Below are 70,800 nucleotides of genomic sequence, written 5' to 3'. Positions count from 1 at the left end.
AATTTCTAAGGCTTATTACACAGAAAGTCAAAATTTCTAAGGCTTATTATACAGAAAGTCATTGAGATAAGTATCGCTGGATAGCCGAAATAGCCCTTTGCTTATATTTGTTCTACTTCAATAGCTTGGGCATCTTGAGCATCGGTTCCAGGGATGACTTTCAAACATTTGGTCAAATCTGTAACATTCTTGATAGCCAATTTGAGTTTGGCTTTTTGTTCTTCGATAGACATTGGGAAATCGGCTAACTTTTTCTGTTCCATATCTAGCTCGGTGTTGCATTCTTCAAGTTGTGCCAAGAGCTCAATCTTGCGAGCTTCGAGCCGATCAATATTGGATTTGATCGGACCCTTAGATAGTTGATCAAGTTTGGTCTTCTCTTCATGCACAAGCTGCCGATTGGCTTGGATTGTGGCCTCGATATCCTTGCGCTCCCGACGTTCGGCTAGTCTTAGCTTGGCCTTCTCCAGCTTGAACTGATGTTGCTCAAGGTATACTACTGGAGTAAGGATATCGGCTAGCTCATCTGGGATTAGAGCTTGGATTTCATGTAGTCGAGTCCTAATTGGCCCACAGTTTACCACCAGACTATCTAATGATGATGCTTCCAGCCGATGAGAGATATCTTCAAGTGTTTTCTTCACATCATCGGATAAGGGAGCTAAAGCTTTGCTTGAAGTATCTTCCTCTGCCTCATTAAGATAATCTCTGATGTCAAAAGAAAAGAGATCGGCTAAAACCTGCAGACAATTTCAGGAAGATTGAGAGTTAGGTAGGTACAGCCGATCTAAATTCTTGCATCAAAGGAAAACTTACTGGGATAGCAGGAGCAGCTGGTTGTTATTCTTCCACAATATGATGACTCCCCACAGCCGATGGAGTTCGGTCACTCGATGATTGTTGTACAGGGGAAGAAGGAGGAGGAGGAGGCTGTAAAAGAGACAAGTGTTAGACAAAATCGGCTGGAATCAACTAGTAGAATTGAGAGTGTCTTACTAGTGAAGCTGGTTTGAGAATTGGTGCTGCCGATTTCTTCTTTACAGCAGTTTTCTTCTTCTGCAGCTACAAAGTCTATGAGTAATCGGCTGAAAAGTAATAATTATAAAAGGGGATGCAAAGAAAGCGGCTTACTCTTAAGATGTGAGTGGGGGCAGAAAGAGTTGGAGGTGTCTGCTTAGGCGAAGCCAATGGCGTTTTTTTAGTATCGCTTACTTCGGCTGCAGCCTGATCAACATCATCCTCAATATCTTCTTCATCCAGAGCTTGTTCAATGGATGGATCCAAGGCAGGCAGGTCGTCGGTTGGCTTGATTTTCCTAGACTTGGCCTTTTTCTTTGGAGCTAGAATCAAAGTGCTCACAGCCGATGATCTAGTTTTTCTTTTCTTGGTTGCATCAGTTGGTTCCCTGATTGCGCCTTGAAGGAGGGTTGAGACCTTGGGGGCATGATAGCCAATGACAGTGGGAGACAGTCCGCCTCCATTAGGAATCAGACCTGGAGCATATTCAATATCTCTGCCGCTGTTGCTCTGATGTGGAGGAGAAGAGTCGATTGTCTGTAAAACAGAAGAAAAATTGATCAAGTAATGAATCGGCTGACAATCATCCAAAATTTAAATGACAAAGTTTACCTTGGGTACGACATCAGGGAATAGATCTGTCATGTACATTGAGGCCGATTGATGAAACAAGTGCAACTTCCATTCGCCCCACCATCTGTCAAAGTTTCTGCTTTTAAATCCGGCCAACTCAATATTGTTAATACTACCTAGAGGAGGTCCTTGGAGGTTAAGCAGCCGATCCATCATTAGAGTTGAAGAAATTTCTCCTCGGCAATGGATCTTGTCAGCAAAGAATAAGCCGATTGGAAGTTGGCCTAATCCAAGTTGTCGAGCTGAACTCATAGGGTGATAGAATTCGTAGGAGACTTGGATATTTCTTCCTTAGTGGATGCCAACAGGTAAGATGCATGGGCTAATTGCAGCTGTAAAGACTTCCCTGGATATTTGATATCTTTCATGGTTGATATCTTCAAATCTAAAGTCTGATGGGAGCTCAAGGTTTGCTGAGTCTTCATAAGGAAACCAAACTCGGGCATCTTTCTGGAAGCCTTCATAAAAGCTGCAGAACCAGTCTTTGAGCAGCTCGGCCGATAGTTTTGCCCCAGATTAGGGTTGAAAGATATCCAAGAGATGGCCAAGACTTGAAAGTATTCTTCTAGTGACCCAGATTAGGGTTGGCTAATCTAAAGGGGATTCTGTTGGTTTCACCGATGATGAAATCAGTGGGGTCAAGATTGCCGATTGGACCAAGAAAGTAGTGGTTTTCGTGTGACAGGCTGGGAATTGCGATTAGGTTGGAAAAGTGCTGCACATCCAAGGGAATTGGGAAGAAGAAAACACGGTGAAAAGGGGGAAATCGATTTCATACGAAGAAAGGGGATCTAGCCGATGAGAACTTACCTCGGCATACTCGGCCGATGGCGCGACAGATGAGCTGGCGGAAGATGACATTGCTGCGGGCGGAGATTTGATCGAGAATGAAATCGCCTGGGAGTCGCCTCGAGCATCGAAGGAGTCGCCGAAGAAAGAGAAGGCAAGGTTGGTTTCAGCGGTGAAAACGGAAGTAACGGGGTGAAGATTTTTCAGGGCGGCGGTTAGTATTTAAAGCGTTGGGGATAACGGTCAGAAAACGGCAGATTGCGAAACTCGTTCGGGGTCGATTTATAGCAAATCCGAAACATTACCAAATGTTCCGGACTTGGGGGGCATGTGTTAACAACCAAATTTGGTAACGTTGGCATCGGAAAAGAAGATTAGATCGAAGTGGAGTTGAAGGCGGAGATCGATTCGGGAACAGAGCAGGAATCGGCTAGAGTCCAGATCGGCTACGATTAGGATCGGCTGAGTCTGAGTCGGACTAGGTGGGCTGATGCAGCCGATTCCGACAATACAACTTGGTGTATGACATCGGGTTGAATTGAGGTGCTTCGAGATGATTACCGCACATGGATAGAGTCCTGAGAAGGCAATTGTATCTATTAATTAGGATATTTTATGTAATTTCCTTAGAGATATGCTTGAGCAAAAGTCTGCCGCAAAGACTTATGGTATATTAGAGTTTGTTAGAGATAATAGTCGTGTCCGGTTTGGACATATCTTGTAATTCTCGGGTATAAATAAGACCCCGAGCCCTATGTAATTTCTAACACACACGTTCAATACAATTTCGGCGCATCGCCACCTTTTTGCTTTTGTTTTATTTCGACGAGTTATTGCTTTCGGGTTGAGCTGCATCGGTTTCGATCTTCAACAAGAGGTAAAACTTGTTATGACGGTTTGCATTCTCGGGATTAGTGCTTCCATCTTTATGACACTCTAATCTTGTTTACGTAATTCGTCGAGTTATCATATATCTTACATAATCTCTAGCAATATTGCCATCTAACCCACAATCGGCTAACATCTGTTAAAAGAGGGCAGCCGGTTAGGTTAAATATCGATATTGGTTTAGATTATATAAGATATATACCACTCTATGAAATGTCCAGCGGCTTGATTGTCTAGATATTGTTCTTCTTTTCATACTTAATGCTGCATCAGTTGAGTTTGATCTATTAAGTCGTGCTTAGAATATCAATCTGTAGCGCCCGTTCCGTCGTGGCGCCTAGCGGGAAAATTATCTCTTAAAAACCCTAATTGCGAAATTTGTTTCTTTGCTTGTTGTCTAGTGCCCGTGCCATCTCAAGATCTCAAATCCCCGATCTATCGTCGAGTTCAATCCCGAATCCAAATCCTTCCAAATCAAATTCCTCCGCAAAGTCTATTTTGCCTCCCCCGGGGTCGATGGGCCGAATTTCTCTCGGCCCATCTCCCCCTCTTCCCCGGCCCTCTCCCCCCGGCGTGCTCCCTCTCTCCCTCTCCCCCTCCGCTCCGCCCGCGCGCTGCGCGCGCGAGCGCGTGAGCCGCCGCGCCGAGCGCCTCCCTCCCCCTCCGCTCTGCCCGCGCGCGAGCGCGTGAGCCGCCCGCGCCGAGCCGAGCCCTCCTTTCCGCTCCCTCGCTGCCGCTCCCCGCGCGTCGTTCGCGCGCGCGCCCGCGTGGTCGTCGCCCGCGTCGCGACTGCGCCGCCCGGCCCCGCTGCCCTGCCGCGCCTGCAGCCGCTCGGCCCCGCAGCCAGCGCGCGTGCCCGAGCCGCACCACTCCATCCGCCGCGCCTCGTGTTGCAAGCCGCGCGCGCGTGCCGAGTGGCCAACCGCCTGGTAGCCGCCGTCGTCAGCGCCTGCCCGCCGTCGTCAGCGCCTGCCCGCGCCTATCGCCCGTGTCGCCGCTCCGCTCCACACCGCCCTGCCGTCATCGCCGTCGTCATCGCCTCGGCCCCGCCACCCCGCGTGCAAGCCGCCAAGGGACGGAGGCAGAGCCCTCCTCCCTCTGCCGTGACACCCCCACTCCCCTCCTCCTTTTCCCAAAGAAGAAAGGGGCGAGCCCCCCTTTCCATCCCTCCTTTTCCCCTTTTCCTCCCGCCGGCGTCATCCTCCCTCCGCCCTGTCGCCGATTGGACGCGAGCGCCGAGCGCCAGCTCGCGCCTTGACCGCCCAAGTCGGTTCCAAACCGACATTGCCGCCCTTAAAGCCCAGGCACCCTCCCTCTCTTCTCCTTCCATCGCCATTGTTGCCGCCGCCTTCCGAGCTCTGTCTCGCCTCCGCCGTTCATCGCCAAGCGCCGGGAGAGCCTGTGCGTTTGTGGACGCGGAAGGGGACTCCGGGCGCTCGTCTTTCTCCTCTTCCCCGGCCCGAGGCCGGAGAGATTACTCCCGCGCCGTCGGCCTCTCGTCACAGCGCCCCTCCTCATCTCGGTAGTGCCTCCCTCCGTTCTTCCTCCTCGCTCCATCTCTCCCCCTTAGTTTTCAGTAGTAGCTCGAGTAGCCTCCCCGTAACTAGCCGGCGCCGCCCCGACCGTTGCCGTCGCTCGCCGTGTGCTCGCCGCCATCGCCGCCCGAGCTCCGTAGCACCCGCTCGTCGCCGGCCTCGCTCGGCGTAGCTCCGCCCAATCCGATGCTAACAACGGATTCCCGTGGCCGCATAGATGCTCTCACCGCCGGGAATTGGCCCCTCGTGACCTCGTCGCCGTTTCCCCCTTTGCCTTCCGCCGGTTGCCGCTGCCAAAATCCGCCACCGACGGACTCCCTCCGGCGAATCCGAGCCGTTGGCTCGCTCCCTCTCCTTCTTCCTCGTCATCCCGGTGTACGCCCCGTCGCCCCTCATCGTCGCAAGGCGCCCCGGAGAAACCGCCACCGCCCGCCGTCCATTCGCGGCCGGCGCCTTCGTCTTCCTCCCGCCAGCCCGCGTGGCAGCCACGTAGGCGCCAAGTAGGCGCCATGTCGGCGCCAGCTCGGCCGAGATCGGGTCGGGCCGACCCCGGTCAGCCCCTCCCGTGCGCGCGTTCCACCGCGAGCCATGAGGCTGCGCGTGGGCCCGCCGCATCCGTTCCTCCGCGAACCACGCGCGTGCACCGCGTCCCTCCCCCGCCCGCGCGCGTGCACCGCGTGCTCGCTCCGCACGGTGAACCGTGTCACCGACAAGCGGGTCCCACCCGGGACCACTCGTGGTGAGCCCGGTCCACCGGCGCTCTCTCTCTCCTCCCCTCCCGCGCGCGCGCGTCTTGGGCCGCCTTGGGCCGGCCAGCCCATTTAGCTCGGCCGGACCGCTCCATTTCTCATGGGCCACGCCCTAGCCGCCCGAGAAAAGTCTATATTCCCTCCCTCTTTTCTTTTCTTTTCTTTTCTTTTCCAAAAAGGATTTAATTAAATCCTTTTCCTTTAGACCAAAAATCCAATAATCTTAGAAATTCAATATCTTCCCAACCGTAAATCCGTTTGACTCCGTTCAACTTCCAAAATTCCTCAAATCTCGAGATCTATCTAATGGCACGCTTAGAGGTCATTAATAGGGCTTTATTTTCGCCGTTTGTTGAGTTGTCCCGTTTCGCGTGTAGTTTCGGAGCCCGAAGACCCGCAGTGCGAGGATTTCGAGGATCAAGCTCCAGATCTCGAGCAAGGCAAACCACCTTTGAACATCTTGAGCCTATATTTGAATTTAATTATGTTGCTTGAAAAATATTATGCATTGATAGGATCGCACTTAATCTGTTTGTCCCGTCTGCAAGGCAGATTGGCGGACCTACCTAGCTTGTTGCATTTGATCCTTCCTCTGTTAATTGTCATACCATGTTCCCTTGTAACCACCCAGTTGCGCCTCGGAAATCGTGCACTCTGCACGAGTATCGACGGTCGCCTTCAAACTTAAAATCTGAAAAACATCTTGGGTAAAACTTGGGTTTTACAAAAGACTTGGAAAACCCGACACCTGGGACGGTGCTTGCGAACTAAATGAATTTCCAAAACCGCGGACCGGGGAACGTACCGGGTGTACGGTTTCCCGCTCTCGCACTTAAGGACCGATTCCTTGGAATTTCATCCAAACATAAGTCAAGTACGACCACATGGGTGGAATGGGACACCCCTGGCTGAGTAACTAGCTTATCAGGGGAGCCTTGATGCCAAGAGACATGTGGATTCGCCGGGGTGGTGTCGGGGAGGACCCCTGGGCTTCCTGGCACAGTATGGTCTGGGACCTAACCTGTTGTTGGTCTGGGATCCCTCTCGTCGGCATATGGTAAACCTGTGTCGGCTTTGGAAATACCTTGTCATGAAAGCTTGGAGGTCTCCCGACGTGGCTGATCCCCACGGGCTGGGTGATCCGGGTTAGTAATGTCGTGTGGGTAAAGTGTACCCCCTCTGCAGAGGTTAACAAACTGTTCGAATAGCCGTGCCCACGGTCATGGGCGGATGTGAGGTGATTCCTAGCGTAGTTTTGTTCGACTACTGCTTGTGAAATTGCTGTTGTGGAAAGGGGTTCGATGTTTGAAAAACCAGCAGCTGACGGGATCAGCTAGGCCCGGGTGGCCGTTTGAAAGTTGTTGGCCCGGGTGGCCGTTTGAAAGTTGTTGGCCCGGGTGGCCGTTTGAAAGTTGTTGGCCGGGTGCCAATCTGGATCAATTCTAAAGACTGATACATTGCACATACTCCGACCGGACGAGACGCACTGTCTCATCCACGTCGTTTGAGAAGCACTCACTTAGTTGTTTTTAGAAAAGGGTTCAAATAAAATCAATTGCAAAAACAACAGCCTTTCCTTGAAGCCTGCATTAAACACTTATTTCCCATGGCTTGCTGAGTACTCCCGTACTCACCCTTGCTCTATATAAATAATTCCCCCCCCAGTTGCTGAAGAAGATGAAGCGGAACCTGCTGATGAGGAGTTCTTCCAGGAGCAAGCCGGCTACGATGAGTTTTAGGGTTTCGGCCTAGTTCCCAAGTCGCGCCTGTGTTGTTTGGTCCAAGTCCTGGCTTCCGTTTCCCTTTTGTAATGCAGTTGTGAGCTCGGGATCTGTCCGCAGCCCAACATGACTGTACCTCTACTCTATAATAAAGAGACCTCTGTTGTTGTGATATTCTGTCTCCCTGTGATACCAGCACTGTTTCCTGGGACTGGTATCGATTAACAGGTTAATTTGGAGCGTCACGGGCTAGTTCCAGTCGGGACTAGTTCGGGGCGTGACACAATCTCTAGCCTGCCTTCTGGTTGCCAATTAGGGTAGCATCGGAGTTTCAGCCGATCTTATCTGATTTAACTATATTTGCTCTATATGCTTCATTGACATGTTAAATCTGCCCTTTATATCAAGATATTGTCGCATCTAAGTATATTAAGCTTTTGTTTGATATATTATACATGTTTTAATATCCTGATATAGAGTAGTATCGGAGTATTAGCCGATACATGCTAAATCTATCTGATCGGCTATGCTATAAACATATATAGTCCTGTTATTAATATATATTCTGATCTAAGTGATTTATACTGTCTCGGCATGGCGACCGATCTATCCCAATCACTTGATTTAAGTATATATCGATATAAGAGTTATATATTGGTAATATCTACAGCCGATCGAGTAGATTTAGTTCTTTATTATCTACTTATAACTGCCGATCGATTCACATATGACATCGGCTCAAAGATAAATGATATGCCATCGGCACATAGCCGATCGGCTATCGTTTATAGATTTAACCGCGGTTTCTTTGTCTTTATTTCTTGTTGATTGCAGGATCAAATCAACTGGCACGCTAACACACACGAAGGCAAGCTTTGGACCTGCACTGGAGTTAAGCAGATCTCCCAGGCCTCGTGTTTTTCATCAACACACTTTTGTTTCCCAACTCTAGAGAGATCAGCTAAAGGACTCCCATGTAGGAATAGAGCTTTTCTCTTGAGTAAACACAGTGCTAAATGGAGAAAGATCTTGGGGTTCGTATAGTGGGTCCATGTGATATGAATGAACCAAAGAGACCACACCATCCTGATGCGGAGGAGGTAGATTTTCACTCTTGCTTTTCACATTTGCATGTGTTATTAATCTTCTTTTTTTATATATTTATTTGGAAGCATCGGAATGATCGCATTTTCAACAACGCCATGCCTAATGTAAATGTTGTTTTGGCGGGGCTAGAGTGTTTTCTGGTGCATGGCTAGAGCTAGGGTTCTCCATGAACTCCTTTGTCGGTCTCTCCATGAACACCGCTATCATTGGGCGTCCCAGAGAAGCACGGGGCAGTCAAGCGCTACACCTTCCCACGCTGCATGGCATCATCATATGGGTGAGGTTTTCACCGCTAATCTATCCTCCTGCCCTTCTCATCATATGCGGCACGATACACATCAATGCTTGGAACATGGAGGCCATGGCGGTGTCCATGTACATTGCTATCATTATGAACATTCAGGAGAAGCACGGGAGGGCAGTCAAGCACTGCACCTTCCTCACGCTTAATGGCATCATCATATGGGTAAGGTCATTCACTGTCGATCGGTCCTCCTGGCCTTCCCTCATTAGGAATCCCATGCCGTAGAGCCCGATATTGTCACTGGATGTCAAGGTGCTCCTGCTCCGATCGCCGATACACATGCGGGCACGCGACCACATACACTCCAACACACACACACACAATCATAGTTTTTTATGCGGTGAGCAAAATCGATAAAAATCAATTCCAAAAATCATTTGATTTTGTTTTAGCAAAATCTTGAATCTAAAACCACTTCTTATTCCCCTCAAATATTTAGTACAAGCAAATGTGTCTACATGTTCTCATAGTACAAGCCAAGCACTAGTAGGCATGTGGCCACCCAAATATCTTCTAGCCAGAAGCTCTCACAAAAACCAATCCCCTTCTAGCTAGTGAGGCACATCAACATCGTGTTGTGAGAGTTTGTCGGGTGCTCGTCATCACTAAGCGCTCACGATACACATCAATGCTTAGAACGTAGAGGCTATGGTGGTGGCCATGTGCACTGCTATCACTATGGACGTCTAGGAGAAGCACGCGAGGCACGTCAAGCGCTACACCTTCCTCACGCTACATGGCATCATCATATGGGCAAGGTAGTTTGCCGTTGATCTATCCTCCTACCATTCCCTCGTCAGGAATTCCATGTCGTGGAGCCCGACATTGTCACTGGATGTCAAGGTGCTTTTGTTTCGGCTGCCAACACACATGCTAGCACGTGACCACACACGCACGCGCGCGCGCACACACACACACAAAATCATAGGGTTTATTATGCCGTGAGCAAAATTGATAAAAAAAATAAGTCCAAAAAATCATTTGACTTTTGTTTAGCAAAATCTTTAGTCTAAAATCACTTCTGGTTTCCCTCATATGGCATAATTCAATCCTCCAATTATTTACCACCAGCAGATGTGTCTGCATCTTCTCACAGTAGCACTAGTAGTCATGTAGCCTTCCAAAAATCTTGTACCTAGCTAGAAGCTTTCAAAAAACCTGATCCCCTTCTAACTAGTGCAGCACAACTCCATCATGTTGTCCGAATTCGTCAGGTGCTTATCATCGCTAAGCAGCTCGATACACGTCAATGCTCGGAACGTGGAGGCCATGTACACCGCTATCACTATGGTCGTCCAGGAGATGCACGCGAGGCACGTCAAGCATTACAACTTCCTCATGTTGCATGGCCTAATCATATGGGCAAGGGCGTTCTTACCTCCTGGCCTTCCCTCATCGGGGATTGCACACCACGGAGCCCGGCACAGTAGCTTTAGGTCAAGATGCTCCTGCTCCAATCACCGACACGCATGTGGGCGTTCGACCATACACACACAGAGAGAAACACACAATCATAGAGTTGATTGCAATAATACTTATTTCGTTTTGTGTGCCGGGGAGGAGGGTTCCCAACCCCTCCTCCCGAACGCCAGCCTTAGTTCTATTTAGCACAACTCTCGCGGTTCTAGGTTTATGCTGAATTTAAAGTATGGCACAACACAATCGTAGAGTATTTTGTAGTAATACATTTTTGTTTTTAAAAAATAGATTAATATGATTTTTTTTAAAAAAAACAACTTTAACGGACCGTTTAGTAGTTCGATCGGATGGCCCCGCACATGTGTCGCTCGATCGGACGATCCGCACATGCGTCGCGGGCTTGAGTGGGATACGGCCGTTGGATCAAATGTGGACGGCCAGATCTGTGACAACTGCAGACTGTGCCGTAGCCACACCCAAACCCGCGCCACCGCCGCCGCCGTGGGAGCAGCTCGACCGTTCGAGGAGGCGGCGATGGAGCACGGGACAGTGGAGGACTCGAGCGCGTCGACGTTCTCCATCGCGGAGGAGGAACACACCCTCGCCAACCCCGCCAGATTCGTCCTCAACCAGGAGTGAGAGTTCTTGTGTACCCTTTGTTTCTTGTCCCCTTTGTTTTTTCCTTTTATTTTTCCTGTGTCCCCTTTGTTGGTTTCCGTGAAATTCGATCGTATTTCCGGCCAACATTTTGAATTTGTGCGGTAGATGAATCTGTGGTTAGAGCCCTAGGAGAGGAGGCAAAAACTTGGTTCTAGCTTCTATCAATCTTGGGGTTTACAGTGGAAGAGAGGAGAGATGTGGATTTGTTAGGCAATTAGATCGATTTTATTTTAGTGAGTAAACCGATTGGCTGTAGCAGTTGAATCTCCAGTTATCGATAGGAATTCTGATGAAATTAAGTGGGCAAGATTTTGTTTTGGGTTTTTGGAGAATGAGGGCATTGTGAGTGTTGAAAATGGTGAAGCCTACTTTTTTTTTGTTAACTAAGTAAAATTACAAAGATAGGGAGAAATATTTGTGGGGTAATGTTGCAAACAACCATCTTGACCTGTTGATATTAGTGTCAGTTGATAGGGTTGTCTATTGGATCACCTAGGTTTAGATCTAGTCGGGTGGTTCTATTTGCAATGGATGAACAACAATAGATGAATGAACAAAGAGGGAGTGAGAGGATTTAGGGTTGTGACCAGTCGTTGTTGAGGAAGAGGAAGTCCGGCCGGCCATCGTCGTTGTCGTCGCGGGCTTGACGTGGACGGCGGCGACGATGTGCTCGGTTCCGATGGCGGTGATGTGGTTGCAGCAGCGACGGTGTCGACGACGAGGCGTGGCGCGGCGGTGGACTTCCCGTCACTGGCTGCGCCCCCTCGATCGGTTAGGGTTTATGGGGTGGAGTGGCGGCGGCGACGAACCACATTCCTTGTGTCGTTATGCCGTCCCGTCCTCCACCCCTCTTTATATGGCACAGTGTGACGGGGGCCCACCAGCCATTGGGCTGGGCGCCCCCGATCAGGGCGCGGGTCAAGGCCCCCTTGAGCCGTTGGGCTCAAGGGGAGGGAGATCCATCTAACATTCTCCCCCTTGATCTCACTATTTCCTTTAGCTTTTTCTATTCCATCACAGATTTACATATAGAGCATGTTTCATCATCACGGTTAATTACCGATGGATTCGACAGCCACTATACACATCTCTATTCAGAAACAGATACTTTAACTTTTGGGCCCTATAGTCCAGGATTCATAAGGCTTCCCTTAAAACCCATGCATGCTACATGTTCCTTGAACATGTTGGGAGGTAGGCCTTTCATGAGCGGATCCGCGAGCATCCTTTCTGTTCTTATGTGCTCGAGACTGATTGTTTGATCCCGGACTTTGTCTTTCACAACATAGTACTTTATGTCAATGTGTTTGGCAGCACCACTTGACTAATTGTTGTGAGAGTACATTACTGTGGGTTCTTTATCGCATTATAACTTTAGTGGTTTCTCAATACTATCAACCACCTTTAAAACCGGGTATGAACTTCATTAGCCAGTTCACCTGCCCCGTAGCCTCATGGCATGCTATAAACTCGGCATACATGGTAGACCCTGCAGTGGTAGTCTGTTTTGAGCTTTTCCATGAAATAGCTCCTACTGCCAGGGTAAACATGTATCCCGATGTTAACTTTGTATTATCTTTTGCAAAGTCAGAATTCGAATACCCCACTATGTGGAGCGATTCTGATTTTCTGTAAGACAGCATGAGGCTTTTGTTCTTTGCAAATAATCTTTACTAATTCCAGTGCTCTAGGCCTGGATTACTTTGCAATCTGCCAAATAACCCGGTAACAAATGCCAAGTCAGGTCGTGTGCACACTTGAGCGTACTGTAGGCTTCCTACAGTTGACGCATATGGCTTTATTTTCATTTCATTGAGCTCATACTGATTTCTAGGACATTGTGATGCCCCATACTTTTCGCCTTTGACTATAGGAGCAGGTGTAGCACTGCATATGTACATATTGAATTTCTTCAACACCTTTTCTATATATATGCCTTTTGAGAAAATCCCAATGCATACTTTGTTCTATTTCGGTGAATCTCTATGCCCAAAACATATGAAGCCTCACCGAGGTCTTTCATGTCAAAGTTTGAGGACAAGAATTTCTTTATTTCCTGCAGTAGATTGACATCACTACTAGCCAGTAGAACGTCATCTACATACAGAATTAGGAAAATGAGTCTCCCATTCTTAACTTTGAATCAATACAGTTGTCCTCTACATTCTCTTGAAAACCCAAATTTCTTTATTGTTCCATCAAACTTCAAGTAGCATTGTCTCGAAGCTTTGCTTTTAACCCATAAATGGATCTCTTTATACGGCATCCCATATTTTCGTTTCATTTCATGACGAAACCTTTCGGTTGTGCCATGTATACTTTTTTTCTTCAAATCACCATTTAGAAATTCCGTTTTTACATCCATCTGATGTAATTCCAAATCATAATGTGCCACTAGTGCCATTATAATCATAAAGGAATCTTTACAAGAGACTGGAGAAAAGTCTCATTGTAATCAATGCCTTCTCTTTGCGTGAAAACTTTTGCCACAAGTCGCACTTTAAACTTTTCTATATTCCCTCTGGAGTCATATTTGGTTTTGTAGACCCATTTACAGCCTACTGTTTTGGCTCCTTTAGGAATTTCTTCTAAATCCCAGACATCATTTAATTTCATTGATTTCATTTCATCTTTCATGGCTTCTCATGGCCTCTTCATATGAGATGGGATCATCCTCCATATGCGACTCTTTCAGGCCTTCTAGGGGCCTCCTATTCTGGCACATTATCTGTTTGAGGCTGTTGCAGCTCCTCCTCTGATGTGGCAATAATTTCTGTTGAATCCTGTAGAACAGGTTCCTCACTTTCATTCATTGTTGCCACAGGAGAGATAACAACAGGTGTTGGTACCGCAACGGCATGCATTGCTGGCACAACATTAGCAGGTAGAGAGAAGAAAGGTTCCTGAGTCGACGGAGCGGGTACAGACACCCGCCTCTCCTCAAGATCAATTTCTCGAATTACCGAGCTCCCCCTAATCATTTCGTCTTTCAAGAAGACGGCGTGTCTCGTTTCTACAAACTTTGTATAACTGTTTGGACAGTAGAAACGATGACCCTTTGATCTTTTAGAATAGCCAATAAAATGGCAGCTTACTGTTTTGGGTTAAATACTTTATCCTTTGCAGGACTTCCCCACACACGGAGGATCCATAGCTCATACGGTGTTTTGGGCACCGATGCATTCTATACATTGTATGCATCGTTCTAAAACTGAGAACTCCAATGGAGGAAGAACTACATTCTTAACCAGTCTCTCAATTCTCCCCCTCGAAATATGGCATAAACAACAGTGCCATAATTTCGATGAGACATCAGAAGTTCGCTTTTCTTTTCTTTTGTCAACGAGGACACAACATTCACATTCTCAGAAAGAGATAACAAATAAAGCTGATCTTGCAACACAAGACCAATACATTCATTATTATACCATAGTTCACATTTGCCATTTCATATCTATCAGAATCCAATTTGGATACTCTTATTATCAAGTTTCTTTGCAAAGAATGGACATAAAAACATCTGGAAGTAAAAGTGTGAAGCCATTCGCGAGTTCTAGGCGAAAATCTCCAACAGCTTCAACTTTTGCTTCAACTCCATTGGCAACTCTAATGGATCTTTCACTTCTTTGCGTAGTCCTCATTGAACGGAATCCCTTTAAACAATTACACACATGAATAGTTGCTCTAGAATAAATCCACCATGTGGATCTAGAATAACCAATCATAATGAGATTCTTTACAAATGTAATAATGTTCTCACCTTTCTTTGCCATGATCACTGTCAGGAAGTCAGGATGATCTTTCTTGGAATGTCTTGTCTTCTTGCAGTGTAGACACTGATCTTGTCTCAACTGTAAACTGTTGTTTCTGAGGCGGATGCTGAGGCTGTTTTTCTTTTGAGGAGGGTGACCTGTGGCTCTTTTCCTTGTTATCTTTGACAAGGTTAATGGAGTCACCATTGGTCTCTTTGTGTCTTTCCTCCTCTTGCACACAATTAGAGATGAGCTCTTCAATATTCCAATTCTCTGTACTTATTTTGTAGTTGACAACAAGGTTGTCAAAGTTCTTTGGCAATGAGGACAAAACCAGATGGACCAGAAAGTCATCTGAGATGCCCAAATCTTTTTGCTTCAATTTGGAAGCCATGTTGCTCATCCTAAGAATGTGGTCTTTTACACCACCTCCATGGTACCTCTCTGTAACAAGCTGCTTTATCAGCTGTGTCGCATAAAACTTTGAAGAACCAGTAAACTGGCTCTTTATACTTTCGAGGTATTTAGAGACAGTGTCATACTCTGGGATTGAGCCCAATATGGTTGGCTCAATCGTGTTCTTTACCGCAGCCAAACAATTCTTGTTAGCTGAAGACCATTTCGCATGCTCAATGTCATACGACATGATGAGGGAAGCATTGTCCCTCTCTCTCTTTTTCCATTCAGCATCTGACTCTTTTTCACCTCTGAAAATTTCAGCAGGTTCTATAGGACATGGGGTAGTCAACACCCAGTCCACCTCTCCCAAGATAAAGGCAAGGTCGAGTTCTCTTTTCCATTCTTCGTAGTTATCTCCTTTCAGGGTCGGAATATCTTTAATGTAACCCATCAAGGAGTAGCCACCTGAGATAATCATGTATTGTGAGAACAAAATTAACATTAAAATTATTATGTATTAAGTCTACATCACCGTTGGGCAGAAAATAGACATAACACATAAAGCCATAACTATAACATTGCAATTATCAACGTTGGTCAGAAAAATTACAACATCATAGCACATAATTAATGTTCCTAAAATTAAAATCTCCCGTTGGTTCGAAATTTAATTTTAGAAACACTAATTTTCATCAATTTCATCTATTTGCAGCGGAAGATCTATATACAATTCGTATAAACAATAACAAAACTCTGTTATTTACTCTCTGTAAAATTCTCCCGTTGGTTCAAATTTAAATAGAGGTAAAACATGCAAAAACAATTCAAAATTCTATTGTAATTTGCATGAAAATATACAAAATACATGTTCAGAAGCATTTCTCACATTTATCTATTCTCTAAACAATTTTCACGTTGGTTCAAATTGCTTAGAAATAATCACAATAATTATACATAATTGAAAAAGCTTCTGAGAGGACCTATTATTAAACTCTTCTTTTCTTTTTCTTTCGGCCCCGAGGGACCTAAATTGAACTTTTCCGGCCTTTGCCGGTCGGTCCATGGCCACCTTGCGCGCGGGCGAGCGCCCCCTCCCCTCCCCCAGGCCGCAACCTGGGCCTGGGCCGGGAAAGCCGCCGCCGCGCGCTCCCCACTTGGGCCGCTTTCGGCCCGGCCGCCGTCGGCCGTCCGATCGCTAGGGTTTCGATCGGACGGCCGGGCGCTGAGATCGGAGGGACAAAAACCCGACCCCAGCCGCCGGCCGGCCGAAACCCTAGCCTCTTCTCTCTTGCGGGCGGGTGCGGCCGCGCCGAGTGGCGTCATCTACGCCGGCGACCCTTGCGCCGCCGCGCCATGGCCGGCGACCTCGCGCTGCCGCGCGCCCACTTTTTCTCTAGCGCGCCGCCGGGCGGAGCGGCCGAGCGGAGCGGCGTCGCCGCCGCCAGCGGCCCTTGCGCCCTCTTCATTTTCTCTTCTCCGCTCCCTCCACCGTCTCTAGCCCCCACCGTGTGAGAGAGAGCGGCGGCCGAAAAACGGAGATGGCGGCGCCGCCGCGGGCCCCCTCGCCGGCGCGCGCGTGCACCCGCGGGTGCGCGCGCGGCCGTCGAGTGGCTCCTCGGCGGTGCCTCTTTGCCCCTCCCCCCTCCGTGGCCGGCGTCATCGACGGCCGGCGACGAGGTAAGATTAGGGTTAGGGTTTCGATCTTTTTGATCCGTTGGATCGTTTGCTTTTCTCTTTGGATTTCTTTCTTCTCTGTGGATGTCTATCCCCGAACCAAACTAAACGCTAACCTGGCTCTGATACCATTGATAGGGTTGTCTATTGGATCACCTAGGTTTAGATCTAGTCGGGTGGTTCTATTTGCAATGGATGAACAACAATAGATGAATGAACAAAGAGGGAGTGAGAGGATTTAGGGTTGTGACCAGTCGTTGTTGAGGAAGAGGAAGTCCGGCCGGCCATCGTCGTTGTCGTCGCGGGCTTGACGTGGACGGCGGCGACGATGTGCTCGGTTCCGATGGCGGTGATGCGGTTGCAGCAGCGACGGTGTCGACGACGAGGCGTGGCGCGGCGGTGGACTTCCCGTCACTGGCTGCGCCCCCTCGATCGGTTAGGGTTTATGGGGTGGAGTGGCGGCGGCGACGAACCTCGTTCCTTGTGTCGTTATGCCGTCCCGTCCTCCACCCCTCTTTATATGGCACAGTGTGACGGGGGCCCACCAGCCATTGGGCTGGGCGCCCCCGATCAGGGCGCGGGTCAAGGCCCCCTTGAGCCGTTGGGCTCAAGGGGAGGGAGATCCATCTAACATCAGTGTCACCATGTCTATCTTGCTTTTGCAGCTTGCATCTCGTCATTTTTTATGTATTTGTATCTCCATTATCATCATATCCATGCCCTTCAGATTATATGTATGGACTTAAGTACCCTGAGATTAGAAAACCAGAAATCACAGGCACATGTCAAGTGGACCAGAGCAAATTTATTTATTTTTTTACGATACTCATTCTTGTACAACTTTAAAGTGAAGTTTTGAGATGTGTTTTAGCAATCAAAAAGCCATATTGTTTCACTTGGACCATTTGGTTGCGTTGAGTTGAAAAGATTGTGGAAGGTCTCTCTTGTGCTTTTGATGTGTACAAAAGTATTAATGAACATGAAGATTCTTATTTTTTCTCCTTCCGGTTCTCTTTCTGCCATTGCAGCCCAAGGGTAGCGTTTTGTGGATATGGGGTGTGTTTGGTTGCTCGTATCCCCCTAGCCTGGTCCGTCTCTCTCATCCTGGCTGAGTTTGACCTGGCTAAGAGGATACATATGCAGCTGTTTAGTTGTTTGCATTAGTCTATCTAGGTTGGTTGTTTGCATTAGTCTATCTAGGTTGGTATGAGATCTTGTTTGGTTACTCGTATGAGAAATACGGTTTGGAAGGGATCTTTTTTGGTTGGTTGCACTGATCGAGTGTGGTTACCTCTTTATTTAGCTGGGTAAGATTACCTTTACAATATATATATAATTATATTGGGTTTTTAGTTAACAATTAAATATTCTCTTACATATGCAAATGATAATATTAGAAGTGCAAAATCATTGTCTTCTCTATATAAAATAAAATAAGTCATCAACTTTACGAGTTTGTGATAAAAAAAAGAAAAAAAAGTAGATTTTTATTAAGGTAGACCGCGGTGTACTAATCTACCATTAGTAGATACTACAGCGACTTCTTTATTACGAAAGAAAAAAGAAAGCGAAAAAACGAGAGAGGAAAAAGGAAAGGGGATCGGCGTTGCGTCGTCGCCTTCAGCAACTCTCCGCTCGCCGCCGCCGATGCGCGCCTGTCGCTCCCCTCCGCCCGCCGCCGGTGCGCCCATCTTCCTGTCGCTCCCCTCCCCCTGCTGCTCGTCACTCCTCCCATCTCCCCGCGCTTCTTCCCTTTGCCCGTCGCTCGCTGCATCAGATCTGGATCGGAGGCTGGTGACAGAAGGTGGGAGACGACGGTGGCCGGCGATTGAAGGTCGGGGGACGGCGGGAAGAAGAGGAGGGATGCAGCAGCAAGACGGATCCGCCTAGGGGCTCGTCGTTGTGGCCCCCGTCGAGCTTCGTCGCCTTTGAGCTGTTCGCTGCTGCTTCGCCATGTCCGTAGCTTCGTTGCTCGCTGGGAGAATGAGGAGGGGGAGAGGGGCAGGGTGGTGACCCCATCGCCTGCCCTTGCAGGCGCGGGTGCGGCGCTGCACGCGCGGGTGCATGGCGTTGCATCGCGCGGGCCTGGCTGAGCAGCGAAGCTCAAATCGAGCGCTCCTGCTCAGCCTGGCTCACGGGGCTTTTTTGCATCCACTCGGCCAGGCTGGGAGCTACGTGCAGGCAACCAAACGACCACATAGTGCATCCACGCATTCGAGCCAAGGACTATGCAGGCAACCAAACACACCTAGCATCCCTCACCCTGCTGACAACAAAGTCAACATAAGAGTTCAGACTACAGGTAATTTAAAATATTATATTATCCTGATGTTTTTAATACTGTAAGATGGACTGAAGTTGTTGGTTTCAGACCTTTTTTTATCTTGAATGCATATTAGATTAATTTGTGCAACTTAATCAACTAATTAAATTATGTTTCCTCTCAAAGTTTGTCTTTTGGCATTTAATATTGTTTAGATTGTCACCTAACATATATTTTCAAAATGGTAAATAGTCCCATTATCTTGTATATTTTTTCCCACTTGTGGTATAGATAGGTCTTACATCTAAATAGAATGTTATGGGCATGTTTCTGTTGAAAGATAATTCGACTACCAAAATGGTTAGTAACTTCTAACATCGATATTCATGTTTGAACCAAAAGTTAAATTCAAATAGATGTATCTCAAAGAAATACTTGTACCATTATGGTCGACTTGATCTCATTGCCTTCTTGATATTTTATGGTTTCACTGCTTTTGTCCCTGAAGAAAGTGTGCGTTCTCTTCTGACGCGTTTTTATGTTGGCAGGGGATCCAGCCATTGATGTATTCAAGGATGGTTTACAGGACTTGATAGTCATGTGCCAACATGTTAGAGGGACTTTTGACAATGCAGTGGTAGATTTTAGATCAAAGGTACCTGCTCAGCAAATGGACATAGATTCAAAGTAGAAATGAAATTTCCGTATGCCCTCTGCTCCATTGTTTTCCATCAGAACTTTGTGTAACCAGTTCATTATTGGAACGTTGATTAGGTGTGATTCTTGGCTATAAGGCGATTTTACTAGAAATCTGCTTTGACTGAGTTGTGGAAAGTCAGTGCTCTGCTTTTCAATTTTTGGAAAATCAGTCTATGTACTAAAACTAGCCTGACAATGTGAACAGTAAAATGTTTCCGTGGTTGTTGCTTAAATACTTGTTCCAAAATGCATTATCATCCATTCATGTTTCAGGTAGGAACATAGAGAATTAAGAGAACTTTGCTTTCGTTATGTTCTGCTGTGAATTATCCTCAAACAGGCATTGCACCTAATGATAAAATGACACAGCAGTTGACAGGATTTCACAAGGAAATTGCAAACATTCTCACATCATGGTTTGGAACACTGAACAACGCTAATACTTCATTTGCACTAGCTTATTGAATAACAATGTTACAACACATACGGTTTCTCAAGGATGTGGCACAATTTCAAAACATCTGTATGTACCAGATGCTGACTAGTGCTCCACATTCCATTGATAAAGGCAAGACTAATCCAAATATCGCTAACATAATGCATGATCACAGGGAACAGGACGGTAACAAATTAGAACCCTAGCATTTCGAAAATGGTACAACGATGCGATAATAAAAGCATCAAACTACAAAGAAAAACCCTAAACACCTCCGACTGGTCGAGCATCAACAATGGAAGTGAGCTGAGGATGACCGCCAGGTGCATATTCCAAAAGAATAAAGATCAGATCCACAGTTATTAGCCTTTCCAGTGTTATTATTCACCATAGATGGGGGTACACGATTCCAGGTGCGCCTGCTCCTTTCTTGATGCAGATGACAGCCACAAAGAGTTATCTAGGAGTTGTGGCAACTTTGTGTGGAACTCACAAGATTGACGAGGACTGAGTACGAAGAGGCCCAGAGTTGGGGTCTTTGTGTTTCAGAGACAGATTAGCAAACTGTGAATCCAGGTCTCTGCTGTTACTTCGACTGAGGGTAGTAGTAGGTTGCGGCTGCTTCTGTTGCTGCTGCTGCTGCTGGTACAATGATCTGAGACGACCAATTTCCCGCTCAAACATCTCCTGTTGAACTGAAAAATCAGAGGAAAAAATCTTTAGAGCACTTAATAATTTGTTGTCAGCATAACTTTTGGTTTATTTTTAGCATCAGTAAATAAATTGATATACGGTATTCCGTTGGACTGAAAGGCAGTGATGATGCTAAAATAATCCTATAGTTCATCATTAGGGCAGAATTTTTCTAGTTTAGGAACATATGAGGCTTAGTTTCTATCTTGTGATAAGAAAAGAAGCTTTAACAATATGTTCAGGCCCTTATATAATACAATCACTGGCATACCGATTATGCAACTATCCAAACATTTATAGGACTTCAAATACTCATGTACCAGCAGTCAGAAGTCAGATATTGTATGTTTCTGCCAAGTTCATAAGTTATAGAAGTGGATATGGAATTACTTGACCTTTGCACATCTTGGCCAAGGGTAGCATCATTCTTACTAAAGGAGCTAAGTAGTAGGCTGTTTGGCTTCTATATTTGAAATCTTCGGTTAAATGGTTTGTCAACTGAGTTTATACTCCATGTATAGACCAAAAAAACATTCTACAAATAGTTTGGCTAAAAGCTCAACTATAGGTATTTTTGTCATGATTAGTACATCTTAAAACTTGAGAATTAAATTTCATTTCTTCCTAACTGCGAAACTTTGACACATGCTAAAATGATTTTTACTAGCACTTAAGTGCAGACAAGAACAACAAAGTAGGTACACCAAATCAAAATGGAGCATACTTACAGCGTTTAATTAGTTGCTCTTGAGCTAGACTTTCCAGCCTTTGCTTTAAGGCTTTGTTTTCCAAGTCAAGCATAATATTCTGTTGGCTAAGAAACTCCATTTCAGCAGACACATCTATCCCTTCTGACTGTATTGTTCAAAAAAAAAATCAGTGTCAAATATAGAATTGGAGTGTTGAAGAGATAGCAGGGGAAAAAAAGGTTGTAGCAACCTCACCTGTAATGCCTGAACTTTTCTCTCAAGCTCTGCAATATATTGAAGCTTCCGAACGCGGGACCTTTGAGCATATTGCCTGCAACAAACATGGGGAAAAATCTTCAAAACATATAGCATGAGAAGTATTTAATCACGCCATATGAGGAAACATTTAATTACGTATGTTGTAAGTTTGGAGACTTTGATGGGCTGTCTAAGATTTACGTTGAAGGTTTGACCATATCCAAAATACAATCCACAGTCTATGCACATGCATACACAGAAATGAATGCATTGTTCGTGCCATCCTGTCCCATGAATCATACGCACAAACTGCGCACGAGTGCAACTATACAAAATAATTGACATCCACCAAATGCACTGTTCACTTTCATGTGACGCATACTGCATTCTCAAGGCTTACTGGTTGATAGATGAACTCCACAACAAAGCCTCCAAAAGCATATTCAGATTGCATATTCTAAGTGAAGGCCTGATCCTTCTTGTATGTGTTAAAGCAAACATTATTTGATCTCTTCAGATTATCATCATCAAATTTCACATGTGATATCCTACAATATGAACACACTTTTGAAAGCGATAATGTGAATGCGACAGTATTTGAACTCACTGTTTAGCGCGCTTGGTGTCCGCCTCGGATTGTGCATGCTTCGGCGGCACGCCCTCCTTCCTCTCAGGCCCAACCTTCTGATCATGCCCCGATTCGTCCGAGGATCTCCTGTCCATACCATGATCATGATCCCTCAACACGCTCGGCGACCCATGGTGCCCACCAACCTTCTCCTTCGCCGGCATCGGTGGACCGCCGCTTTGCCTGTAATTCACCAAATTGTTCATGCCCTGCTCCCATGGCCGGCCCTGGTGCCTACCAAACGAGCTTGGCTTCGCATAGTACTCCTGCACACCACCCCACGGCGCGGCCTGCCCTCCTCCTCCTCCTCCTCCCATCCCTTCAAAGCCATTGGCGTAAGCGCCGGCGGCGGCGCCTCCGTCGAACATCGCAAACGAGTCACTCGACGACCGGCGGTGGCCGGCCCGGCCGTGCTGCCGCACCGGCGTCTCGGGCTCGTTGAGCAGGTCGTCGAGCCACGACGGCTGCTCCTCGATGAAGCTCTCCGACGACGTGCGCTGGTGGTGCCCGTGGCCGTGCCCGTGCCTGTGGTGCGGCGCACCCTGCGGCCGCGCGATCGGGCCGTGGTCGCCGGCGTACGGCCCCGCCGCCGCCGCCGCCGTCGGGAACGGGCTGCGCGGCGGCAGCAGCGCCTGCTTGGGCAGCTTCGCGTTCGCCATCATCATCCGCTCCGACCCAACCAATCTGAAACAACAAACACCTCTCCTCCATAAGACTCTAAACCCAACATCAACTCGAGATTTGAGCGAATTCAAGCACCGAGCAACCACGAACTCGCATCGAATCGAAGCAGGCTACTCCCCCAACCCACCCCCCAGATCTCAGCGACCAGTTCGCTCAAAGCAAACCCCCGAATTCGAGCCAAAGATTCGATCCACCCCCCGAGCGGAAAAATCAAGGCGAAACAGCACACGGACACAGTCAAGATCCACCAAAGCACAAGCAGCAACACCCAAATTAACCTCAGAAACGCGGCTCCCAAACCCCGAATCACAACGAAAACAGCGCAAACCGAGCACGGATCAAGAACCACAGAACCCCAGCCAACGCCAAGAATTGCAGCGACAAACACCAAAAACCCCCCACGAGATACCCACCAATTCGGCCGCCCCGACCGCCGCAACGAACCCCAGCTACGAGTTTCCGACTCCCCGGACTCTTCTCCGGTGGTAGCCAAGCTAATCTATGGAGGAGCTCGAGCTCGAAGGCTACGAAGAAGAAGAAGAGGATAGAGTAGTGGAGAGGAGGAGAAGAAGAAGAATGGAGAAATCGTGGAGAGAAGGGAGAATCGAAATAAATAGTGTCCTTAAATAAAAATTACTTGGATTTAAATTACTAGATTTTAGGAGGAGAGATTTTTCGGGGCGGCGAATTTTTGGGCGAAGCGTGGCCGTTGGATCTGATGATCCGACGGCACGTGAAGGTGATGAGGATTTATTTTATTTTATTTTATTTTTCAATGCGATGATATTTGGGTGGGGGTGGCCAACAGCCCAACACTGGGACACTAGTGACTCGTGAAATGCTAAGCGTACTACTGTAGTGTACATGAGGAGAAATTCGGGTTATCCGTTGATATGTTTACGTTGGCAATTCGCGCCAAAAAAAAATAACTTCTTATTTTCGGCCGTAAGGAATATTTAAAATATTACTATAATTTAGGTGTTGTGAGTTTAGTAAGTAATAGAAAGTACAATTATAATTAATATTGTCTCATCCATTTCGGTTATCTTGTATGTATTAAATTACGTCTATGTAACAGGTATAGGTACGACCGTTTGTTCACTGAGCTTTGGGCAGTTGACAAATGTAATATTTTTGCCATGGTGCCTGCTATGAAACCTAGCATATAAAGCCCCATGACATTGACAATAGCCAATTTTCTTCTCTTTTTCATACCTTTATGCTTTCATGCATATAAATTGTTCTCCTTAGTGCCTAAGCTATTAACATTAGTTGTTTCTTAGATTTCTACTGCTAAAACCATAATATTGACCACAATAAAATATATTTTTTATAGACTATGGTTGGCTTATTTTAGTTTACCACTTACGCCTGCAATATTTTTAGAGCCTTATTGCTCTATATATATAATTATTTTTTATTTACAAATATATCGTTTCGCATTTTCCTCTTATCAGCCAACGATGGGGCCAAAAGTCACAAAGATTCATCTTTACCAAAAACTCTAGATCAGGGGGAGTGGATAAAGGGCGAGAAGGAAAATATCCAAGAGGTACATAGATAGCAAATGCAGTTGGTGCATGTGGCAAAACACCAGCTATATGAATGGCCTTTCTTTATGCAGCCCATATTGGGTAGTGGGGGCGAGTGAGCGAGCGAGCAGAGCAGAAAACAACTAATGCCAACAGCAGGACAGCTCAGGGATGGATCATCCAGCTGCGACCACACCACCATTTGTTGGCTCTGTCGTGCTGTTTTGTTTTTAATTAATTGATTATAATTAAACCCCATCTTTATTCTCCCCCCTCCTTGATCTCTAGCTTGTTAATTCTTTCTCCCTTGTGACCATCTCTTTGGCTGACCTGATTGGGTGAAAGAACCAAAAAGAAAAGATCATGCATTTTTTTTTTGGTAGGGAGATCATGCATGTTGGCAACAAAAAGGAGGAGACATAACCCTAAAAAAAATGATCCCATGATTGATGAATGAGTATGATGTGCATGCAACGAATAATTGTATGTGGTATAGTGGCATTTCTATTTTATTTTCTTTAGAATGAATTGGTGAAGATAATGTAATAGCTATCCATTCATCTTATTTATGAAATGTCAAATGTTATCTTGTACTATGTGGAAGAATAATATGGCATATACATAAATTGTTTACAGAAAAGAATTAGCTCAATTGTATTTCTTTTCAGATACTCAATAGTGGATGTGGATTGGGTGGAGGTATATTGGCAATAGCTGTGTTGCTTGGAAGGTTTGGTTTGGTTTTCATTGTTTGCTACTTTGATCTTTTTCTCTATTTTTTTTTCATTTCTTGGCTCTAAATATTTACATTATTTATGAGATTGGAATTATGAGGGGGAAAATGATTTTTGGTAACATTATTGGATCACCTTTTGCTGCCCCTACACTCTTGCCTTTTGGGGTGACCTTAGCTGTGGGCAACTGAGGTAACAGCCGGCAGATCATGGTTGCATACGCACCAAGTTTATTAGTTGTAAAAAGATGACAGTTACATTACCAAATCCAAACTATACCTCTTAAACTCTGCCACTGAAGATTTGTGCTTGACAACGATGCACTTATGTTTTTCCTACCTGCTATTAGCTTCAGGTTTTTAATGCTGCCCTATGATATGGTTGTCTAGTTGTAAACCTAATCAACTGTATTCCTAGGCTAGCTAACTGCCACATCCTCGGGGAAAAGAAAAAAAGAAAAAAAAAGAAAGAGTTCATTATATGTTTGAAATATGTTCTTAACTTTTGGACCGAGTACATTATAATATAGGGGTAAGTATGTGTTCTTTAAAGGTTATATTTATATAACTTTGTGTGCAGATGTTCATGAAAGTCTATAAGAGAATGATAACGACACACATTTTAATTTATCACACAATTTATATTTTCACGAATAACTACTTCAAATAGAGTTATATATCTAAATGCGATGATAATTTATACGTTTAGTTTTATATACTGGCTCATTGTTGACAGGGTTCATTAAAAAAAAATCAGATTTCGTTGCAAAAGAGATGTGTGACATGTAGAGCTTATCCTGCTTGAGTCCAGCCTGCTGCTATCATCGACGTGAGGACAAGTTAGCTAGCCGTTCGGTTGGATGTCACGGTTGGAGTATGTTGGCTCATCAGTGTCACAGTGCAATAATCTCATAACAATATGGCAAAATTTGCTACATGATATTTAGGGATGAAAACGGATCGAATACGGTCGGAAACTAGCTCTATCATATTCTTTTTTATTTTTTTTAATTGAAATCGGAATCGGAAACCCGCATATGAAAACGGAATCGAATATTATCGAATACAAATACGAAGCGAATACGAAGCGAAACGAATACGGTGACGAATATTAATCGGAATATAAAAACCTCTCACTACTAAATAAACGATTTTTATGTACGAGACCCTACGATTTTTGCAAATAGACTACAACTTGTCGCGTCTGGAAAAATCAAGTAGCATTTTCACATACGGCTCCTTAATACACCCCTATGGAAAAATTGATTTTTCCATGCGGGCTCTTCAGCATATGGACCACTTAAGAGTCCGTATGGAAAAATCGATTTTTCCATACTGGCGTCTTAAGAAGCCATATGCGAAAATAAAATTTAAAACTAGTTTATCTCACTCATATGAACTCTAAATTGGATAATTATTTTTCCTAAATGTTTCTAAAATCATACTCTATCATGTTATTAAGTTCTTACTGCTATTATTTTAACCATTTTTTCTTGTGAATTTGTTTTATCAATTAAAAATTTGAATTTTAAAACTTCAAATAATATTTTGAAGCAGTAAATAATTTCAGCTGAAAAGGTTATGAATATAAAAGTTGTAGAAATCATCAAGACATACAACTTTTATTTTGATCATTTCTTCATCTGACAAAATGGTAGTAATATTATTTACAAAATTTATATATCTCTACTATAGTTTATAAAACCAAATGAGAGATATGAAATTTTGTGTACAATGTTACTATCACTTTGTCGGATGAAGAAATGACAAAAATAGAAGTTATAGATCTTGATGAATTATACAACTTTGTTGTTGATGACTTTTTCAGTTGAAATCATTTAGTATTTGAAAATGTTGTTTGAAGTTATCATATTTTCAAATTCAAATTCAAACTGTTCAAACAAAGTCATATAGAAAAATGACCAAAATAAAAGTTGTTGATCTTGATAAGTTATACAACTTTGTTTTTGAGAATTATTCCATTGGAAATCATTTACTACCCGAAAAATTATTTGAATATCTTATATTTTAAAATTCAAATTTTATATAGTTCAAACAAACTCGGATGGAGAAATGACCAAAATAAAATTTGTAGATCTTAATGAGTTGTACAACTCTGTTTTTGACAAATTTTTCATATTTGTTCATTTAGCATCATATAATTCAATTCGACATTTATTTTTGCCAAAGAAGTCCGATTTGCCTCTTCTTCCCTCTCCACCGATTCAAAATTTCAGCAACTTATCTTCTCTTCTCCCTCACACTCAGTCCTCTCTCTCCACCAATATTTCTCATCTTCTCTTCACTACTTCTCACTTCTCAGTCCTCTCTCTCTCTCTTTCTCACCTCCTTTTCTCTCTCTCTCGCCAACCGGCGCCCGACGGCGGGCTTGACGCCCGCGACGGCTGGTGGAGGCGGCGGCGGTGGCCGGGCAGTAGTTTGGCGGGCGACGGCAGGGTGGCGGGAGCGGCGGCGGCAGCAGGGAGTCGCGGAGGCGGTGGGGACGGTCGGCGGCGCCGGATCCGCCACCCACACCCTCGGGAGCGACGGCGATGTGGCGGGATCGGCGGCGGCAGCGATGGGAAGGGTCGGCGGTGTCGGATCTGCCACCCACGCCCTCGGGAGCGATAATGGCGGGCGGCGGGCGGCGGCGGCGGGAGCGTGCGACGGCGATGTGGCGGGCGAGGAGGCGATGGGACATGGCGGCGGCGGCTTGGCCCTGTGGCGGTGGGCTGATGGGAGCAGCGGCGGTGGGTCTCGTCCTGCCCGGATCCGGCAGCGGCGGGCCTCCTTGCGCCTAGATCCAGCGGCGGCGGGCCTCGTCCCGCCCAGATCCGATGGTGGCGGGAGCGGACGGCGGTGGCTCCCACGACAGCGGTAGCGGAGGGCGCGATGCCGGCATGATTTTTTTTAAGACTTTATTTTTGTATTTTGGATTTTTATTTTTGCATAAGAATACCATATATCCGATGAAAAATACCGGATAGTATTCGACCGTTATCTGATTCCAACGGATATCACCTATATCATATTCGTTTTCATTTTCGAAAAAAAGTATCCAAATTCGTCTCCGAATATGTCACGATTAAAAGACACCCTAAAAGACTAAGAATTTGTTGGATGACACTTTCAACTCAGTTGGATAGAGGAATTCTTCAAAAAGACAAGAATATGGGTAAACAAAATCTTTGAGCTAAGACTAAAGTGAAAATGAAATACGAGATATGAAAAAAGAAAAGGCAAACGTTTTAAATCAAGTAGCAATAAAATGAATGATCAAAAATTTATCAAAAAGTCAAACGGTGGTATATATTAAAAACCGAGATAATATTATAATAGTTGTCTTTACAACCTTACCACAACTTAAGTTGGAGGAGAGAAATACAAGGACAATATGTGCCGTCTCATGGCACGCAACAAGACCAAAATATACGTGTCCCTCTCAAAATAGTTAGTCTCGAGCACTTCTTAAATTTGGCATCAAGTCTCACTCTAAGATCGTGATGCCATTTTCAGTAAACATCGTCCGGTTTGTGTTTTATTAGACTAGAATATCACATTTTCTTGTAAATTAGAGGCTCATGTTTTTCCTGGTTGACTAAAGAAATGTTTAAAATATTTGTCTATATATAAAGTCCATATCTGAATACGACCTACACATAGCAAAATAGAAGGTGTCACTACCACCGAGTGAAAGCGAATTACACTCGCTAGACATTTTGATGTAAAAATAGCTGCCATACATTTTTTCCTTTGTATTCGGACAGACTAAAACTCTCTTGTGTTTTTTTTTAAGAATAACTCTCTTGTGTTTTTAAATGTGCATGAATTGGAATATAATTATATAATATTCTAACAACTTCAACTCTAGCATGCATGGAGTAGTGCCCGTGCCAATTTCGTAGCAAAGTGCACGACATTTCAACGAGAACACTAAAAAAATTGTTATAGTGGGAACAGGAACAGAATATATATATATATATATATATATATATATATATATATATATATATATATATAGGCACTGTTTAGTTCCCAAAAACTTTTCGCAAAAACATCACATCAAATCTTTGCATATATGTATGGAGCATTAAATATAGATAAAAAGAAAACCTAATTGCACAGTTTGTATGTAAACTGCGAGACGAATCTTTTGAGCCTAATTATTTCATGATTAGCCATAAGTGCTACAGTAACAACCTTGTGCTAATGACGGATTAATTAGGCTCAAAAGATTCGTCTCGCAGTTTCTAGGCGAGTTATGAAATTAGTTTTTTCATTCGTGTCCGAAAACCCCTTCCGACATCTGGTCAAATATTCGATGTGACACCCAAAAATTTTTATTTCACCAACTAAATAGGCCAATAATCCCTGGCTTGTGTACCGTCATTGATATTTATCATGGTCTCTGTGTCTAATTGACATAATTGAGAATTGTTTTAATCGATCTATGCCTGCAGGTGTACGTGTTCAAGGCCCGGTAAAATTTTACACCATGTCACATCGAATGTTTGAACACATGTATAGAATATTAAATATAGACGAAAAAAATAACTAATTACACAGATTGCGTATAAATTGCAAGATGAATCTTTTAAGCCTAATTGCGCCATGATTTGATAATGTGGTGCTACAATAATATTTGCTAATGACAGATTAATTAGGCTTAATAAATTCATCTCGCGGTTTATAGGCGGATTCTGTAATTTGTTTTGTTATTAGACTACGTTTAATACTTCAAATGTGTATCTGTACATCCGATTGTCACGTCAAAACTTTACACCCCTAAATCTAAACACAGCCTAAGCAGAAGATAGGAGTACCGAGGTCCTCTTTAGGAAGCTTGTAGCTGCAATTTATTATTAGTTTTTGAAGAGTTGTAACTTCTTTTAGAATATTCAGCTTTCCAAACAATTTAAATTCTCACATAAATTCCAAAAAGTTGTAGTTATTGAAATATAAACTATCCCTCTATTTCATATTATAAGTTTGACTTCTTTTTAAGTTAAATTATTAAAAGTTTAGCTAAGTTTATAGAAAAATATAGTAACACTTATAACATCAAATTACTTCCATTACATCTAACATTAAACATAGTTTGATAGTTTATTTGTCCTGTATTAAAAATAAGGTTATATTTTTTTATAAATTTTATCAAACATAAATAAGTTTAACTTAGAAAAAAGTCAAAATAACTTATAATATAAAACGGGTGTAGTAGAAAGCAGATAAAACGAGGTTCATTCTCACTAACTGGTCACTGTGTTGGGAAAAGGATCCTCTGACTTACTCACAAGTTGATTCTCAGAGCTTTCTCAGCCCTCGGCTGGTCACTGTGATGGGAAGAGGATCATCTGACTTACTTCCCTCTGACTTTGAGTCACTGACATGTGGGGCCACTGACTTTGAGTCACCGAGTAGAGGGCCCACATGTCAGTGATAAAAGTTAGAGGGAAGTAAGTTACAGAATCTTAATTCCACTATGATAGCTCTAGATGTTCTTTTTGTTTCCTATAACACAAAGGATGTACATATATATATATATTTGACGAAACAGGTGATTACATGAATTCTATGTTCCGATTAAGTAGTTAACTGAGCATCACATCCAGTTGACCCAAAAGAAGTGAAGCCGAAGTAAAGTGCTCAGCTCAAAGAAAGAAGGTGGTGGGGGCTTCGAAGAGTGAATAAGTTCGGCATTCTCGATCTCAGGGCTTGACTAGTTGACTATGGGCCTGGTTGGGATGTTTGGCAGAGTTTCTAGCTATGGCAACTTTTCCTAAAATAAGAAGTTTCCTAGAGTTAAGATTCTGAAAGCTGTAGTTGTAAAACCCAGAAAATAAATTAGAACATTAGACGGATTTGCTAATTCGCGCATACGTGCCGCGGGCGCGCACTCCAGCCCACCCGGCCCACGCGTACGCGTGCACGGTCCACGTCGCTCACAAAGCATGACGGGCCCGTTACGGAGTAAAATACGATTAGTGCGAGGATTAGCGTGCTGATTTTTTCCGAGTAATTAGATCGTAATTATTATTTCGGTTAAAGTTTGAAAACTTTCTACACAAATTTAAAAACTTTTTAACTCATATTTAAAACTTTCAAATTAAAATTTAAAATTTTTAAGTCATTTTAAAAAGTTTTCAATCCAGATTTGAAAACTTTCAACCTAGATTTAAAAACTTTCAACCCAGATTTGAAAACTTTCAATTCAAATTTGAAAACTTTTAGCTCAAAATTTGAAAATTTTCAACTCAAATTTGAAAACTTTCAGCACAAAATTTTAAAACTTTCAACTCAAAATTTGAATTTTTTGAAGTCAAATTTTAAAAACTTTCAACTCAAATTTAAAACTTTCAACCCATATTTAAAACTTTCAACCTAGATTTGAAAACTTTCAACTCAAAATTTGAAAACTTTCAACTCAAATATGAAAACTTTCAACAAAAAATTTGAAAACTTTCAAGTCAAAATTAAAAACTTTCAACTCTACATTTATAAAGAGGTGTGTGAAAGATTGAAAAAAAATCGGAAAGAAACAGAAAAAAGAAAAACACGATGAAGGAGAAAAAAAAGTGCGAAAAAAGAAAAAAAAAGGCGCAGGGACGGGCCCAGCTGGCGTGCGCGCCAAAATTTGAAAACTTTCAACAAAAAATTTGAAAAATTTCAAGTCAAAATTAAAAACTTTCAACTCTACATTTATAAAGAGGTGTGTGAAAGATTGAAAAAAAATCGGAGAAACGGAAAAAAGAAAAAAGAAAAACACGATGGAGGAGAAAAAAAGTGCGAAAAAAGAAAAAAACGGCGCAGGGACGGGCCCAGCTAGGCCCAGCTGGCGTGCGCGCCAGCTAAACTGCTGACGCGTACGCGCGCGCTAAGAACCCACAACATTAGAAGCTGGGAAGCTTAATTTTTCCAGAGAAACAACTACTGACTACCAACCAGCTGTTTGTGTTTCTCAGGATGTTAAGTTTCTCAAATAGACCCTATAGGACACAACAATTAAGGAACCAAATGGCTGTGATATCAAGAGAGAGAGAGAGTTGGGGGATATTTATACAAAGTTAAAAGTTAGACAATAATTGACTATAACCACCCATGCCACTGGTAATACATGGCGTGATTTGATTTAGCACGCGTGAGATGGGACATTATTACACGAAGCACGTACTGAAATTTGGCGAAGCATCACTCGAGAATGAGATTGTGATGCCGTCCAATTGTGCTGTGTTTACTTGGAGTACTTTTGATTAGCACGTACCCTTGTGCCGCACAACACCATCGCTCACATCATCTAGGACCAAAGAAAATTCCAGTGGTCGTGCTCACTGCAGCCTGCAGGCATCAGCATATTGACCATATTTCTCTGTCAATTTCCCGGCACACCGTGTTGTAGTTTTAGCTTATTCACCAGATTAATAAAACAGATTATTTGTTTCATGTTTTAAAAAATATATTTAGTAAAAGATTTTTTTTACTGCATTGCATTAATTAGACCACTTGTGACTTGTCTTATGTGGCCCCGTTCTTTTCCTTAACTCCAAACTTTATCTTTCTCGTTTTCCATTAGCATACTTTTCAAACTATTAATTTTTTTAAAAAAAAGGTTCTACGTAGAAGTCGTTTAAAAAATTAAATAAATCAATTTTTATTTTTTTTATAATAATTAATATTTAATTAATTATGTGCTAATGAGTTTTCTCGTTTCGCATGCAGTATAGTTAGAGAACGAACAGGGCTTTAGACTATTTAACAAGTTTATTCATTAAAATACTTAATGTATCCTCGTAACAAAGGAGATAGTTTGTGATAATAATCCATTCAATAATTTAAATTAAAGGGGCCAGATCATCTACGCTAACAATTTGGAATTTTGCAAAGGTAAGCTTAATAAGAGAGAATTTTAAATTTTTATACTACTGTTGGTAGCTGTTGATAGCGGTGGTGACAGTTAGGGCCTGTTTGGCACAGCTCCAGCTCCATCCCTCCTGGAGCTGGAGCTCAGCCAAACAGTTTCAGCTCCATCAAAACTGGGAGTGGAGCTGGACGTGGAGCTCTCTCACAAAATGAGCTGGAGTTGTGAAACTGGGTTTAGGCAGCTCCACACTCCACTCCAGACCCAACTCCTGGAGTTAAATTTAGGAGCTCTCTCACAAAATGAGCTGGAGTTGTGGAGCTGGGTTTAGGCAGTTCCACACTCCACTCCAGACCCAACTCCTGGAGTTAAATTTAGGAGCTCTCTCACAAAATGAGCTGGAGTTGTGGAGCTGGGTTTAGGCAGCTCCACACTCCACTCCAGACCCAACTCCTGGAGTTAAATTTAGGAGTTGTTGTGGAGCTGCCTAAACCCAGCTCCACAACTCCAGCTCATTTTGTGAGAGAGCTCCACCCAACTCCACTCTCAGTTTTGGTGGAGCTGAAACTGTTTGGCTGAGCTCCAGCTCCAGGAGGGGTGGAGCTAGAGCTGGAGCTGTGCCAAAAAGGCCCTAATTATCAGTGAAAAATTCAAACTTTCTTGCCTCCTACTGTATGAGCTACTCCCCCGTCCCATAATATAAGGGATTATGGAGGATGTGACATTTCTTAAAACTATGAATTTGGGCAGGGAGCCTAATATTATGAAATTACTTATTGTTTTATAACTTTATTATTACAAATCTTACTAACTTTAGCCATTAATTTCTAAAAATCTGTATAGTTTACTTATGTTTTCTAATTTACCATAACAAATACTTTCATAATTTATAATTCACATGTCGTTAAACTATATAAATTTTTAAAAACTTTATGGTGAAATTTAAAATTGTTTGACTTATGACATGCCTAAAACGACAATAATTTAAAACTGGGAAAACATGACATTTTCCTTAAAATATGTGCACATACAAATTTTTCTTGATTCTTTGTTCAGTTTTCTATGCTAAAATCATGTAGCTATACATCACTTCAGGGGCGGAGCTACATGTTCAAAGGGGGTGCCCAGGAACTCAGAAAAATTTTTTAGCTATAGTTCATCTATTTTCACTATAGTGTGCACCCCCTCAGTACAAATTAAGCACCTACATTAGTTTAAATTTGGTCTAAAACAGAGTAAAGCAAACATGTGACACCCCTCTCTATTTGGCTCTAGCTCCACCCCTGCATCACTTCGTAATAAATACGACTGAACATGAATGTTTCTAAAAAAAAAAGAAAGAACATGAATGAACAGTTCTAATTTGTGTGGCTGACGATGCTCCTCGCTCTCGCTACATTGCCAATTTGCCATCATCGATCTTCCACACAGAACCGCAGTGCAGACACAAGTCGGAAAATGAAATGGGTGAAAAAGAGAGGAAATGAAACGGGTGAAAAAGAAATCAGGTTATCTCGCACTGATGCATGCGGTGACGTGCTTGTAATGAATCGACACTAAAATGACAGCTTGATTGATACAAAGTATGCGTATGATCAGCTATAGGCGTCTATTGTAGCTTTTGAGTGAGTTAATTGAATTGTTTGCCTGTATTTTGAGCTTATTGGAGATCTGGGCAATTTTTTTATTCGTTCAAATTTCGCGTGTAAACTGGTTGATATTGATTTTACATGATCTTTACAAACTCTTATCCTCTTCCACAGGTTGCTTTGAAATTGTTCAGATCAAAATAGCAGCAAGAAAAAGGATCAAGAAAAAGAAGTACTTTATAGGGCCCAAATGTATAAGGAAACTCAAGGGCTGCATATGGCCCATTAGTCGCTTGTTTGGGCTTCAAATGGTTAGGGTGGGAACGACGAGAAGGCCCATCCATCCACATCTATCAAGCGATGGGCTTTTGCTATAGGAATAAGTGCACTTAAGGTTCCTCAATTTGTTACTGAATCTGAAATTCGTCCATGAACCCAAATATCAGGTATAGCACATCCCTTAACTTACAATCATGTATCAACTTTGATCCCTCTGCAGTATAGTGGTCGATTTCGGTTGACGTGGCGAGTGAGACCCACGTGGGCCTATATGTTAGTTGTTAACTTTTCTTCCTCCTTTCCCTCTTCCTCTTCTCTTCTCTTTTCTTATCTTTAGGATTGTGCCGGCACTGCTGATTGATGAGGAAGAAAAAGATGATGCTCCTGAGGCAACATGAGGAGGAGCAGTTTCAAAAGATGATGCTCCTGAGGCAACATGAGGAGGAGCAGTTTCTTCACCACCGACATCAGGAGGAGCATGAGGATGAGAAGGCATTTGAGTCCAAAGAGACGACGGAAATCAGACTTCAAAGAGACTCCAACGATGAGAAGATAGCCGTCGTTTTACATGGACATGCCCCTATTCATACCTAAGTCATTGCGTGACACTATCTAGCTCAAAGAGCAAGAACGGAAGCGATGACGACAGCTTGAGTTGGAGCTGCACGAGAAGAGGTCAAGAGGGTTGATGACAGGAAGGCTCTAACGAGGCAGATCTTGCTCCAAGAGATCATCAACGAAGAGCTCCTCACCTACAACACAGCTTCAAACGACGAATCCATCAACTGTGTTGTCAACATTGACGACGAGACAGACCAAGCCGAGGAGCATGAGTCATGGCAACGCCGGGAGATGGCAAGGATCAAGAGGGGCAGGGAACAAAGCAGCTTGATGACAAGTCGATGGAAGATGAGAACCCGGTTGCTGATCATCCCAAGAAGCAAATGAGATCCATGCAGAGGTACTACCACAAGGGTAGCTTCTTCCAACAAGACGCCGACAACGCCACGCAGACTGCTGGAGCAGAGGGAGAGGGAGAGGGAGATGAGGGAGAAGAGTTGGTCGCTAATATGTGGGGTCCACGTGGATCCTACTCGCCACATTAGCCAAAACCGACCACTATACTGTGTGGGACCAAAGTTAACACGATATTGTGAGTTGGGGAATGTGTTATAATTAGTATTTCGGTTCACAGACGAATTTCAGACTCGACAACAAAATTGAGGGACCTAAAATGAACTTATTCCTTTCATATACAATGAAGCTTCATTGGAGCTAACCAATGAATATTTGCTAAAAATATAAAAACTATATAAAATGCTATAGAAAAAGTTGAGCTAGGGTTTAGGATTCAGATTTGAGTTCGGGGTTAGGGAGAGATGCATAGTAATACACCCTTTCAGTTCCTCTTTTGTGTCCTATCTTACTATAAAGTTATCCCTCACTAACTTATTAAGCTTAAGCTTAACATGCAAAGATGCCACATCATCATCCACTAACAATCATCACATTTAAACATCATGCAAACATGTTGTATTATCTATAATTTTATAGTTTTTATAATTTAAGAGCTTTTAAAATATAAACATGTTAAATTATCATCCCACATAATTCACATGATGTTTCAATGTATATCTTTATTATGTTTTATAATATCCTACATACTTATATAGTTCATCCTCACTTAGTTAGTGCTTAAATGATTAATCTATGGTCCAAATTATCTTTCTCCTTTTTTTTCTCTAACTAACTCCTTAAGCTTAACATGCAACAAAGATGACAGATCATCATCCACTAACAAGATGCCACATCATCATCCACTAATTAATAAGATACCACATCATCATCCACTAATAATCATCACATTTAAACATCATGCAAACATGATATATCTTTATAGTTTTTATAATTTAAGAGCTTTTCAAATACAAACACGTTAAATTATCATCCAATATAATTCACATAATGTGTCAATGTATATCTTTATTATGTTTTATGATATCCTATATACTTATATAGTTCATCCTCACTTAGTTAGTGCTTAAATGATTAATCTATGGTTCAAATTATATTTCTCCTTTTTTTCCTCTAATTAAGTCATATCACATCAATTGTTTTTAGCCTTTAGATGATTAATCTACGGTCCAAACTATCTCCCTACTTTTCTTCTTCCATAAAGTCATACCATCTTACTTTTTATGTTTGAATCACCATTCTACATACTATTTAAATATAAATTATCATAAACCACATTAATTTACTTAATCTGATGTTATCTAGCTATCTTACACGTTATTTTATTATTATTATCCCCGCAGCAATGCGCGGGGTTTCACCTAGTTTTAAACATGTTCAATACTTTGCCACATTTTATGAGTGTGTTTTAAATAATATTGCCAGTGCATTTTGATATATACAGAGGGTTAAACATATAAGTTCATCCAAATATGAATGCTATCCTAAGCTCTAGAATAATTTATATGAACAGAACACAGTGTCTCACACCAAGAGTAAACTGAAATAAAATGAAACATAAGTACATAATCTCGGCAATAAGAGTTTTAAAAAACAAACAAAGAAGTGGGGTTGACTAGTAAAGAAATTAGTCGACCCATTAGACTCGGTACCTAAAAACTGTAGGTTCGAATAATGCTAAAATATAATTTATAGAAAGCGATATAACCTTACCTGTCATCAATCCATCGCTCAAATGTCAATGCCAATCGTTCTCCATACTCTTATGGCATCAAATTATTATAATAGAGACAATAATCTTACCGAGTCATCACCAATACTCACTATTGTGGGCGAAACATTAGTCGATCGACGATGTGTCCATGGAGTCATGTATTCTACTCACCTTGTTTAAATCCAACTTCCTACATATATTAAGCACACACAAATATGTTCTTGGTCTCCGTGTCTTCCTCGTGAAGGAAAGAGAGGAGGCAGAAGTTCAAAAATTTGAGATTACGCCTAACGCGATGGTCGACCTCCTCCACTTCCTGCACCGTCACAACCTCCTCTAGCCCCAGTGCAATGGCCGAAGTGGGAAGCAGGGACGGCGAGAAGAACCTGAGCAGAGGCGGAGCTTGCGGTCGTGACAATGCGCGGAGTAGTAAGAGCGCGGAGTAGTAAGAGAGGATTGGTTGGAGCTCAAGGAAGAGAAGAAGTAGGGAAGGAAGTATTTTAGCAATGACACACTGGTTAATAATAACAATTTAACTAAATAAACCTATTTATAAAATAATATTTTAGCGAAAAACCGTTCGTAATGCTGGCTTTGTTGTGTTCGATCCTTTGCAAAAGAGATATTTTTAGTGCACGCAAAACGAGAAAGCTCATTAGCATATGATTAACTAGATGAATACCCCGCCACGTTGCTGCGGAAAATTAAGTTGCATAATATGTACAAATAAGATGTAATTTGATTATCAAAACTAAAACAATTGGATACAATTCTGAGCCTAAAACTAATTAAGATTGCATGTTTTTATGAAAGAAGAAAGAAGGGACAATTTGGACCATAGATCTATCATCCAAAGATTAAAAATAATTGGGATGATGTGACTTAATAACAGAAGAGAGAAATAACATTAACTACACTTAGTGGGGATGAAATATATATGTATATAAGATAAGATTAAGTATTAATAATTATAAACTTGAAAAATAGATTTCTTTGATTTTTTAAAGCAACTTCTATATATAAAATTTTTACAAAATACATATTATTTTATAGTTTGAAAAACATACTAACGGGAAAACCAGGAAGCTAAAATTTGAAGGTGAAGAATAGAACTACTATGCCTTAATCTCAATTTTCTCACAAAGCAAAGCAAAGCAGTAACCAAGAAAGCAAAGCACTAACGGGAAAACTAGGAAGCAAAGCAAAGCAAACAAGAAAGCAAAGCAGGCCGCGCGCAACCAACGGAAAGGACGAACGAACTGACCAGTCAGCAGTAGTAGTCCAGCGGAAAAAAGGTTGCCGTCGTCTCGTCCCGGTCCGGGTCCGGGTCCGTGTGTGCGTCCAGCCGCGCACGAGAGCACCAACCCAACCCAATCCCACGCCACGCCACCGCTCGAGCCGATTCGAATCGTTTCCACTCCATCCCATGGCTCCCCCCAAACCCTAACCACCCTCGTCCGCAGATCCCCCACCACCACAACCCCCGCCCAAACCCCCCTCCCTTCTCCGCCGCTCGCCGGCGACGCCGCCGTCCCGCACGCGCCCCTCCCTCGGCGGGAGGAGGGAGGGACGACAGCGCCCCCTCCCTGACCACCACCACCACCGCACCCCCCCGCTCCGGCGCGAGGTACGCCACGCCAACCCCCCCCCCCTCCCCCTTCCTCCTCCCCCAATTCGCTGCGGTCCTTGGCTCGCGCTCGCTCCCACGGCGGTCTGGTTTCACCCCCTGCGCGCGTGCGTGGCGGGGGGCGCGGGCTGGGAAGTGGGAATTGGGGGCCGCGGCGGCACGGGTCGTACGGGCCGGGCGACGTGCGTGTATGGTCTCGGGATGGGGGGTTCGTGTGTTGGTGTGCTCGCGGTAATCCCCCTAGCAAGCGGTTTGGCCGGCGTTTCACCCCGTTTTTGGGAGAACCCTAGCTAGCTGTTTAGCTATTGCTGTAACTGGTAGTAGCGGTGGTGTGAGCTGTCCTTGTTTTTTTTTTAGCTCGAATTTCATCTTTTGTGTCGTGGGCTTGTGGCTTGGGGCGGGTTTTCAGATGACACCAGGACATTTTTTTCCCATTTTCGCTTGGTCACTCCATTCTTGACATTAATTCTGTGGAGGTATGAACCTCCGTCATTTTTAGGTGGTAATATAGCTGCAAGAAACCTACATGCACCCTTTTTTCTCCTTGAAAGTACCATGTCGTCTGTCACTGCATGAATTATGTTACCTCTTTATGCTGCTATTGTGCTGGGGAAATTAAATGCCCCAAAATGAACATTTATTGTTGCTATCTTGGTTTCATGGACTTCAACATTTGAATTTCTCTTCAGTTGATAACTTAAAGTTGCAAGGTGCTAGGAAAAATGCACTTTTTCGGTGCCATGGACTTGAATATTTGCATATCTCTTCAGTACATTACTTAATAGTTGCAAAATGGGTGAGGAAAGAATGCAGATATTTTAATGTCTGGTGTGCAATTAACAAGTCAAATAATAACTTTAGAGTTGCTAGCCAAGTCAAATGCGTTGCAACGGATATTATAAGAGAGAAAAGCAAAAGCAAAACTTACAAGTTTATAGCATAGTTAGTCGATTAGGCATATAATGTCATCTTCATAGGCAACCATGCTGAAATATGCTGCTAGATCACCTCCTTTTATCTTCTTCATCTATTTCTATAAGCCATACGGTTGGATAATAATACTGTAATTCATTTGTGGGTGGCAGGTGAATTTGAAGATTTTGTATGTAACCCCTTAAAATTTCTAGAATTAGCAATTCTAGGGCCATTCATGTGTTGTGGGGACTTTATGCTTATGGCCCCACATGTCAGTTTATGCTTATGGCCCCACATGTCACTGAAACCCATGCAAATAAATGGGCAGTTTCTCAGTCTGATATTGCAGTCTGCCACAGAACTTACCTTGTATGGAGGTGATACTGTTTTATGTAACAATGGACCCTCAAAATCACAAAATTATTGTAAAACCACCTTATATTTGCGAGAAAAATTCTTTTTAAGTGACAATCAATATTACCATGTTTCCTTATTCGCCACTGAGAGTTGGCTTATCCCTTATATGCCACTAGTTCAGCCCCCCCGCCCTCTCTATATCTTGGGATGCAGCCATGCAGGGCTGCCCATACCCATATGTACTTGTCTTGTATGATAGTCCATTCACTGGATTCACCCAGTAGATGTGGGTTGGGGCTGAGGTCGAGCACCTTGAGGGTGGCAGAGAATGCAGAATGGAGGTTGGTCTCCATTCCAGCTGTGCCCAGATTCCTATCTCTGCCTTAACTGGCTATTCACACTTGGATACCTATCTGCTCTGCTATTCCATGTCTAAATGATGAGTCTTGATGAGCATGATAAGTTATTATTATTAATTCGCTTGAAGCAACGATGAATTAGATAAGCTGGGAAGCGAAGTGCGTGAAAAAAATTTTATACTAAAAGGTCGGGGCTCACCCGATTTCATGCGTTTACGAACACATGCCAGAAACCTGCTGTTATCAGGTGTCAGGTAGTGGAGGTTTTTTAGGTGAGCCAGAGGAGTAGCTGGTTTCGCCTTCTTGCCTGCGCCATGTGCTGCCGGTGTTACCTACCTCGGTGTGAGCAAGCAACGACTGATGGAACCAAAGGGGGGGGGCAGAGAAGAAAAAGCAAAAGATAGATAGAAAGAGCATGTTGAATAGTGAGCCTGGGACAATGACATGTTGACTAGGGGCAAAATTGCCATTTTTGTATTTTAGTGACTAAGGTCGAAAGAAGGTTTGAAATTAATGAACCTCAGTGATGGGATTTTAAAGTATGATTACGTCGATGGCAAATAAGGGACGCAGAATTTCATTCGATAGTGTATAAGAGATGAGCCATTTATCAGGAATTAAGGAAAAATGATAGCATTTGATGGAAAATGAAGAATGTTCTCGTTTATTTATTTACCAGAGGCATAGCTGGTGCAAGCCACAAGACCTGTAATATCCAAAAATCTTGAAGTTGTGCAAGTGTTTGTCAAGTAATCTTCCACCATACAGAGATTTTCAGTTTCAAGTTTGGGTCTGTTCTATATAAGAAAGTTAATATAAGATGAATTGTTACAATAAAATGAAGGGAAAAAATAAAATTATTGTCCACAGAAAGTTTGCCATTATTGGTTATCTTACTATTGATTGAGTCTCCCTTCCAAATTTTCAGTCTTGGTATGTCACCATTTTTGTTCTTTTCAAACTTTGCGCTGACTTGATGCCTGAACTGAGGGTTTAGTGATGCTAGCACTAATTTTCCTGTGAACTAGATTTCCCCCCTTGGTTATAAATTTATATACTTCTACATATACTGGCAGGATTTGAAATACTGGTAAAATGGTAATCATTAGTATGCGTAGTCTTTATGATTTCGTTTCCATTGTTCATATCTTGTGTGCCTATCCTTCATCTTAAATTTGAGTCTAGTATTGTGTAAGGTTTTAAGTCAGGGGCATCTGAACTGACACTCAATCTCGTTTGAAATTTACAAACATGTTCTTGTGGGCTTTATGGCCATGCATGTTCATTGTCAACTTCCTGTTATTTGTTGAATTGTAGGTGTCACAATATGAAATATTTACTGTTGTGCTGTTTTCATGTTCAAGCTGGTAGCATAGCTGTAAGAGTTGTTCTTTTTAAAATCTGCAGTGCATAGGACATCGCATGCTTTATACAGGAATAGATACTAGGCTACACTGTTTGCAACTTTGCAACCAACACTGTTATTAGTGCCTATGTGATGCAAGATTTTCGTCAGTAGTTTGTATTATAAAGGATGTGGTTTGTTTCTTTGGGGGTGTGGAATGCTTGTCAATGAAGCTGTCCCTCAGTCCTCTTTCCTTAAGCTTGTATAGGTTGAAACTTGTGCTGTCTTTTCAATAATCGTGTTAATGCCTTCCGCTCACTTTTAATGATTTTGAGATTTTGATAATATTTGTTTCTCCATGTGTGATCATCTAAGTATATACTTGTTCTTAGGTGCAAATCTCAAAACGTTATTGAGGATATATGAAGTAGTGGATGTTGAATGACCTTCTCAATGGATTTAAATGCCTCACCATTGCCTGAGGAAGATGAACAGCCTTATGAACAACAGGTCGAGGTTGATTTTGCACAGGAGGAGCATGTTGAGTCTGCTGTTGCTACAATGCGAAGGGTACTACATGACACTCATCCTGCATTTACCTTTTGGTTCCATCTAGAAGGTTCCTAATGATAGCTGATTATTTATTACTGAAATGCAAACTGTACATTTTATCTTCAGCAAGTTCTCTTAGTTAATATCGTTAGATGATGGGAAACAACTTGGAAGTTGTTAATGTTGGTTTACATATGTTCCTTTTCCTAGTTTTACTGGTATGTCGCTTCCTTTGTTTGCATAGCATCCAAATTTTCTGCCTTTTGTTTTGGTCATGCTTCAGATAATCTATTTTGAGGATTGGAAAGTGGTGACTGTCTGTTTCAGTTTTTCTTAATGGCAAGCATGCAAACTTGCATGCCACCTTTTTATGTTAATCTTGCCATTGTTGCAGGAGCGTGAAGAGAGACGCAAAAAATTAAAGAGAGAGCAACAAGATGAAGGCTCAAGATTACATTCTCAGCAGATTAGGAACGATTATGCACCTTATAACAGAGCTGGTAGAGGTCGAATAAAAGAGGCACCTGATGGTATGAAATGTTGGAAAATGTTTCTAACTGTTATCAACTTTATATGGCAATTTCTAGCTATGAGCATGCGCAAAATGGATTTTGACTATTCTTGCTTTTGTCTATGTTACTTCAGGTTGGATGAATTGTCCAGCATTTGGTGAGCCAATAGACAAAATCATACCTTCCAAGGTTCCTCTTGATGAAACATTCAATGACTTGGTGCCTCCTGGGAAAAGATATTCTTCCAAACAAGTAGTTAATAAACAAAGAAAAGCTGGTCGTGAAGTAAGTATTGACTTGTTGATTATTTTTATAGTTTGTAGTTGTACTACGTACTTATTTCCCTTTTGTTAATTGCGAAGATGATGCTGTTTTCAATTGATATTATTGTATAAATAAAAGATTGCAATTCTGAAATTCTTTTGTGAAACATGTGCACTTACTGCTCCTCCTCTTGTTCGAAATGTTCATATTATTGGCATGGTACGGATTATCTCGTATGCGTACATTCCTAGTCAGCCCCCTTTTGCTAACAGAACTATACCGATTTTTTCCTATCCCTTTTCAGATAGGTTTGGTGATTGATTTGACAAATACTACTCGATATTACTCACCTGCAGAATGGACAAGGCAAGGTATTAAGCATGTCAAGGTGAGAGAACTTAAGCTTATCTGCATCCTTGAAATCAAAAGGGCCTTTCCTATGTTAACACATTTCTGTTTTAGATTCCATGCAAGGGAAGAGATGCTGTACCTGATAATGAATCTGTTAATTGGTTTGTCTATGAGGTAACACCTATATTTGGCTACATGTTTTGTATCAGCAGTATATTTGATTCTGGTGTTTATTTGTCCAAGTAGGAGTCTGTTGCTTAATTCTTTCACATTTTTAAAGTATTTCATTTGTTTTCCTATCCCATTGTGTTTGCAATTTGTTTCTTGTGAGCTGTTTTCTTTTTGTTCCTCAAGTGTTTGAGCTTATTCTCTAAGGGCATGTTCAGTTAATCCCCATGAGGAAGTGATTGGAGGGGATTGAGATTTGAAAGATGTGGAATTAATCCCCTCCAATCCTCTTGGGAAGGGATTAACTGAACCAAGGCCTAAAAAGTAGTTTTACCTTTTAATTAGGAGCTACATGTTTTTAACTTCATGTGATATTGATTAAGTTGTGCAATGTGTCAATATATACCTATTATGATGTTTTGGTCTGCACATGTTAAAGGTGCCATGACAGTTTAGTTATTAAATGGTTATGAACTGCAGATTTTGGCTTTGCATGTAACTACCGTGTGTCGTCTTGGAACACGTGAAGCCAAAATTTTGGAATTTTTTACCTTTATTATTATTTCTAAAAATAAATGTATTTGCCGCATGTAATTGTAAATTTGATAGCTCTCTTTTGTATTTTTTTGAAACATACATACAACTATAAAAAAAAGTGATGGTCAATGTGTCCATCGGAGACTCTCTGTCAATACCCGTGGCGGAGCTAGGTTCTCAACCCTGTGCGTTCAAAATGCATAAATATGTAACTATGTGGGGTCAATCCATACAAATTTTCATTGTTTTATGTATTTCTTCACTATTTTTCACATGATCAAGGTGTATGATGCAACCCCACAGTTTTAACGTGGCTCCGCCACTGGTCAATACATATAACGAATTACAGTTTGCATCAGAGGGAGTACTTATTTCTTCGCACGGTAGTTTATACCTACTTTGTAACTTAAAAGGTGTTTGCACTTTGGCATCTTTCATTATCAAAGATCCTGTTACCTGTATGCATATTTCTTTGGATCATCAGTTCATGGGAATGGTGTATAGTGGTTAAATGATCTAGGTTTTTCTGCAACAACAATTTGGGCTCACCAAATTCAATGATATACGCGTTGAAGTATATAAACCATTATATATATATTTTCTGTTACATTATTTTTAATGACTTATTTCCTCATCTGCAACCAATGATTTTCTTTATTATTTTGTACCATAGAACAATAGATTCAGATGTATGTAGTTAGCAACCATATGTACAGACAGCATTCAATGTATATTTATGGAATGATTTTTTTCTGTTATTTCAGGTGATGATGTTTCTTGACCGACAGAAGCAGTCAAAGAATCCTAAATATATTCTTGTTCACTGTACCCATGGTCATAATCGTACTGGTTTCATGATTATCCATTACCTTATGCGAACACAAGTATCCTGCGTCGCTGAGGTATGCCAACTAGATTCTCAATGTTGTTTGTTTGACTTAGTTCTACTGTTCTTCTTGACCTCATTTTCATTCTAGGCGATAAACATATTTGCAAAAAGGAGACCGCCTGGTATATATAAGAGGGACTACATTGAAGCACTGTATTCATTTTATCATGAGGTTCCTGAGCATATGATAACATGCCCTTCAACACCAGAATGGAAAAGGTCATCCGATCTTGATTTAAATGGTGAAGCCAAGCAAGATGATGATGATGAGAATGGTGATCTTGCACCAGTACATGTAAGCATTTTCAGATATTCAAATCTGAAATTACTTCCAAGTAATTTGGTAGAGAATTAAGTGCCTGATTCCTTGTAATTCTCGAAAGGTTTTTCATTTATGGACATAAAGGTAGAGTTTTGAGTTCATACGACCTACTTTATTATTTGATTGGATTTTTGGACTTTACTTTGGATGTAATTTACTATATCTCCTGGCTCATATTGTTTTTTTTAATTGTCATGAAGCAAACTTGCTTGGAATATTCAAAGCTATTTTCTTGCTTTTGAGCCCTTGTATCTTGCAGAATGAGGTGGAAGATAAAGTTATCACTAATGATGATGTGCTAGGAGATGCTGTACCATATGATCAGCAAGATGCTCTGCGTGTCGTATGTTATCGCTTGCTGGAAATGCCCCCTGTAAGTATAAATTTTATATGGTCAATTGAACATCCATATGTGCACATACAAATTATGTTGTCTGTTCATCTAGTCTCCTTTTTAGCTGTTATAATGCTTGTGCTATTTTCAACTGGTACTTATGTTCTGTAACTTTAATAGTTTCTGCATATGTTGCCAACCACAACTTGTGTTTCTTACACGCTGCTATAATAGCATTTGTTTTGTTACAGGTGAGAGGGCATGCACAGTTTCCTGGATCACATCCTGTCTCTCTTAACAGGTGGCTAACAGTAATCTGGACTTCATGCATTGTTTGTAATACTAGTAACTTATTAGTATCTGTGTTAAGTCCATTATCTCTTACATGTTATCTGTGCGTTTTGATTTCTGATGTTCTTTGGGGCTTTGCAGAAAGCAAAACTGTAGAAAGTAGTTTATGAAAAATTTAAATCTCTGCCTCTAATATAAGGTTGGTAGGTAAAATTTGTGCACTTGATGGGTTGGAAATATGCACCCAACCCCTTCTCTTAGAAAGCTCCATTTCACATATGAACAACAGATTTCTGATTGCAGAAAGCCTTTCTTTTATGTCATTAATTTCTTCAGATCTTTTCATGTAACTTGTCCCAAATTTTTTTATGTACACATATTAAAACTTAAATGCGACTCTTTTTTTATCAGTTAAGCCTTGAAACTATGAGATCGCGCCTGCTATGCTGAAGAAAATTATTGTTCTTTCAGGGGAGGAAAGAAATGCCCGGTTTTGATTTAGAGGTTTTTTTTTGTAGCGTCCTTTTTCTCGTATGAAACTATTTTGTTTCAAATGGTCCTTATTTAGTATTCATTTGATTCCCACTCTAACTATGTTCTTGTTCTAAATTCCTTTTTACGCTCCGCAGTGAGAATTTGCAACTACTCAGACAGCGATACTACTTTGCTACATGGAAAGCTGATGGAACCCGATATATGATGCTTATAATGAGGGATGGCTGTTTCTTGATTGATCGGAATTTTTGCTTCAGAAGAGTTCAAATGCGCTTTCCCCATAGGAATCTTAATGAAGTAAGATCCCATTATTGTTCTGGAGAAAAGGTCGTACTGCATTTCGTTTTGCAAAAAGTTAACCTTATTTCTTTTCCAATCCAAGGGACTACATGAGATGACTTTGATTGATGGAGAAATGATTATAGACACAGTACCAGATTCAGGATTGAAGAGGAGGTATTTAGCATATGATCTGATGGCACTTGATGCCGTGTCAAAAACCAAGGTAGAATAATTTTTTATCCAGGTTATGTTCTGTTATTTGAATTGACTTATTTCTGTCCAACTGTTGTACTCTGTATTTATCAGATTCAGTGTACTTTTAGTTGGGGTATATTGTATTTGTAGTGAACAACTCAACCTGTTACCTAACTAGTCAGACGTGCTAGCATCTCAGTGATCCCTGGTTGAATTGTTACAGCCTATACTGGAAACAAGCTTTGCTATCCACTATCTATGTTACTACTCCATCCCGTTCCGTATTATAACATGTTTTGGGTTTGTCCTAAGTCAAACTTCTTCAAGTTTGACCAAGCTTATAGAAAAACATAGCAACATCTACAGCATCTAATTAGTTTCATTAAGTCCATTGAATATATTTTTATATTATATTTGTTTTGTGTTGGAAATACTGCTGAACTTTTCTATTAAGTTTGTCAAACATGGAGAAGTTTGGCTTAGGACAAACCCATGATGCCTTATAAAGTTATAATATGAAACGGAGGAAGTACTAGACAAACTATTATTTTACTTTTGATTTATCTCTCTGCCATGATTTATTTAGTCCATTTTTGTGTCAGAATATAATCACGAGCGATTACAGATTTTCTGTTGTCACACATTTTGCTAACAATAATCGAAATGTTGTTTCATAATACCATCCTATTTTATTTGGAACCAATTTCACAGCGCTGAGCTACCTTTGTCAAAACCATCAAACAACAATTCTTGTGAGTGACATTTGCAGAGAAACACACTATTCGCATTATGTTTCAGAAAACTAAACTTGTACTGCTTTCATTTGATCTTTGCAATGGGGGCAAACATGTCATCCTTCCATCTCACATGCCTGTTTTGTTTAGTATGTCTGTCTATTAGGGCTCACACTTTATACATATTTTCCAATATAACTTTCCGCTATCTTAGTGACATATTTTTGCTTACAGTTTGCTCTTATTGATGTAGATATATGTCTGAATATTGTTCTAAATTTTCATGTTTATGCTTGCAGTTGCCATTTTCTGAAAGATGGAGGCTGCTTGAAGATGAAATAATTCGTCCACGTTATTATGAAAAAAAACAGTTTGAGAGTGGCGTTAAGAGCAACCCAATGTACAAATATGATATGGAACTATTTTCGGTACCTAAATCGACACCGGCTGAAATTTCTTGTTCTATCTACGTATATTCTGGAAAATACATTTTCTTACTCTATCTTCTGATTCCTTACCAGGTCAGGAGAAAGGATTTTTGGCTTCTTTCTACAGTAACGAAGCTACTTAAGGAGTTTATTCCATCACTTTCACATGATGCTGATGGTCTTATTTTTCAGGTAGGTTTGCCTTCTATCCAAGGGAATGGCTGTATAGTGATTGGTGAAGTTAGAATGCATTGAGGATTTTCTATTCAAGTTGATGCAGTACTTATATTTTTGAAATAAAGCATGTTATATCTATGAATTTTATTGTATATTTGAAAGCCAGATATTGGGACATAAAATTGAGCTGGTAAACAATCATTTTCACTCTTTGATTTGCAATTTGCATTCTACCTTGACTTTTGATGTATGTAGAGCAGACCTATTGCTTTTGTTTAGGATAGGGCATACTTTTTGTTGCAATGCATGTGATCACTGATATGCAACTATGCAGTTCTGTGTTAAGTAAAATCACTAATATGCATTTATAGATTGCTGGTGCTTCACATCTCATTGCTCCATCTTTTTTTCCCCCATAATGTCCTTGTTGAGATTGCATTTTTGGGAACTGAAGCATGAAGTGCTGATTGTACATGAAGCACCATGTTGCAAGTTTGGGAGACCTATATGCTTCATTTGACTTGTCAGTAACTCAGTATGTGAATTATTGAGAGCACCTAAATTATTTTCTTTACTTAACTTCTCAATATATGATTAACTGAGAACAAGGATATGAGATCCTCTAACTTCCCTCTTAACTTGTGTCACTGACATGTGGGCCCCTTACCTAGCGGGCCCACATGTCAGTGACTCAGTCAGAGTGAAGTAAGTCAGAAGATCCTCTTACGAGAACAAGTCATGTAATTGATATGTGACTTGGTTGCATGTTTGTTAACAAATGGGAAGAGAAATGTAAATTGAGAGCGAATTCATATAACTTTTTTCCTGATCCCCTATGGGGGGGGGGGGGTTTAAGATTGTAAGCTAATTCACATTAATGTCTCGTCAGAGCATGAAGGTGGTGTTAATCAATAAGGCCCCTTGCTTTCTGTTTTGGCAATCTGAACTTATCTTTTAGCAGGCCCCTTGGAATTTGTTTTTCATTTGTCTTGCTGTTGACACAAATCGTTATATATTATGCTTCAAAAGTGTTCTTTCAACTCATCTGTGAATTTCTTTAAAATAGTTTTGAGGTGAGGTTTCAACTGTACTAGGAGGGGTGGAATGGTGTAAGTAATTTCTACTGTGCTTTGTAGACTGGACGTAAATAGTTTCAGCAGGCTATTTTTTTCCTCATTATTATATTATAGCTGGATGTTTGATGTGGAGTTGTAGAATTGTGTTTAAATTTGTAAATACAGTATTATATGTTTGAATATGTGTAAAGGCTTTCCCGCACATGTGAATTCAACCATCTTCTTGGATTTATCATGTGCCATTGACATTCATATTGTGAATTTGTGGTTGTTAACAGTTAATATCTATTCAAAACTATAATTTGTTTGTGTTGGATGAATCACTTCTGTTATTCATGTAGGGCTGGGATGATCCATATGTAACTCGTACCCATGAAGGTCTTCTCAAGTGGAAATACCCTTCAATGAATTCTGTTGACTTTTTGTTTGAGGTTTGTATAAGTTTTGTGAACCAATGTTGTTGCTTCAAATGGTTTGCCATGTGGAAGAAATTTTTTTGATGGTTAGGTTCATTATACATATATCGTTACAGGTTGGGGGTGACAATCGTCAGCTTGTTTTCCTTTATGAGAGAGGCAAAAAGAAACTTATGGATGGTTCCCGCATAGCATTTCCAAGTAAGCATGTCATCTGATGTTCATTTCATCCTGTACACAGTTTTTTTTATTCTAATGATTGGCATAAGATAATATTTGGATATGTGGCGAAGCATTTTACTCTTTTATAGTATTAGATCTGACTGATTAAAGCATATATTATAATTTGAATGATTTTGGATCCATTATTATTTTTTAGCGTGCAAACTTTCTGATGCTAGCATGTAATTAGTTTCCTGTTTTGGAATAACCAAGTAAAATCAGCCATCGAGTGTTTACTGTTTTTTGTTTATGTGCTATGTGCTAAATAATTTGTGCTAATGTTCTGAAACTTGTGCAGATGAAGATCCATCCTCTATCTCAGGGAGGATTGTAGAGTGCTCTTGGAATAAGGAAGAGGGCTGCTGGGTCTGCATGCGTATTAGATCTGATAAATCAACTCCAAATGATATCAACACATACCGCAAGGTTGGCTTTCCTATACAATCTGTTTTCTTATACTATCTTCTGTGTTACAATATTTTCTAATTTAACTGTGCATAATGGCTGCATCTGAATATGGTCGGTACTCTGTAACATTATGATTTGATATTTCTTTTATTTGAACTAATGCGAAAAGGATTATTCCAGAATCAGTTGTTTTTTCTTTATCTTATGTTAATATGGCTTACCTGCTAAAGTCCTATATAATACCATAAGTCTGTATTTTGATGTTTTATTGTCGATGTTCTCTGGGCGCAATGTAGGCTAAAGATAATTTTAATAGAATATGATATGCTTACAGCTTACTGATGATGATAAAGGCTCAAATAGTGCTATGCTCTGACCATTTCATTCTATTTATGTAAAGGTAATGAGGAGCATCACAGATAATATCACCGAAGAGAAGCTTCTAGAAGAGATCCATGAGATCACGCGCCTCCCGATGTATGCGGATAGGATAAAGCAGGCTCAGGCAAAGATGGCCCAACATCGACGAAGATGAGGATGGATGCCATCAACATCGTCAGTATTTGGTAGTGTTAGTCTTGTTGCTATAGTGCTAGAGCGCTGCTACCGTCTATGGCAAGCGGCGGGTTCGCGTAGATTGTGTAAATTAGTAGGGGTTGTTGTAGGATCTTATTATAATGATGGCTGGTTAAGCCAACTAATTCTTTGTACCTCTCAAGTCTCACCAATCCCCTGTATAGTCAGTCAGTCGTCTGCAGAGTAGCCCTTGTAAATCGTGTATTGTGTTTCTGCATTCTCTCCTATGGTTTTATTTTCATGGGTGTAGAATAGCTTTTAACAAGAGGAGGGAGGGTTTGTGTTCAAGTATGCCCAGTAGCATTATTGTCTTCCTGTGCTCTAGAGTAATAAATGGCGCGTGAACTGTGTTGGCTCCTCGTTCTTCATCCTAGTATTGTTCGATTCTTTTGTGGTGAGACAGCTTGAGGTTCTTCTATCAGCATTTTGACGACACAAGGTCTAATTTTGTAGTTTTTTTTGACCTCTGCTTAAATCTAAATTTGTAGATGCAAGGTCACTTGATCATCTGTTGAAATTGCAGTTCTATCTAAATCAATTTTGCTCACCTTGCCTCTCTTTTGGGGAACAAATTCAGCCTATAAATCAATTAGGCCCGCCTCAATTTACTAAACAAAAGGCCCATCCCTTTGGTCCAGCCCATCTATGTGAATCTATTCTGGCCCATCTAAAAACCGCATACGGAAAAAACGGACTGCATATGGCGCACATGAACGCCATTCGCTCTTAGCTAAGACTAATATAAAACATGATCATGCATACGTTAGGTTGGGTTTCAGATGTATATTATTTATTATATTCAACCAAAAAGAAGAAATGACAAGAAAGTTGTATATAGATAGAGGATAAAATTACGATGTGGAAAACAAGACACGGGTTTTTGTACAATTACACTGTACAACAATTTGGAAAAGGGATGTAGCGCAGCTTGGTAGCACGTTTGTTTTGGGTACAAAATGTCATGGGTTCAAATCTTGTCATCCCTGCATATTACTTCTCTTATGGGCAGTAACGAGGGATCAATTGAGATCGATTCAAATTGGACAAAATTTTGAGTTTCATTTTTCTATATGCATGCGGAACAAAAATCATCCTTTTCTTTACTGCTTTATCTCCTGTCTTATGGTTGGTTGCCATCATTTGCATTAACACAATTATAAGCAGAATGATCAGGTCCAGTTGATCTAATCATATTGTGTGCCGCTACAATCATTTCCTTCTCGTTACAATTGAAACTCTCGGTAACATAATACTTTGGTTTTCAGTAATTGAACTGTTCGTTCTGGTTTTCAGTTAAGATTCAAGAAGTTAAGCTAAGATCCCAGTTCAGTGACCAATTCAACCGTCCCAACTCCCAAGCACAAAAAAAGTAACAAAACTCGATCAGTGCTGCACTCGTATTACGTTTTGGCTACCCAGAGCATTCAAATTTGAATTGGCTTTCCAAAATTAATCGATGGTGAACAGTAGTAATATTACATTCTCGTGTATGAAACTGAACTAGTGTGCTCTTATCTCCTTCAGGAGTCGTAAATAAAACAAACTCAGTCACTTAATTGAAAGCAAGATGATGACTTATTGTCATCAGGATTTGGGGAGAAAAAAGAGGCTCGACAAGAGGATATTAAGTTCTGTGCCTTCATGGAGGATTCAAAGCAAGAGAGTATGTATAATGTATGAATGATAACAAAAGAGCTGAGAAATACTCCCTCCATCCCAAAATGTTTGACACCGTTGACCTTTTTTAAAATGTTTGACCGTTCGTCTTATTTGAAAAATTTAAGTAATTATTAATTCTTTTTCTATCATTTGATTTATTGTTAAATATACTTTTATATATACATATAGTTTTACACATTTTATAAAAAATTTTGAATAAGACGAATGGTCAAAAATGTTTAAAAAAGTCAACAGCGTCAAACATTTAGGGAAGGAGGGAGTAAACAAGAAGTCGAGAACAGATTAGAAAGGAGGATTACCCTCCGTGAGCGGTAGCGGTGATGGCGCGACTTGGATTCGCTGCACAAGAAAGCCAGCATCCCGGCACGCCTTCTCCAGGAGCAGCACCTGCGCTTCGCCGTCCGGGCACAGGGCCACCACCGCGCCCCCGCTGCCGGTGAACTTGGCGGCCGCGCCCACGCTCCTCGCAGCCTCCACCATCTTTATGTTCACCGTACCAATCACATCGTCTCCAAACATTTGCCTACTTGGACCAATGCCACGCACACAAGCGTTCAAGTCAAAACATGTACTGCATTTATTTTCTTCTACATGACCAACTCAATAAATAAATAAATCTTACCTCCGCAGGTCGAAGTTCCTGTTCATAAGCCTCGCGAGCTCCCTATAATTCTTGTCCAACAGAGCCTTGCGGCCATCAAGGGCCAGCCGCGCTACTTCTTCCATAGATGATATTATAAACTCCTCTCCATCAAGCCATCTTTGTCTAACGGTGCTGTGGACCTAGCTAACAAGGGAGGAGGGACATCAGTTATTAGTCCTGTTTCTGGCATTTTTGCATTATGTCCAAGCAAAAGAAATCTGTAATTTCAGTAACCTTGCCAGAATCACTCGGATTATCTGCATAGATCAGATGTAGAGGAGGGAGAAGATTGATATCCAAAGGTGTGTACACGCCATGACCCAATGTGTCCATATGCTCCTTGCCAAAATCCTTGGGGAATAATAATACACTATAAGTGAAAGATTAACCAAACAGTAGCAAAGCTCTAGGTGGATCTGTTGTACTAACCAACCATTATGGAGTACTGCTAGCTAGTATGAATTGCATGGCATACATACCATATAGACTAGCCCACCATAAACCTGTGCCACCCGATCCTGAAGACCAGCAACAATTCCAAGCTCTTTCTCGGCATCAAGAATAATATTAGGTCTGATTTCGACTTTTATTAAATGTCTGACGTTGTAAAAATCAAGAAGGCAGCTTAGAGCGGCACAAATAATAGCGCTTGAACCAGAAAGCCCAGCCTACAGAACAAAAGAGCCACAATAATATAAAATTCCAACTTAATAACATCTAAAGAGAACTTCACAGCTAGGATAAATGTACATCAATCAGGAAAAAATTACTACTACAAACATTAAATCACACCAAGCTTTTAAGGATAATGAGAAAGAAGATCCTCTAGTCAGCCTAGAATGTGCAAGCAATACTATAATGGACAATTGAAATTAAAGAGGGACACAAAGGGTCAGTATTGAGATGCTGATCACCTCACCTGCCGAGGAATATTAGTATCATATGATAAGGTGAAATTTTGCTCCTTTAGTGCGATACCATGTTGGATACAGTGGCTATAGAAAACTTTACAGATGGCCATGAGCAGCCGAACACCCCCATTATATCCTTCATTTTGCAAGCGAGTCACCTAGACAAAAGGGACATAATTAATAATGCTCTAAGGAAGTTGTGAGATGATGGGAAAGGAAAACTAACTTATAATCTGTGCTGTTGATAGCTTGAAGTTGTTTCACGTGTTTTTCCATGTACACCACACTTTTCTAAAAACAGACAAAATTACATTCATCTTGACAAAACATTCCATGGTTGTTTGACATAGTAGTACCAAATACCAAATTGATCAATCGATCTATACGAAAAACTTCATTGCCATGGCCATCCAAATTATGTCTAGGTTCATAGATCCGCATCACGCAAGATAAAGGCTTGATAATTGCATCCAATCGTGTACAAATTATGTGGAAAGACACTTTTTTTTTCAGAACTGTAAGTGAACTTGTATTTTTATTCTCTTTTGGCAGGTTGGGATTGGGTATTTGAGTGTTTCCGAAGTTACAAATCAAATAGAAAATTACACAACATTTCACTCTGCTCCTGCTCTGTTTATATACATGCAGCACTGAAGAAAGATTTATGAGTACAAAAGTTTCTTTTGGTTTTATTTGATAAAGTTATGTTACAATAACTGCATGATTACCTCGGCCCTGCCTTTGGAGGAAGAAATTAACAGAAGATGATAAAATAGCTTACAGTTGTCTGAGGAGCAAGGGTAATTTGATGAATTCGGGGTACTTGTGAGGCTGGATGACAGGGTTGTCTACTCTAAAAATACAAAGCTGGACATCTATTCTATTTCAGTATAATTTACACTGGGACTGATGGCTAATATTAAATAAGCCGGATTTTGGCATTCCAGCACATTTTTAAGGAATTGCATGTGGCCTTACTGGCAATGTTAAAAAAATGTGCAGTGACCTTTGGAACACAGGAATTTCAAATGGTGTAGTTCATCTCACACAGGAATCAGGAAAAACTCCTGTGCTCCAAAGGATGCCATATAGGTTTTTCTTGGGCTCTTGTTCAGCTCGAACTTGGTAGATGATACATATGTTGGATTAGCATTGGTTAATGCTAGTTATTTGTCAATTTAGGCATTTTGAGTGGTGAACAATAATGCCACTCTGAGCACTGTCATACCCATGAGAGGAACTAATAAAGCATGCACATAGCTAAGCTAGCTGAGCCACTATAATGAGAAGACTGACAACAGAGATAGAAGAAGGTACCAGAGAATCTTACAAGTTGTGGGAGGGACGCAAAATCGACGAGATCGTGTCGTGGGTGCGGCCGGATCACAAGGGGGCCACCATCGTCGGATGGAGCTAGATGGACAGTGGCCCAGAAGTTGGAAATGGTGAAGGAGAGCGTCTTGCCGCCATACATGTCGCTCGGATTGCCGAGGAGCCCGACGCGTGCATACGCACGGTGCTCCTGCTCCGTCATTCCCACCTGAAATCAACGATCTGGTAGTCTGGTTAGGACCTGTTTGCAAAAGCTATAAATTACGAGCAGTTAAACTAATAATCAACGGCGTATCCAAAATTTTAGATATGGGTGGTCCAACAATGTGCAACAAAAGAATAAAAATGATCAAATGTGCATCACGTTATATTAATAATGGAGCCTTTTCTCTTCCCAATAGTTTTTTTTCCTTTTTATTACATACATAGGTTGGCTTCCTATTTTTGGTGATCCCAGGACCACTTTTAGATACGTCTATGCATCAAAATCAGCCATTCAGCGAGCCAGGTTTTGTTTTGGGAGATTGGCTAGTGGCCTGATCAATTCGAAGCCAAAAATTGACTGGATTGTCTGAATTTCTCAGATGCAATAATGTTGCTGTCAGATTCACCGAGCACAAATCATTCAAAGTTTCGGCAACCAAGATTATCAAATACTTACCCCACCATAAACAGCATAAACAGCAGGAGGGGCGAATCCCAAACTTATTTTGTTTTGGGGGCAAACAAACTGCTATTATTAGTATCAAGATTAAGGTACAAGAGAGGCTAGGGTTTCACGCAAATTCTTTTTCTTTTTCCGAAAAAGAGTTCCACGCAAATTCTAGAGGAAACAACAAAAAAAGAAAAAAAAAGAAAAAAGTGCGTGGGTAGAGGGAGAGGATGCGCGAGAGTACGGGGCGGATGCTCACCGGGATGGGATGGGATGGAGATCGGATGGGAGCAGCGGGACGGCGGCGCTCCCTGATCTGGCCGCGGGATGGAGATCGGCGGCGGGCCAAGTCGCGAGTCGCGGGGAGTCGACGCCGAGGGGATTGAGTTTATCTCCCTATCTCTCTCTATTTTTTGAAAATAAAAAACAAAAATAATTCTCAACTAACCTCCAATTTTATCCGAAAATTTGACAATTGACCCATCATATACTCTCTCCGTCTTATAATATAAGGGATTTTTAGTTTTTCTTGTAACGTTTGACCACATGTCTTATTCAATTTTTTTAAAAATTATTTTTTTTATCGGTGACTTACTTTATTATCGATAATACTTTAAGCACAACTTTTTATTTTTTATATTTGTAAAAAAAATTGAATAAGATGAGTGGTCAAATGTTGCAAGAAAAAAACTCAAAATCTCTTATATTTTGGGACGGAGAGAATATAAAACTGCGTCGTTTTTGGCCACCGTATTTCCGTATAGGACCAAAATGCCCTTTCCTCCATCATTGTAATCGCTGATGAGTTGGTTGACGAGCGCCGACGACTTGATGTTGGTGCTTGAGACCCTCGCCGGAGCCAACGAAGAAAGCGCTGATCACCATCATGTCCACCTCTGTCCTCCAGCTCCACTCACTGCACCTCCTCCATGCCCATCCACCGTCGCCGCCGTGCGCCCCAGCCTCCCCCGCCGCCATCCACCTCAGCCTCCACCGTTGTGCTTGGACAGATGGGGGAATGGGGAATGGATTTTTGGGTGCATCGTGTGCTCAGGGTGACCAGCTATTGAAAGGGATGCAGGGGTAATTTGGTCTCTACGAAAATATGTCGCAAAAGAAACCATCCAGAACATGTCGTGAGTGTACATCATGGCATGGGTCTAATTTCATACGTATTCTGATGGCATCGTTTCAATTATGTAAATAGCAATGGTATATTTTAAAACCTTAAAAGTTATAATGGCATGAATCCAATTAACACTTGTTTTATTCACCAATTACCATAACACAGTGTCCAAATTTCTTCTGTCCTTGAGGACCATAATATCTTTGGCAGGAAAGTATGAATGTTTGGGGAAAGTAATTTTTTATTTCTGAAAAATGGCCAGATTTAAGATTTTCCAATTAAGTTTGCTTGTCTGAAAACCAATTTAGGATAAGAGCATCTCCAACAGACTACCCAATCACACTCTCCAAATACCTATATAGCCAACTCTCCAATTAATTTAGCAAGTTAAACATGTTGCTTACTCCAACCGTCTCTTCATCCACCATCTCTATTCTGAGTCTATGACACTAGGACCCAGTCTATCACTCCTTCCTCCCCCTTCACCCCCCACCACACACACAAAAAAACCACCATCACCCGACACCCACAATCCCCCCCCCCCCCCCCCCACACCCCAAAACCACCACCATCACCGACCTCGGCTCGGTTCGCGCCGTAGGCTCGGGCCGCGCCCTCGGCGGAGTCGCCATGGAGCGACCTCGCGGCGGCGTCGCAGCGACGGTTGGTGCGGGCGGCGGCGCCACGGAGCGACCTCGCGACGGCGGCGCTGGCTCGGGCAGCGGCCTCGGCAAAGTCGCATGGTGTCGTAGGCGCGGGCGGCGGCCTCGACGGGGTTCTGCGAGCGTAGGGACGACCCGGGGCAACGACGATCTCGACGCCACTCGGGGCGGAGCTCGGCGGCGGCGGCTCGCGACGACCTTGACGGCGGCGGCTCGCGACGACCTTGACGGCGGATCTAGAAGGGGGCGGCGGCGGAGCTCGGGGCGGAGCTCGGCGGTGGCGGTGGCGGTGGCCGGCCGCGCAAAGACGGGGCGGCGGTGGCTGGCTGCGGCGACGACGGGGCGGTGGGGACCAGCCGCGGCGACGACGGGGCGGCGGCGCCCTCGTCACAGGTGTGTGCCGCGTGGAGAGAGAGGGGGAACAGGCATGGGTCCCACATATGGCTAGCTGGCTTTGGCTGGCAAAATTTGGCTAGTCTGGTGGGGAATTTAGCCAGTCGAATGGCTTGGAGAGGCATTTAGCTAGTCTGTTGGAGTAGATTTTTTTTTTTAAGTTAGCCAAATTTTAACTTAGAGTGCCATTTGGCTAGGCTCTTGGAGATGCTCTTAGGAAATGTATACATGGTATGGTCTTACAATGGTAGCTTTACGTTTTAACATGGTCGAGTGTACAATTATTATTCTAAGAAAAAATGCTTCTTTTTATGTATATAATAATATATTCGTTGTTTTTCTGTTTGGTGATATACTGATATGTTACATTCTAAGAACAAAAGCAGATTGACTAATTGTATTGCCCGTCTAATTGTATTGCTGGAAATGGAATGGTGTTTTAGATAAACCTCAATATATATACTTTTAGGCAGCAACATGGATTCATGCTAGAATTTAGCATAAAACCTTTAGGTCCATTCTGGAGTTTAGAATTAATAGTTAACCGACCTTATCTGATGAGTACATAAGATGAATGACTGCTGCTGGGTGCTCTTCCTCAGTGAATCTACAACTTTGTGCCTCAGGATGTATGCCTACCTTCTGTTCAATGAAATAACTAATTGTGTTTGGTGATTTTTGGCAATCTTGTTTCCTATTCCCGAATGCTCTTTTCTATTAACTTGTCAGGATTTTTTTTCTGCCAAAGAAGCTTTGTGAAATGGCTGAAGCAAAGCGCTGGTAAGCATATTTCTGATGATTGAATTTCAAACATTGGTTCTGATCTGTAAAATTGTTATTTTAGCAGAAGCTGGAGGGGAGCAAAGGAGGTGTTAGCACCGACGGAAGGGAACGTCACAACTAGGATAAATGTACATCAATCAGAAAAAGAAAAAAAAACTACTAAGAACATTAAAATCACACCAGGCTTTTAAGGATATTGAGAAAGAAGATCCTCTAGTCAGCCTAGAATGTGCAAGTAAGCCCCTTGTTTAGTTCCAAATTTTTTTTTCAAACTTCCAACTTTTTCATCACATCAAAACTTTTCACACACATAAACTTCCAACTTTTCTATCATATCGTTTCAATATCAACCAAACTTCCAATTTTAACGTGAACTAAACACACCCCAGTACTGTAAAGGACAACTGAAACTAAAGAGGGACACAAAGGGTCAGTATTGAGACGCTGATCACCTCACCTGCCGAGGAATATTAGTATCATATGATAAGGCGAACTTTTTTGCTCCTTTAGTGTGATATACCAATACCATGTTGGATACAGTGGTTATAGAAAACTTTACAGATGTCCATCAGCAGCCGAACCCCCCCCCCCCCCCCAACTATATCCTTCATTTTGCAGGCGAGTCACCTTGACAAAAGGGACATAATTGATAATCCTCCCTAAGATATCATTTGGAGTTGATTTATCGGATATACGCATGCAGACCCAACAGCCATCTTCCTTATTCCAAGAGCACTCTACGATCCTCCCTGAGATAGAGGATGGATCTTCTTCATCTGCATAAGTTTCAGAACATTAGCATAAGTTATGTAGCGCATAATTGTTATTTTACACGTGGCTATGTAATTAACTATACAATAACCCACTCTATCATTCTCTTTTAGTATTAGACAGTTTGTTTTACACTGTCAAAACATATATGTATTTAATTTGCGTTACTAAATGCTACCGTAGCGTTAGCACGGACATGCTACTAGTACACCTATAAAAGATCAACCGAAAGAGTATGTTATATTAGGCCATGATGTGCAATCCAAATTTTAAGAAAGTTCAGCGAGCGCATCAGAACTTAATTTTGGTTCCAACCGGAATATGAAAAAAAAAAGAGTTCTTGATGGAGACGTGGATTTCTCAAGAATCTTGTCCGGCTCACGAGACACACATGGTCATATATCTTCACAGTACATCAAATTTTGTGGCGCAAAAAGACCTAATTTTCTGCTTCACTAGGAGCAATTTTTTTTTGACAGTACAACATGGGCCTTTTCAATATAGTAAGAAAAAGGATGCTTCATCAGATTATTTACTACCCTAAAGAGGTGACCCCTCACTGCATGGTAGAGTACAATTTTGCAGACTGGATGAAATCTTTGATGTTGAAAGTCTCATCAGCATCAGACTTTGTGATCACACCCTGTACATGAACAAGAAAACTCTGGTCAATAAAAACAATGTTCTTCATACATATAGACCAATTATTAACTGAAGTTCACGCCACAATGGCTCATTTGTATACCTTTTCCGTTATGATTGCGGTAATCAGATTTGCCGGAGTAACATCGAAGGCAGGGTTCCACACCGATATACCTGACGCGGCGACTTGCTTACCTAGGCCACCTTCAGAGTTCAGCAACTCATTGGGAGACCTCTCTTCGATCACAATTTGCTCACCAGATGGGAGGGAGAGATCAATCGAAGTTATCGGCGCAGCCACGTAGAATTGCACACCGTGATGCTTCGCAGAAATGGCGAGGTTGTATGTGCCAATCTTGTTAGCAGTATCACCTTGGAGATTTTATGATGGAAACAAAGTCAATAGCAAGAATTTTTAGTTTTCAATTCATCTGAGGAATGACATTGATGTGTGTACCATTGGCAGCGATACGATCAGCTCCAACGATTACAGCTTGAATACACCCGCTCTTCATCAGTGCAGCTGCAGCAGAATCTGCTATCAGCGTTGCGGGTACTTTGTCGTGAACTAACTCGAAAGCTGTAAGCCTGGAACCCTGGAAATCAATTAACAGTATATTGGCATGAGCTTCTTTATGTCCATAAATAATTACGAAAATTACTATCTTAAAAATAAGTGCCAAAGAGATGGTGGTAATCAGGTCTTTGTTAGGACAAATTTGAACTCAAAAGCCCTGGACAGGACAGTGGTTTAAGATGACTAGCTGCAATGATATTCATTGTCCTGCTAAATAAATAAAAAGAAATATGCCAAAGATGTAAAGATTTTGATCAAAATCCACATCTTGGAACAAACAGGAAGCCAAATCAAAAGCTCCTCTGCAAATGAAGGAATATCCACCTGGTTAAATGGACGAGTTTCAGTGCAAAAGGCCTTCTCTAGAATTCCTCCAGAGTGAAGAGCACGAATAACCCCCAAGGCAGTTCCATAACCAGCAGTCGCAAGACTGCATCATAACAAAAAGAGAAAATGCACCATTATGTTCAGAATCTGAGCATCATATATACAAAGAAAAACAAGTCATCTCAATTCACAGTTTCACACATTTACCTGCCAGTATTACAGTGTGTTAGAACAGAAATATCTTTAGAGACCTCAAGTTTCTGTTTGAGAAACTCAGCTCCATGAGAGCCAATTGCCTTGTTATCTGACACATCGTCAACTAGCATGGTCTCTGCTGCATCAATGTAGGCCTAGTTGTGGAAAGGAGAATAAGAATAGGATAATAAAGGTTAACATCCTTCCACCTACCCTCAATTAAAAAGGAAAGCTCAGCACCATGTGCAATACATCATCACCTTTTTGAAGGGAAAAAAAAACATGCAGCGTTACATGCAAAAACAATATGGGTTCAGCCAAAACTGCCACACAACTATCATCACTCTCCACAAAAGGCCCAAATTTGGGTAAAAGTTATCATTTCTCCTTATCTAGTGGTACTAAAGTAGATATATTTCAGTCAATGAGCATGATGTGAAATTATATAATTTTGTGTTATGGTTTGAAGTCCGAACTAATAAGTATCACATTTCAGAAAAAGTGCTAGTTCAAATCTACCAATTTGTCTCTGAATAAAAAACGTATTAATCTGTGGACTCCACTGTTTCAGGTTGGTTACTGCTAGCTAAGATAAAAAGAAACATACTGTCCCAGGATGGATAAACTGTATACTACTGGCAATTGTAATTCACCAATCACAATAAATATGTTTACTGTAAGTTATATCTACCGATGAAATGGTGAGAAGAAAGATACACTGAAATTATTGGTCTATAGAATAGCACCTGAAAGATTGCTTTGGCATCTTTCTCAGTTTCTGCTGTCCTTGAAACTAAACTCCGAAGCTTGGTTGCAGCATCAGATAGGTTCACTGCAGTTGGGCGGCTGAAAATAAAAAAGAGGAATATGAAGTCTAATTTTTGTCCAAATGGATAACATGAACATCAGGACCAAATTATTGCACACAATGATATGGTTAGCTTTGGATACCTCGATACAAGGTACTCCAATTTCTCGGAAACAAAAACTGCTGCCTCTGCAGGCGTACCGGTGAAATCCTCCAACCCAGAAACCTCTACAGCCAGAGCCAAAGCCGCTGCTATGGCAATCGCAGGAGCGCCACGGACAACCATGTCTCTGATTGCGTTCCTGAACAATCCACGGAACAAAAACATCATTACATCATTCAAGAGAAAACAAAAGATTTGGATCTCTGCATCATCTCCCAGCTGTTGGGAACTTGGGATAGCTTTGGCAAGAATCTTTAACCGAGAGTGAACAGTGGAAGACTAAAGGAGAACACCGGAGCTCACCATCCATCGCCGGAGCACTTGACGTCGATGTAGTCCACCTCGAGTGGGAGCTTCCTCTGCACCCACAAGGGAAAAAAAAAAACCCAATCAAGAACTCATCCCCACCTCACCAGTAAAGAACAAAAAACAAGAAGAGAATAAAAACGAACCTGATCAAGCAGGCGGAGCGATCCGCGGTGGTAGACGATGGACTGGAGAGCACCCAATTCGCCCATTGCTGGAGCGGAGCGAAATTCGGCGGAAATCGAGAGAAAACCCGGAGAATCGGGAGGAGTCGAAGAGCGGGTGGAGGAGGCGCCGCCGCTCGCAATCTTGTCTGTTCCCTGTGTATCGGGACTCGAGTATATATCCGACGAATGTTTCGCCGCTTTTTCACCTAGGCCCCTCTGAATGCAGGTAATTCTGTTAGGCCCACCGACTAGGGTTCGCAACGAAAGAATATCTGGTGCTACGGAACAGTGCCGTGCTACCGTGCTACCGAGCTTAAAAAATACACCCAAAAAGTCACAAAAAAATGTGAAAAAATCAGAGATCTTCAGCACTATGACATGTATCATCACGGTTTTGCTAGCGCGCACGCCCGGCTCACAAGGCCCACGCGCGCGAGATTTTTTTTTCTCTAACCAATCTCTAACACCGGTTTTTCCGTTTTTTCTTCGCTTTTTTTCGCTTTTTTTAATCTTTTAGCACATGTGTTTTTTCAAATGTTTTGAGTTGAAAGTTTTTAAATATTGACTTGAAAATTTTCAAATTTGGCCTTAAATTTTCAAATCTCAAGTGAAAATTTTCGAATCTGGGTTGAAAGTTTTCAAAATTTTCAAATCTGGACATGAAAGTTTTCGAATCTCGAGTTGAAAATTTTCAAATCTCAAGTTGAAAGTTTTCAAAATATTTAAATCTGGACTTGAAAGTTTTCGAATCTTGAGTTGAAAGTTTTCAAATCTCGAGTTGAAAATTTTCAAATCTCAAGTTAAAAGTTTTCAAAATTTTCAAATCCAGACTTGAAAGTTTTCGAATCTCAATTCTCGAGTTGAAAGTTTTCAAATCTGAGTTGAAAGTTTTCAAATCTCGAATTGAAATTTTTCGAATCTGAGTTGAAAGTTTTCAAAATTTGACTTTAAAATTTGAAACTTAAATCAAAAGTTTTCAAATCTAACTTAATTTTTTTTCAATTTCTTAGTAAAAATATCTCTCAAAAAAATCTTCAGAATCTTTCCTAATTACTACTAGTATCATTAGTGTTAAGTATTAACTAATAGATTAATAGATAATAGAGGTCCTTAAACCTTAAGGAGAGATGCTCGCTAGCAGCGCGTACGCGCTAGCTAGGAGCCCCCGTATCATCATACAAAAAATCACCTTAAAATATGATGTACACAGGGAGAAAAAAAAACAAATTCGTGCTCCAACAGTGTTCAAACATGTCACTTTCACCCCTCACCAGTGGCGGGAAGGAGGTGGCCAGCCACGACAGTGTACGCAGCCGGCCGACGGCATGGCGAGAACGCCAGCGAGAGGTCCTAATTGGTGGCTTGGTGCCTAATGGTGAGGGGTTTACCACTAGCGAGCGCGAGGTACCCTCTGGCGCGCGCGTTACCGAGGTTCGGGATAGCTTAGACGGCGGTAGCCGGCTGGTCCGGGCCGCGCACGTCTCGAACAGAGTTATGGAGCGTCGCATGTGCGTTCGCGTTTTCCCGTGGCACGGTTGAACCAATGACCAGGGAGGCGTGGCGAGCTAGGCAGGCACGATATTAGGGACCTAGTGTCTGGGCGCAACAGCTGACAAGGCGGCGACCATCGCGAGGAGCGGGCACATGAAAACGCGACTGAGAGGAGCAAGAAAAGGGGGAAAGAGAGGGTGCTCACCGTGCGGCAGTCGGGAAGCGGCACACCAGCGAAGTCACGAGCAAAATAACGGGCGTAGAGTACCGGTCGGTGAAGGTCGAGCACGCGGTTCGTCCTCGCGCTCCAGGTGTTCGACCGGCGACCGAAGGTGTTCATCCGTGTTTCAAAGGTGTTCGATTGATTAGATTGAGCAAGTTTTAGTTGAGTTACGTTCGATCGTTCGTGCAATGCACAGCGCGGCTGCCTACCCCTCCATCTTGCTCAACCTAAGCTCTAGCCCAAGGCAAGCCGAGGCGAAGTAAGTGGAGCGGCAGCAGCTAATGCGCAAACAAGAGAGTGGAGAGGAACGAGAGCGAGAGGGAAGTGGTGACAGAGAGGATGAAGAGAGGGTGCATGGCGCGGGGAGATATATATAGGGCGCGGACGCTCACCGAGCTGATGAAGGTGCATTGAATGCCTTCAATGCGATTCCCGTGCGCCGACCGAAAGGCGACGCAGAGGAATGTCGGGGTGGCGGCGGCAATGGGACGGCCTCCCTGTGCAGCAGGGCGTGTGGCGACGGTATGTTGGACCGCGCGGGGACAAGGTGACGTGAATCGCGAGACGCCGTTGCCCGGGGTAGCTGAGCCGCCGTCGTCACCAACCTTCACCAGCCAAGTTCCATCGCATTGATTGCCATGGTTGCGCCTCCGTGTAGTTGAATGGTACACCTAGCCGAGCGCGGGGAACGGGACTCATGCCACGGCTCAGCGGTGCGGTGGCGGCAGGCCGGGGAACAAATGGAGGGGAAGGGCAACGAGTCCGCCGGTGGAATTGGCGCGGCGGCCGTTAGGGAGGAGCACGGGGGCGGCGCAAAGGCTCTGTGGGTGGCACGACCTTGCCGAGAGAGAGGAAAGGGGATCGAGCCCCACCCTTGCGCCATGTTGGCTCGGCTCGGCTGAGGCTCAGAGCCATCTGGGAGGGAAATAGATATAGAAAAGAAAGAGGGAGGAGGGAAGCTAGACTTTTCCTGAGAATGGTGATTGGAGGGAGCAAGAATAAACTTCCACAGACAGGTCAAGACAGGAGGCAACACAGAGAGGATAAAATAAAATATTTAGATTTCTTTTTAAGGACAAAACAAAAGGTTTAAGATTTAGGGGCAAGAAAGTCAACAATGCAAAAGTAATTCGATCGAAGATTCAACATGATGCAGATTTTTGCAAAAAAAATTTGGGGAGTGACTGAGATTGGACTATGACTTCAAATAGGGCAAAACTCAAGGATGTTACAAGGCATCTGCTGGAACTACTCTATCAGCTTATCAACTAATAGAGTTAAGTAAATCTCTCAAACCGTTGTGTTCGTCGACTTAGTTTGCGTCAAGACAGTTCCGGCACCATTGACTGAGCACGAATTTTTCGTCAACACTAACACAGCAGACTTGTTTTCTTTCTCTAGGGTTTTATGTGTAAATTATTGGGGGTTGAAAATAAAGAGAAAAAAGTACTAGACTGATCAGCAAAAGTGAATCTGTCAGTTGAGAACCGTGCACTCTAAGGCTATGTTTCGATCCTACCCAAAATTTTTCGCCCTGTCATATCGAACGTTTTAACACCTTCATAGAGGATTAAATATAGATAAAAAAAATAATTAATTATACAGATTACGTGTAAATTGTGAGACGAATTTTTTAAGCCTAATTAGTCCATGATTTGACAATGTGGTGCTACAGTAAATATTTACTAATGACAGATTAATTAGGCTTAATAAATTTGTCTCACTGTTTACAGACAGAATCTATAATTTGTTTTGTTATTAGTCTACGTTTAATATTTCAAATGTATGCCGACATATCCGATGTGATAAAAACTTTACAGATCTAAACACCTCATGAGAGTCGGAATTTGTGATCCATGGATTTATCCTACTTTTTGTCTAGGTGGAGAACGAGACGTCGCCAAATGGGTTGCTTGCACCGCTAAGCACCCTAGCGAGGCAATAATTCACTACAATTGGTGGTATACTGGTATGGGTCACTGACGTTGACAAGTGATGTACTGATGGTCCTTCCTGTCTGCCTGCACCTGAATTTTTGAGAAGTTAATTTTAGGCTCGTTTGATTCGAATGATTTTCAAAGAAATTCTTAAAAGGATTTAATTTCTGAGGAAAAATAATGTGGATGTGCTTGGAGCATATGAACTAGGGCAAATCGTAAACGGGGAAAAGATTAATATGGCGACCAATATTTCGATGAATAAAATTTTAGGAAGGTTAGGGATGTGTCGCATAAAAACCGAATCTATAATTAGATGTGGCACATTCTAATACTGTGAATCTGGACAGATATATGTCCAGATTCATAGGACTAGGGTATGTTACATTCGGCACTAGATTAGTTTTTTATGGGATGAAGAGAGTATGTTTGAACGTATGTTAGAAAGTGCATTCGTGAACTTTTTTAAATGGTGTACTGATTTGTATAACACCAAAAAGTGGCCCTTCCTGTCTGCCTGCACCTGAATTTTTGATAAGTTACTTTTAGGCTCTTTTGGTCTAAGGATTTAATTTCTGTGGAAAAATAATGTGGATATGCTTGGAACATATGAATTAGGGCAAATCGTAAACATGAAAAATTCATGTGGCCACCAATGTTTCGCCACATGGGACGTTTTGCAAATTGCTTCTAAGACAGAAGTTTTATGGTGTAGAGACACTTTATAGAAAATTACCTAGAAAACTTTTACTCTAGAGACATTTAGCTCAGTTTATTAGATTTTATCTTGTAGAGGCATTATTTCGGTTCTGTAAAATGCGCCTAATATGTAAAGGAATTTTCTCGAGACATTTTAAATAATGTAGAGACACTTTTGAGAATGGTAATTTGTACTAAAGGGCTAAATATAAGTAACTAACGGCACAAACATACAAGTAATGACGTGGAGTTAAGTTGGTTAGTGTATTAAAGATAAAAATGATTTGTCCAAGAGATCTTGAGTCCAAGGCTTGACAAAAGTATGGAAACAATTTTATTCTCCTTTTTAGACTGGTTTCATACGTTCGCGTTATACAATTTAATATCTCTAGAAAATACCTATACATATATTTTACAAAATGTCTCTTCGTTTGTAAAGACAATTCATTATAACACACTTATTAGATATTTTTTGAAAATATCTCTTCGTTTGTAGAGACAATTCATCATAAGACACTTATTAGATATTTTTTAAAATGCCTTTACATTACAGTACTTAAAAAAATATCTCTACAAAGTACTTTTTTGGTAGTGTTTGTGAGTATGGGTGTGTAATGTTATCTGTGCATTTGTCTTGTAATCGCATAAAAACCAAGAGGAAAATTGTTCTCTTCCCTACGAAACAGAGGTAAAACTCATGAAAATTAACATTGGCCTCAAACCTCTTGTTTTCTGTGACTAAGCAAGATAATTACCAAGGTAATTAGGCATTAATCTATTGGTGAATTGCTGTATATGCAGCTGGTGGAGCCTGCATGCATGTCCCGAATATTCTTATTTCTACCGTCTACTACTAATCTTCAACCATGAAAAAAAACAATAAGAGCAATTCTTGGAGGCAAATAGTGGATTTTATTACGAGCACACTGATCTACAATGTAATTACGTGCTTCAGAATTTAAATATTCTTTTATTAAATAAACAAAACAATAAACATTTATATTGCTTTTTGTAGTTTGACCGAGTGAGAACGACAATGTTAATTAATTATCAGTTGGTTTGAGCTGGGTGAAGATACAAGAGAAATCATGCGGTGCGGCCAAAAGGTGGCAAGAGTCATGCATGCAAAAGCCATGTGTGCAAACTCTGCAATTTAGGAGAATGTCAGTGGCTAATGTGAAAGAAAGAACACTAAACAAAGCGAGGGTGCGAGTCTGCAAAGAGAATTGTTCTTTGGACTACTTTGTGTTTTGATCGTTGTAGCTTTCTATTATTTTTCTAGTTTCGAATCTTTGTATCGTTACATCACACCTTGTTGCACATCAATGTGGTAACACTTTTTAGCCCTTGTTAAATATTTTTTTGGAAGACTAAAAACAGTTTAAATCGATTTGTTGATATGATGCTGTGATTTTTTAAGGCTGTCTAAGGCCCCTGTTTGTTTCAGTTTAAGATTACTGTAATCTAAATTATTAAGTTAGATTACTATAAGCTGGATTATAATAAGCCGATATAGATGTTAGTTGTTTGTTTCTCTAGATTATTAGTTGTTTGTTAGCTGTTAAGCCATCCAATAATTATAAAAAAACACATTTAGAGTGGATTACCATATTATAGTAATTTGGCTTATAGATTGTAATAGTCTATCATAATAAGCTATCCGTTTGTTTCAGGTTATTCTTAATAATCAACATTATAATAATCCTAAGCTGAATCAAACAGGGCCTAAATGGCATTCAACAGAAAATACCCCTAAATTCTTACGAATTCTAAACCGTTACATCATTTTGAGATTCATTTAGTAAACATACCTAAACCTAATATCTATTTCCCTCTCCCTTAACTGCCAACTTCCACCGCCACCACCGCCTTGCTTTGCTTCCTCACGCATGCCACTTGTCTCCAGTGCCACCGCCGCCCAACCGTGCCACCACCCGACATCACCAGCTAGCCAAAAGACGTCAACGATGCCCGCGAGTCTCCCCTCCGGCCGGCCTCCCCACTTCTCAAGCCCTCGCCACCAACGCTGGTCCACCACTCTTCTCCATCCACCGGTGGGCCGTTATCTCCCTCAGCGAGCCCCCCTTTCTCCACCCTTTCTCCCGGAGTTTCATCAAAGTTGAAGGAATTGGGCGCACGAATCTTCAAGCATACGTGTAGTTCAAAATCTGTAACAAAACCCCCCTCCTCATTTTTTTCTAATAACTTTTGGCAATTCTTTTTTTTTATCACTCAAATCAGTTTAGTAATAGTGCATGAAAATAAACACAAGCACACGAACTGACTATAGTTTAGCTGGTTAAGATACTTTATGATGGAACCTGCCTATCGTCTTTTAAAGTATAGAAATGTTTATACAAAATCAACCTTATACAAAATCCAATCAACCGTTGAACCAAAAGAAAATTCTACCTTTTAATGTTTGGAAAAAGTACAAATTACCCCCTGAACAATCGCGGTCGACTGAATTACCCCCTGAACCCGAAAACCAGACATTGCTCACCCAAAACTTTTAATGCCAGACGAATTATCCCCCTCAAAACTGTTTTGAGAGGTTTTGACTTGAGTTTGCACACGCGGTGATAATGTGGCAATCCAATCAGCAAAAAAAAAACTCCTTGGACCCACCGGTCATACCTCTCCCTCCCCGGTCGCTTTCTCTCTCCCTGGTAGCACTCTCTCGCTCGCGAACACGCTCGGGTAGGCGGCTGCGGAGGCGGAGGCAGACCAGGCTATCGGCGGCGGAGGCAGAGCTCGCCCGAGTGGCCGGTGGCAGAGGCGGATCGGGCGGTCGGCGACGGAGGCG

The 70,800-nt window shown here is 41.9% G+C and overlaps 5 protein-coding genes across 7 annotated transcripts; 1 reads left to right on the top strand and 4 right to left on the bottom strand.

Moving 5' to 3' along the window:
• Nucleotides 1-13,260: 13,260 nt before the first annotated feature.
• On the bottom strand, nt 13,261-17,278 carry LOC112936885 (uncharacterized). The gene is made up of 3 exons (XM_026021262.2): nt 16,899-17,278; nt 14,583-15,438; nt 13,261-14,475 (listed from the first exon to the last, which is right to left on the bottom strand). The coding sequence occupies exons 1-2, from the start codon at nt 16,933-16,935 to the stop codon at nt 14,612-14,614; spliced, it is 864 nt and encodes a 287-aa protein (XP_025877047.1). The 5' UTR covers nt 16,936-17,278; the 3' UTR covers nt 13,261-14,475; nt 14,583-14,611.
• A 2,748-nt stretch (nt 17,279-20,026) lies between these two features.
• On the bottom strand, nt 20,027-23,525 carry LOC4350088 (uncharacterized protein At4g06598). The gene is made up of 5 exons (XM_015761830.3): nt 23,411-23,525; nt 22,293-22,997; nt 21,683-21,758; nt 21,467-21,593; nt 20,027-20,740 (listed from the first exon to the last, which is right to left on the bottom strand). Exons 2-5 carry the CDS (start codon nt 22,976-22,978, stop codon nt 20,535-20,537), a joined length of 1,095 nt encoding a protein of 364 aa, XP_015617316.1. The 5' UTR covers nt 22,979-22,997; nt 23,411-23,525; the 3' UTR covers nt 20,027-20,534.
• Nucleotides 23,526-38,993: 15,468 nt separating this feature from the next.
• LOC4350086 (uncharacterized) lies at nt 38,994-51,874 on the top strand. The gene is made up of 18 exons (XM_015761718.3): nt 38,994-39,301; nt 42,670-42,847; nt 43,224-43,359; nt 43,475-43,626; nt 43,910-43,993; nt 44,068-44,130; nt 45,426-45,563; nt 45,639-45,845; nt 46,132-46,245; nt 46,458-46,507; nt 47,127-47,289; nt 47,375-47,497; nt 48,503-48,631; nt 48,725-48,823; nt 50,226-50,315; nt 50,417-50,501; nt 50,821-50,948; nt 51,331-51,874. Exons 2-18 carry the CDS (start codon nt 42,719-42,721, stop codon nt 51,463-51,465), a joined length of 2,025 nt encoding a protein of 674 aa, XP_015617204.1. The 5' UTR covers nt 38,994-39,301; nt 42,670-42,718; the 3' UTR covers nt 51,466-51,874.
• A 1,055-nt stretch (nt 51,875-52,929) lies between these two features.
• On the bottom strand, nt 52,930-57,152 carry LOC4350084 (glucuronokinase 1). Of its 2 annotated transcripts, none has more exons than XM_066305058.1 (7): nt 56,984-57,085; nt 56,071-56,280; nt 54,749-54,898; nt 54,309-54,497; nt 54,064-54,180; nt 53,809-53,969; nt 52,930-53,709 (listed from the first exon to the last, which is right to left on the bottom strand). In XM_066305058.1, the coding sequence occupies exons 2-7, from the start codon at nt 56,272-56,274 to the stop codon at nt 53,469-53,471; spliced, it is 1,062 nt and encodes a 353-aa protein (XP_066161155.1). In that variant the 5' UTR covers nt 56,275-56,280; nt 56,984-57,085; the 3' UTR covers nt 52,930-53,468. The 2 variants fall into 2 exon arrangements, with proteins under 2 accessions (XP_066161155.1, NP_001391386.1); NM_001404457.1 differs by having other exon boundaries at nt 52,934-53,709; nt 56,071-56,294; nt 56,984-57,152.
• Nucleotides 57,153-60,170: 3,018 nt separating this feature from the next.
• Nucleotides 60,171-63,792, bottom strand: LOC4350083 (methylthioribose-1-phosphate isomerase-like). Of its 2 annotated transcripts, NM_001404456.1 has the most exon segments (10): nt 60,171-60,464; nt 60,999-61,102; nt 61,205-61,473; nt 61,559-61,697; nt 62,003-62,108; nt 62,213-62,355; nt 62,947-63,046; nt 63,152-63,310; nt 63,475-63,530; nt 63,624-63,792. In NM_001404456.1, coding segments are annotated over 9 exon segments (1,125 nt in total). In that variant the 5' UTR covers nt 63,690-63,792; the 3' UTR covers nt 60,171-60,464; nt 60,999-61,015.
• Between the last annotated feature and the right edge of the window lie 7,008 nt (nt 63,793-70,800).

Source organism: Oryza sativa, chromosome 11, assembly GCF_034140825.1.
Source record: "Oryza sativa Japonica Group chromosome 11, ASM3414082v1".
Taxonomy (NCBI): Eukaryota; Viridiplantae; Streptophyta; class Magnoliopsida; order Poales; family Poaceae; genus Oryza; species Oryza sativa.
This window is presented reverse-complemented; position numbering and strand designations above follow the sequence as displayed.

Coding starts and splice junctions, on each gene's coding strand:
- LOC112936885 (XM_026021262.2), bottom strand. CDS start 16,935: ATGGCCGGCCGGACTTCCTCTTCCTCAACAACGACTG. Junction 15,439..16,898: donor CTCTTCCTCAACAACGACTG/GTCACAACCCTA, acceptor TGATTATCTCAG/GTGGCTACTCCTTGATGGGT.
- LOC4350088 (XM_015761830.3), bottom strand. CDS start 22,978: ATGATGATGGCGAACGCGAAGCTGCCCAAGCAGGCGCTGCTGCCGCCG. Junction 21,759..22,292: donor GACACCAAGCGCGCTAAACA/GTGAGTTCAAAT, acceptor TGTTTGTTGCAG/GCAATATGCTCAAAGGTCCC. Junction 20,741..21,466: donor AGAGCAACTAATTAAACGCT/GTAAGTATGCTC, acceptor CTGATTTTTCAG/TTCAACAGGAGATGTTTGAG.
- LOC4350086 (XM_015761718.3), top strand. CDS start 42,719: ATGACCTTCTCAATGGATTTAAATGCCTCACCATTGCCTGAGGAAGAT. Junction 46,508..47,126: donor CATCCTGTCTCTCTTAACAG/GTGGCTAACAGT, acceptor TACGCTCCGCAG/TGAGAATTTGCAACTACTCA. Junction 48,824..50,225: donor CTGATGGTCTTATTTTTCAG/GTAGGTTTGCCT, acceptor TTATTCATGTAG/GGCTGGGATGATCCATATGT.
- LOC4350084 (NM_001404457.1), bottom strand. CDS start 56,274: ATGACGGAGCAGGAGCACCGTGCGTATGCACGCGTCGGGCTCCTCGGC. Junction 54,899..56,070: donor TTGCGTCCCTCCCACAACTT/GTAAGATTCTCT, acceptor CCTTTTGTCTAG/GTGACTCGCTTGCAAAATGA. Junction 54,181..54,308: donor ATGGTGGGCTAGTCTATATG/GTATGTATGCCA, acceptor TTATTCCCCAAG/GATTTTGGCAAGGAGCATAT.
- LOC4350083 (NM_001404455.1), bottom strand. CDS start 63,689: ATGGGCGAATTGGGTGCTCTCCAGTCCATCGTCTACCACCGCGGATCG. Junction 63,047..63,151: donor TTGGAGTACCTTGTATCGAG/GTATCCAAAGCT, acceptor TTTTATTTTCAG/CCGCCCAACTGCAGTGAACC. Junction 61,698..62,002: donor AAACTCGTCCATTTAACCAG/GTGGATATTCCT, acceptor ATTGATTTCCAG/GGTTCCAGGCTTACAGCTTT.